General features: G+C 38.5%; 2 protein-coding genes across 2 annotated transcripts; both read left to right on the top strand.

Annotated features, from left to right (window-relative positions):
* Positions 1–41,598: 41,598 nt before the first annotated feature.
* On the top strand, positions 41,599–45,044 carry LOC149211951 (peroxidase 66-like). The gene is made up of 4 exons (XM_089390507.1): positions 41,599–41,865; positions 42,276–42,464; positions 42,548–42,710; positions 44,442–45,044. The coding sequence occupies exons 1-4, from the start codon at positions 41,626–41,628 to the stop codon at positions 44,846–44,848; spliced, it is 999 nt and encodes a 332-aa protein (XP_089246633.1). The 5' UTR covers positions 41,599–41,625; the 3' UTR covers positions 44,849–45,044.
* Positions 45,045–59,461: 14,417 nt separating this feature from the next.
* LOC149211950 (uncharacterized) lies at positions 59,462–60,383 on the top strand. The gene is made up of 4 exons (XM_089388523.1): positions 59,462–59,517; positions 59,658–59,777; positions 60,026–60,074; positions 60,240–60,383. Exons 1-4 carry the CDS (start codon positions 59,462–59,464, stop codon positions 60,381–60,383), a joined length of 369 nt encoding a protein of 122 aa, XP_089244649.1.
* Positions 60,384–72,089: the final 11,706 nt, after the last annotated feature.

Below are 72,089 nucleotides of genomic sequence, written 5' to 3'. Positions count from 1 at the left end.
ATGGTTTTATGGCAGACTTTAGTTATGGATCTCATCATGTTTTTATTATTAAATGAATGGTTAATGAATGTATGACCTAATAGATGATAATGAAACTATTGTGAGAGGGAATCATACCTTCTTGACGATTCACAGATAAATATGAGATCCCTATGTTCAAATACGTAAGTATGACCTGTGGATTACATGTTCATGATTTATTTGACAAAATGTTTGTCATGCTTGGGATGTGTCAGGTTAATTCCTTGTTCAAGTTTTGATTTAAAGGCCTTGTCTTTGTGTTATTTATCATTTCTGAGAGTTTCATGAAGTTCTAGGCAGAAGTCTAGATCCTATCCTTGAAAAAGTGGCTTAGATCTTGGGGGTCGCTAGCACAGAACTGACTGAATTAGTCTATAGTCACTGGGATGCAGACTTATGAGAGCTATCAAAGGGTCTCAGCTACTGGCTTTCCTTACCATGGGAGTGATTGAGAGCCTGGGTCAGTAAAAAGTAAGTTAACTCAGGGGTTGGGTACCTGCAGTGGTTGGTTAGCTCTTGGGGGTCCTGTAGCACCTAAGGGTGATTAGTAAAGTTTTGGTTTGTCGATTCCACTTCCTTAACTATACTTAGGGATTTGAGTCATATTTTAGTAGCTTCTCGTCACATATTTACCCTAGTTGATTGCTGAGCTTAGGTAAGTGTGGGAGGAGGGTTTTATATATTGGTACCAGAGCATGGTTCAACACTTGGACTGGATGGCAGAAGGTGTTTGTCATGCATACATGTAGGTTGTATATGTGCTTGATGTGTATGCATGGTGGTGGTCATTGTTGCAGTTGTGTTTTCATGTAGAATTTGATCATGTTGTTGCTAGGATGTGTTTTTCATGCATACATATCGATTGCATATGTATTTTTCATGTATTTCAATGTCTATATGTTGTTATGCAAGCATTGTTGTTGTTATGGTATGTAGTTGATATTGTCATGCATGACGTGATATGTTATTATAATTATGATTACACATGTATTGTGTTAATCCGGTTGATTTTGCGGACGAGATAACCTCCCCTAAACTATACTAAGGTATGTTGGTTATGTTTATGTTTGGTTATCTGACATAGTATGTTGCAGGAAGAAGATGGTCGGAGATGACTAGTAAAATGGTGGATTATAGTTCACGAGGCTCTCCCTACAGATCGTATGAGTATCCAAGAGATGAGTACTCCACTCACATAGTAGATACCTTGAGAAGTTTGAAGGTAGAAATAAGAAGTTGCAAAGTATATAATGAGAGAGTTCAATGCAGTTACTAGTCAAAGTTTGTCAGATTTGAAAATATAGGGACCACTTAGGATCAGTCATGAATAGGAGAACAGGACTAATGGAGCCTATGGTAGCATATCACACAATAAGCATAGGTTATACAAATATTATACTATTAGGGATGGAATATTCTTAGATACACCTAATAGGAGAGGCAGTGGACATGGGCTTTACTCTAATTCTAGTCTGGACAGGTACCATGGTCATCATCATTTTCATCCTTATAGAAGTAATGACAGAGGATATTTTCTGGATGAGTTCAAGGAGCCCAAGCCACTTACATTTGATGGATATTTGAATAAGCCAGAGGATGCAGAGGCATGGTTGCTTGGGATCAAAAAATTATTTTAGTTACATGATTAAATAGAGAACATGAAGGCTAGGATAGCTATTTTCAGCCTCAAGGGGAAAGTAGACATCTAGTGGAAAGATGTGAAGTAGGTCAGAGACATCAAGACAGAGGAGTTGAGTTAGCATGATTTTAAGAGGTTTTTGCGAAAGAAGTACTTGTCAGAGAGGTACTATGACAGTAAAGCTAAGGATTTCGACGAGATGAAGATGGGATCAATGACATATGAGGAGTACACGAATAAGCTCCTGGAGTTACTAAGGTGTGTGGCGTATCTAAAGGATGACAAAGCCAAAAATCAAATATTTTTTAGTGGATTGCCACTAGAATTCAAGGATCTAATTAAGCATAATGAGCCTCGGTCACCAGAAGAAGTCATTGGGAAATTGAAGAATTTCTATGGGCAATAAAAGCATAAGACAAAGTCTCAGTAGGGTTGGAAAGGGAAAGACAAGACCAAAGGTAAATGGCAACCGAAGCAAACAAGACCTCAGGATGCAGGTTATAAAGAGAATGTTGTTCCTTATAAAATGTTCAAAGTAGTTTGAAAGGGACATGGGTCACAGCCTGGAGGGCAGCAGAATAAAGGTGATAGTAAGGGACAATTGTAGTGTTGGATATGTGGCAAGGAACATCTCAAGAGGGATTTTCCGTTGTATCAAGGTGGTAGGCCTCATATCTACAATGCACAGGAAGTGCAGAGAGTTGGGTATGTTGGACAGATCATTCCTCATGTCCATGTACCATTAGATAATAGGCAGGTGGATCACCAAGCATCTATTATCGAGATGGACGGTAAGCTTTGTGATCAAGTTGTTTCTATTTTGATTGACCCTGGATCTAATTATAGTTATGTTAACCCTGACCTGGTGGATAAGTGTGGTTTGAGAAAAGAAGTGCATGCAGAGTCTTGGTTGGTACATTTAGCTACGAGTACTAAGAAAAGAGTTCATAATTGGGTAAGAGTTTGTGCATTTGAGCTAAAGGGTATGCCTACATCAGCACATCTGAATGTACTTCCATTAGAATCATACAGTGTGCTTTTGGGTATGGATTAGTTGTATCTTCACAGGACTAAGGTGGATTATGATGATAAGGCTATGAAGTGCTTGGATGACAATGGAGAACAAAAAATATTATAGGGTAAGAAGAAGGCTACATCAATCAGAATGGTTACATTTATGCAAGCAAAGTGTAGTCACAAGAAAGGGTTTGTGTTATTTTTAATGCATATTCCTAGTGAAAAAGGTAAGGATATTGACGATGCAAACGTATTGAGCAAATACCCGATTTTACAGCATTTTACGGATGTATTCCCCGCATAGATTTCAGATTTTCTGCATCACATGGAAGTGGACTTTTCTATTGAGTTAGTACTAGGGGTAGCACTAGCATCAAAGGCACCTTACAAGATGAGAACTCCAGAGTTAGTGGAACTAAAGATGTAGTTGAACGAAATGCTTGACTAGGGATACATTAGGCCAAGTGTGTTGCCTTTAGTTGCACGAGTGTTGTTTGTGAAGAAGAAGGATGGTACTCTCAGGTTATGTTTTGTCTACAGGCAGTTGAACAAGGTAACCATCAAGAATAGGTATCTATTGTCGAGGATTGATGATTTATTTGACTAGTTGAAGGGAGAAACAATGTTCTCGAATATTGATTTCAGATCGAGATACCATCAGGTACGCATTAAAGAAGAAGACATCTACAAGACTGCTTTTTAGATTAGGTATGGGAATTATGAATTTTTTGTGGTTCCTTTTGGTCTAACTTATGCTCCAGCTACTTTTATGTGTTTGATGAATAGTGTGTTGCATCCTTGTCTGGACAAGTTTGTTATTGTATTCATTGATGATATATTGATATATTCTAAGAATGAGGAAGAGCATGTGGAACACTTAGAAGTTGTATTGAGATTGCCAAGAGAGAATGAGTTATATTCCAAGATTAGTAAATGCAGTTTCTTTTAGACAGAGGTACGTTACTTGGAATGTGTCAATTCCAAGGAAGGCATAGCAGTGGATCTGGAAGGGATAAGGGCTATCATGTAATGGGAAGCTTCTAGGAATGTGGATAAGGTCAGATCATTCATGGGACTAGCATTTTATTATAAGAGGTTCATTAGGAACTTTTCACAGATTACCTATCCCATCACATCATTGTAGAGGAAAGGAAATAAATTTGAATGGATAGAGGAATGTGTAGCTAGTTTCGAGTATATGAAGTAGTTTCTTACCAATGTTATAGTTCTAAAGATTGTAGATCCATACAAATAGTTTTTGGTATGTACAGATACTTTCAAGAGAGGAATTGGTGGGGTTTTTATGCAAGAAAGACAGGTAGTATGTTATGAGTCATGGAAACTAAATGAGCACAAATAGAACTATGTTACGCATGATATTGAGTTGGCTACAATCGTCTGTGCTTTAAAGATGTGGAGGCACTATCTTCTTCGTAGGTGATTCATCTTGATGAGTGATCACAGTGGATTGAGATACTTGTTTGACCAACCTAATTTGAATGTCAAGCAAGCTAGGTGGTTGGCTATGATCAGTGAGTTTGACTTCGAGATCAAGTACATTAAAGGTAAAGAGATCATGGTTGCAGATTCTCTTAGCAGAAGAATATAGGTGATTCATATAGCAGCTACGAGTTCTTATGGGACATATTTACAGGATCGTATCTTATAGGCAGGACAGTAGGATGACAGGTACAGGGAGCTTAAGCATAGCTACAACAGTGGGGTACAAGTGAATAAATGTGGATTATCATATCACAGCAAATGGTTTAGTGAGATTTAAGGATAGGATCTATGTGTCGGACAATAGTGGGCTCAAGAAGCTTATCTTGTGGGAATTTCATGTCAAGTCATATTTAGGTCACCCGGGATATCAGAAGATGTTGAAAGAAGTTAAGAAGTTCTACTACTAGCCGAATCTAAAGAAGGAAGTGGCAGAGTTTATGGTTATATGTTTGGATTGTCAACAGTTAAAGGGAGAGTGTAAGCATCCATGTGGGTTACTACAACCGATTCCAATTCCGAAGTGGAAATTGGAGGTAATTTCTATGGATTTCATTGCAATTTTTTTGAGGACATCTAGACAGCATGATTCTATCATCATTGTGGTTGACAGGTTGGCTAAGGTATCTCACTTCATTCCAGTGAAGTCTACACATTCAACTAGTGAGGTAGCACGGGTTTTCATCATAGAGATAGTGATATTGTATTGTATTCCTAGGAATATTTTGTCAGACATAGATGTTAAGTTCACTTCCAAGGTTTGGAAGGATTTATTTGTAGGTTTGGGTACAAAATTATCCTTCAGTACAACTTATCGTCCGCAAAAATATGGACAAATAGAGAGGGACAATAGGATTTAGGAGGACATGTTGAGAACATATGTTATGCATCAGCAGTGAAAGTGGGAAGATTACCTCCCATTGGTAGAGTTTTCTTACAACAATTGGTATCATGAGTCTATGAGGATGAGTTTGTTTGAGGCACTTTATGGGCAGAGTTGTAATACTCCCATCAGTTGGAGTGATCCAGTGACCAAGGTGTTGATAGGATTGGACATGTTGGTAGAGATGGAATAAGAAATTCAAGTTATCAAGAAGAATTTAAATGCAACACGGGATAAATAGAAGATTTATGAAGATTAGCATAGGGCATTCAAGGAGTTTCAAGTTGGGGAGCATGTGTACTTGTGCATCAATCCAAAGAAGAGCTCCTTGAGGATTGGGTCATGTGTGAATTTGGCACCTCAGTGTTGTAGGCCTTTCAAGATCCTTGAGAGGATTGGACCAGTGGCCTACAGTCTTGCACTGTCTCTGACAATGAAATTCCATGATGTTTTCCATGTTTCATTGCTTAAGAGATCTATAAATTATGTTCATCATGTTATTGATTGGTATGTATTGTAGGTGGAACCAGAAGGAGAATTCTAGTCGAAACTTCAGTGCATTTTACAGTGGAAACAACTCATGCTTCAGACCAAGCAATCGAGCAAGCTAAAGTGTAGTGGAAGCACTTTAATCCTAATGAAGCTACATGGGAGATGTTTAATCAGATGCAGGCTATGTATCGTTCTCTATTTGCTGGCTAAGAAGATGTGATTTGATATATGTTTTGGTTATGTCTATATATGCATATGTTGTAAATATCACATTGAGTTATTTTATAAAGCTCCAATATGCAGTATGGTGTTCATCATATGTTGTTTATGTTTTCAGCAGATGAATATGATGTAAATGTTGCATCGAGTTGTGTTATAAATCTCCATAGGTAGTATGTTTTGGTTTTTCAGCGATTTTTTGGTTGTAGGTGTCATTGAACACTAAGGAGGGCGTTCCCCTAAAGGGTAGGGTTTTGTAACAACCCTGGTTAAAAATCCATGAAATAAAGTTAATAAAGGCAAAATAATGCCAATGTCATGGGACACATATTCCAATCTTAATGTTGAGAAAAACATCCTATTGGGTGTTCATTTGGTTTATTATGGCTAAGAGGAAATTGGTAAAGGCATTGGAAAAGGATTTAAAAAGAAAAAAGGCATTTATTAGCATTTATTTATGAAAATAATGGAAATTAGGAGTAAAGGAAGGTGAAAGGCCACAAGGTTACATGTGAGGAGGAAATTGAAGGAAAATGAAGAAAATAGAGGCCTCATTAATAAAAATTCCTCTAAGGATCAGTTCGTAACTTTTGTCAGTTTAACCTTTTGTTAGTTCAGTTTTGGAGCTCTCCCTATTCTCTAATACTCTTGCACACGAATTCTTGGAGCACTCTGGCATTGGAAAACAGAAGGAAAAGGAAGGACAAGAAAGAAAAGGGAATAAAATCTCAAGCAAGGAAGATTTTGATCAAGTAGCTATAGAAGGATTACTTGTAGGTATCGAGTTGCATGTATGATTTCCTTGGTAGTTTTGGCATGCATGGTATATGCATATGTGTATTTGGTTCTCTTGTTGTCATTTCCATGGGTTTTTCAAGGTGTGACAGTGGTTTTCATCCTTGCCTTGCCATTTTCAGATGGTCATGGTGTGATGGGGTTATTTCATTGGGTTGAGCTAGATTGTTGGATGGTTTTGGAACCATGTGAGGTGGTCTCAGTAAAATTCCCAAGGGCCTAGGAATCCCTTAACCAGTAATGATGGGATACATGGCAAAGCCTGAGGGTGGAGATGGGAAAATTCCTCAAGGTAATGGTGAATAAATCCAGAGGCATCCATACTTGTTTAGAGCCTAGTGATCCCTTGACCAGTTTTGGTGGGATTGCGGTAAATCATGGTAGTGTATGTGTCTTTGTTTGGGCCTAGAAATCCCTTGACTGGTAAAGGCAAGATACAAGGTAAAACCTAGTTGTATAGATGAGGGTTTCGGGCCTAGAAATCCCTTGACCAATAATGGCGGGATATGCGATAAAGCTTGAGGAAGCCCTAGTTGTTTTTGTTGTGAGTCCCACATTCATGCTTGGAATATGGCACAAAGGTGATTGGCTAAAAGAAATATTTGGCTCAACCCAATCTATGGTCAGGTGGTACATGGAAGTATAGTACTTGATTGGATTTTGCATATGTTAATAAGATCTCTTTTTCCCTTGTATTTCATGAGTATTTATACTTGTTATTATATGGCTTCGATGGTTGTTCTATCATCAAATTTATTTTGGTTATATGTTGTTTATAAGCATGGTTTTATGGAAGACTTTAGTTATGGCTCTCATCATGTTTTGATTGGTAAATGAATGGTCAATGAATGTAAGACCTAATAGATGAAAATGCAGTTATTGTGAGAGGGTGTCAGACCTTCTTGATGATTCACAGATAAGTATGATATCCCTATGTTCAGATACGTAATTATGACATGTAGATTACATGTTCATGATGTGTTTTACGAAATGTTTGTCATGGTTGGGATGCGTCAGGTTAAGTCCTTGTTCAAGTTTTGATTTAGATGCCTTGTCTTCGTGTTATTTATCATTTATGATAGTTTCATTAAGTTATGGGCAGAGGTATAGATCCTAGCCCTGAAAAATTGGCTCATATCTCAAGGTTTTTGTCGCAGAACTGAGTGAATTAATCTACAATCACTGGAATGCAGGCTTATGAGAGTGTTTGAAGGGTCTCAACCACTGGCTTGTATTGTCATGGGAGCGACTGAAAGGCCAATTCAGTAAAAAAGTAATTTAACTTAGGGGTTGGGCACCTACAGTGGTTGGTTAGATCCTTAGGGTCATGTAGCACCTGAGGGAGGTCAGTAAAGCTTTTTTTTATCGATTCCACTTTCTTAATTGTACTTAGGGAGTTGAGTCATATCATAGTAACTCTCTATAACATATTTACACCAGTGGAATAGTGAGATTGAGTAAGTGTGGGAGGATGGTGTTACACATATATAAAGTGTGGGCTTTTGATCATAGAAAATATGTCGTTGATGACACATGACATTATAATACATTTCTTGGAGATCGACCATCATATGAAGTCATTAGCATCTCTCTGACTTGCATATACATAGATTTCATGGAAACAAATGCTTCTATTAATATGCTTTTAACGAAGAAGTGCAGCAAAAGGAAAAAGACAGTTGAATAAAGATATTTTTTTCTAAAAGCTATTGAGTGGAAAAGTGAGAATATAAAAGATTGAAGAAAGGGTCTTTTTTGTCCAGAAAAAATGCAATGTCGACCTGGATAAAACCATTCCAAAAAAATTTAAACTTGCATTGATGTATTGTAGAGTGGTAAGTCTCTAAATTATAATAGGACAATTTTTCCTTCCAGTGTAGATTCGATGAAATTTTAATCTATCTACAGTATTGGAATTCATTCCGTAAAGAAATACCCTTCAAGATAAATTGGTTGACTTAAAAGGATGTTGGAACCTTTAAACTGGATGGGCATGTGATTAAGATGGTAGAGTGGTAGGTCACTCACATAGAGTTAATATCTTATATGTATGATCTAGTAGCATGACTTGCAAAAACTAATATTGCAAAACATTGTGAACAGGGGGCATGACCTGAAAAATTTAATATCTGATGTGGGAGCATCACCTTCAAAAATTAATATAACAAATCAATAAATTTGACAAACCTTAATAATAAAAGTTGAACTTTTTGCAGTTGACCCTGGGGCGATATCGATGAGCCCATCTATGTAGGTACACATGAGAAAGGAGAGAAACAATATATTTACAAACCTTAAACAACTCAGAGGGCCCATATTTGTCATAGCACAATTCAGAATGTTCAATCGGGAATTTATTTTTTCTTAAATATCAAACAACACCCAAAATTTATGATTGCTCTCATAGAACCCATGCCCATCTAATTCCCGGTCAAATAACATAACATATTTACCAACATTCTCTAAAAACCTAATGGAACCTGAAAATATCATCATAAACCCATTTTAACCTAGTTAGAAAACCCTAGGATAGATAACTCGCCTTGCAAAATTTAAGTATGAAAAATCAACTTCTAATCTAGATATTAGGATGATACCCCTTTCGTTGAAGGCATTGAAACCAAAGAAAGAAATGAAAAATTATTCGTTGCCAAGCATAAAAACCAAAAATTGATTTACCAGGTTACGATTATGAACCTTCCATGTTACGGTTCATTTAATAGGATCAACTTCCATTGGGATGTTGCCTAAGGATCTTGTATCAATTCTGAATTATCTCTTTGGATCGATCTCTTTCTTTAAATTTCAACAGGCGAGTGACGAAAATTTTAATGAATTCAATAAGATGACGTGAAATGAAAATGCATCCCAATTGTTTAATGAATGCTCGACACTAGGAATAAAAACTTGATGTTGTGAAGGAAAGAAACCAAGCAACGAGGCTCTTGAATTGAAACTTGTGATCAAAATGGGAATTGAACATTGTCCATTGAAACAAAACGATGGAAAAATATTTGAATACGGTAACCAGAAACAGAAGCCTCTGGATTCAAACGCGTAGAGGGAGGGCGATCAACCGATGGACAACTATTCCAATAGGGTAAGTGGAAACGAAACTTTTGGATTCAACCAGTGGAGGGAGGGTGAGCAATCGGTCGAGGAGAATTCGAACGAAATTAGCCTCCGTACCTTCTGACTCTCCCGTCGTTGATGACATTTCCAACACGCGGTAGCCACTGTTATGTAAGTGTGTTTTCTGTTCGACGGTTCGGGCTCCCTTACGCCTCATTCGTCGATCATCGACTAACACGATGGACATACCTAGCATATTCCCTCGATAATTTATCTCCGCCATCGATTAAAATTTAAACATGAAAAAGTCAAAAACCCTTTCTCCACCTAAAGTTGAAATAAGAAATCTTCTGCTAATGTCTATCTATGTAAATTTAAACATAGAACCATTAAATAACGAAATTTAAACATAGAACCAATAAGTTATTTAAGTAATATATTTATAGGATTATTTGAGTAAATTTATGATATGTAAGACTCTTTGAGTAAATTTAAGCATAAGGAAAATAGGTTTTATAATAAATAATTATTAATTATTATAAAAACAATATCCCATCTTATTTTTATATGTTGTTTCTTTTTCAAAATGTACCAAAATACTTATGCTTTTATAAGTATTTTTAAAAACAAAAAACTCAGCTAAAAGAATGAAAATTATTAACTTGTTCCTATCTAGTTAATCATGATTATGACTTAAAAAAAATTAACTTGTTCCTATCGAGTTAATGATGATTTGGGGTGCATAATGACTATAACCCACCTTGCTCATATTTTTTTGTCTTTTTCAATTGGTGCATAATGTCATTTTTTTAATTTATATTTGGGAAAATATTTATAATTTTTTTGCTGGATGTTGTTGAAAGGGAATATTTGCAAATGTTTAAAGTTATGCTTTCAAGCATGCGCTTTTAAAATATCCATTTTTCATTTTGTTGTAGTAACAAGTTTATTTTCTTCCACTTTTGAGTTGAAGTTGATTGAAAGTAGTAAACCCTGGGTGACTTTATTTGTTCCTCATGATAGCTTAGGACTCTCTTAAATCTTGAATTTCCTTAAAAACCACCAAAATGGGTAACCCTATAAGAGAATTTTTTCTCCTATCTTGGACATTCAACTAGCCAGCAACCCGACACAACGCTCAGTGATGATGATATGTCACATTCCTTTGCCATTTGCACCAGTCATGCACCTCTCACCATCTAAGATTTCTCTTGAATGAAAGTGGGCTACCACTCAAAAGATACTTTTAACCATTTTGCAATCAAGTGTTTTTACTTAATGTTTTGGGAATTATAACATGGATAAAATAGTTTATGAAATTGAGGAAAAACTCAATGAAAAAGGTGGTAAAGTAAATTCAAATGTATTCAGACATATGGATAACATTTTCTAGTTGGAATTTAGAACTAGGGAGTGATGCAGGAGCATCCAGCTAAGGGCACCATGACTAGGTGTTGGCCTCAGCTAAGGTGGAGAGATTTATCATTATTTGGTTTTCTTTATGTTTGATTGGTCAAAACAGAGTGTAGAGACTTGTTTTCTTTTAATTTCATTATTAGTTAGGGGAACCTAGGAACAATACAGTTAATTAGGGTCGTTACCGACATTGTCTGTCTTTTATTGATTAATTCATCTTACAATTGTTTTCTTCATTTAGAAAAATATATATATATATATCAATTGTATATCTTACAGCACAAGAAGACCCGAAATAAGTTATCGATTATGTAACTGAAAAAAGGCAACTGAAGAATAACTGTGAACAGTTCAGGTAACTGTGGGCAAACAATATAAAAACCAAATGTAATACATTCTGGAAAGGTTCGATTGAAGAGAACAGTAATAGAATACAGGAGAAAACGATTATCAAAACCCTGAGTATCTGAATCCATCTCTAGCAAGCAATCCTTCATTTCAATTTCTTTTCCTATTGATTACTGTGCATGACAAATTAAACAAAGAGATGTGTTCCTGTATTTTCCTAGCAATCTTTTTCTAATAGGCAGAGACAGAGTTATTAATTTTCGAACGACGAGAACAAGAAGCATATCACTAACAAAGAACAAAGTTACGTAACCCCAGCAAGCAATACAAGTTCTAGAACCACGGCGCAAGCAACCACTAAAGAAGAGAGCAAACAGAATGCAAACCCTGTAGAATTCCTCCACGACAGAGGTAACCACATGTAACCAAATTTTTTATTTCCATTATATATAATTTAATGTTGCCATATCGAAAATAAACAACAGTTATCGAAAGCGTAAGACCAGCAACAACAAATTGGAGTGACCTCCTCCTCAAATAGTGACAAATAGTGAAGTTAGATTTGAAACCTTGTATGACTACAGTATTGCCGAGAAGAAAAAAAATTAATTACAAGTTATAGCTGAAGGCCATTGGATGCGAAGCAATAGACAGAGGAGCCAACCCTCTCATTTTTCTAACCTATTGGCAACTAAACCAGCGACCAGAGAAGAAAGACTACAAACGCAAAATCTATAGTAGAGAACGACCCTACTAGTTTCACTGACAGAACCCGAGCTACAACTCGACCTGGAGCCAAACCCCAACCTGTAGTAGAAACAACAAGAGAAAAGTTAGTGAATGCACTCCATAAGCAAGCATGAGAGCTAACAAGAAACAGTGGAGGAAAAAGTGTTGATTTCATTTACCTGAAGGAAATATAGAGCCGGTAGAATAAGCTCGAGACCAGGTCGCGGACACAAGAGGGAGCCCTGCTCACAAGGAGCGACCACCCTTAGCATCACAGTAAAATTGAGCAGAGACTTATAGCAAGGAAGGATAAGACTTACCTTGCTAGAGTCTGTCGAATTTGAGCATAGGGTCCATTGTGAACGCGACCTGGAAACCACAGGAAGTCAACAACAAATTAACCTGGAATGCAACCACAGTAAATTACACAGGGATAGTTAAAAAAATAACAGAGATAGCAGCGTCCACAGAGAAGAGTGATAACCAGGCAAAGGATTCCACAAACAGGAGTGGACAAGCGCCATTACAGAGCACAATACAGTCGCATACAAACCCTCGTCGCAGGCACAAACCCTCACTGTATTTTTCTTTGCAGAGTGAAAACAAGAAATGACCGAATGACAAAGAACCAAGGGTTTTGGTAACATCAACAAGCAGGAAAACAGTAACTGAGGTGGGTACAGCTAGCAGACCACCATTAAGTTCCGACATAAATGCCCATAAACAAATATCCAGAATAATCTTCTACTTAGAGCTTAATCATATGTAATGATCCTAAATTATTTTCTAATCACACTTTGTTGATTAAAGCGTTGATGTGTTATTATTAATAGCATTAAAACATAAGTATGGGCTGATCCCATCATAGTGGCATCAGAGCAGGATTCAAGATTTAAATTTTTCCTGAGGAATGGAGGTTGGAAGATGAGTGGAAGAGGTGCTCGGAGAGCAACAGAGGAAGGATTGTGGAGGAAATCGGGATCCTTACTACCTGTTTGGAGGTAGTTGAAGCAAGAAGGAGAAGGGATCCAGAGGTAGGAGATGATAGTGAAGAAGAAGCCATAGTGACAATAGATGGATCGGATGAAGAAGGGCTAGAAATGAGATTGTTGAGATCGGTCCTATTGGCTAGTAGCAATCCTAAACTAGAAATTCCAAATTATGATGGCAGCTTGTCCACAGAAGTTTTGTTGGACTGGATCAGTGAATTGGACAAATATTTTGAGTGTGAAGAGGTCAGTGAAGATTAGAGAGTTAAAATCACTGCAACAAAGCTGAAGGGACATGCAGCCCTGTGGTGGGACAATGTCCAAGTAGAGAGAAGGAGGATGAACAAGTTGCCAATAAAGAAATGGTTAAGAATGGTGGCTAAGTTGAAAGGCATATTTCTACCCAAAGACTACCAGATTGCACTGCATCGACAAGTGCAGACTTTGAAACAAAAAGGGATGACAGTAAGAGAGTATACTGAAGAGTTCTACCGAGTAAATTTAAGAGCTGGTTATACATAGGACACCTCGGAGAAAACAACAAGGTATGTAAATGGTCTGAGATTGGAAATATTAGATGAAATCAGCATTTTGTCCCCAAAAAATATAGAGGAAGCTTACCAGAGTGCCATGAAGGCAAAGGAAAATATCACTGGAAAATAAAATGATAGGAGAGGACAAGGAACCGACAGAGGAAGAGGACAGTCTTATGGCAGAGGAAGAACTGCCAGCAATAGTGAAGAAGGCAGCAGTTCCAAAAATACAGGGACAGCAGATAAGGGAGACAACACTAGAGGTGGCAGGCCATATCAGCGAGGAAGAGGGAATGGCCAAGGCAGAGGAGCTAACTATCAGTGCTATAGGTGCCACAAGTGGGTGCACAGATCTTTTGAATGTCCTGAAGTGGAACAAGCTGGTCAGGGAGGAGCATTTATTGCACAGCCAAAGGGAGCAGAGGCACCTCCCTAGGAAGCAGAGAATGTACTAGAAACAAGGGAAGCCTTAGTTCTGAATAAAGTGTTGTTGAAACCAGCCAAAGAAACAGTTGAACAAACTCAAAGGAAAGCATTATTCCGGACATTTTGTAAGTTTCACGGGAAATGTTGCAAGCTGATTATCAACAGTGGGAGCACGGATAATCTGGTTGCCACAAAGATGGTAGAGAAGTTGGGTTTGAAGCAGTTGAAGCACCCCACTCCTTACAAGGTATCATGGCTGCAGAAAGGCCATCAGTTGTTGGTGGACGAAGAGTGTGAAGTTGAGTTCCATATTGGCAGATATAAGGATAAGGTTATTTGTGATATTATGCCAATGGACATATGTCACATACTGCTAGGAAGGCCATGCCAGTATGATCGAAAGGTAGTGCATGACGGGAAGACAAACTGTTATAAGTTTGCCAAAGATGGGATCAAGCACACACTTGTGCCCATCAAGGAGGAGGAGACAGCAGAAACAAGCAGGACAAGAGTGTTATTAATGGGCGGAAAACAATTTTTGAAGCAGATTTTTTTTTTTCTCGGTAAATCTATTCTATTCTATTATATACAGGAAAACATTACATTCACAGAGTCAGTTTGCCCAGGGCCAACTGTGGCTCTTTGGACCAGGATTTCTCAGTACAAAATCAGCCCTCGCAGTGGCTGCGCAACTAGACAGTGCATCCAGACCAAACAAGATCATCCCGCGCAGGGGCACCGAAGCAAAAAAGTACATCCCTCGCAGGGGCATCAAAAGACTTTCAGCGAATTCTCTTACAGGCCATACAAACATAGCAAGAGCAGACATAGACATAGACATAAACCATAAAGACATAGACATAGACATAAAACCAAAACAGGACCTGAGCAGTTATGGAGGAAGAGAGATTGAACCAGTGGAAGGCTATTCCTCCGGCTTCTCCTCGACCACCCTGCACCATCCATACCCTGAAGTGGGGATGGAGTCCCAGTCTTCGACAATGTTTTCCTTGGAAGTCGACGCCTTCTGAGCCTGAGGGCAATTAGGAGCTTGCTCTGGTGCCCCCGCTGGTCTCTCCTCGTCGTCTTCCGAGCTTCCACCTGGGAGCTTCCCCTTACTGCGCGGACCTCTTTCACCATCCTGAGTTTCCTCGATGAATAGAACCGAAACGTGTGCATTAATGCGGGGTTTATCCATCGAGCTGCCGAAGGTGAAGATAGCTGAGCCGAAGGCAGGTAAAGGATCCGGACCAGAATTTGGGCTGCTCGCGTCCATGAATTGGCTTGCCTGGAGGGGAGTGGCCTCAGCACTTCTATGGCAGGGACAGCGGCAACAGTGGAGATGGGGCTCTGTGACTGGAGGACGAGAGGACCCTCCCTGAGCAGAACCTCGACGACTGAGCAATCTTTGTCGGGGTCTGACCATCTTTGCAGGAGCACCGGGGGCTTGGAGCAATGCTGAGACAGAGGACCTTCCCAGCTTGAATCGACACCCAGCAGAATTGAAGCGGCGCCCAACAGACCTGGGACGACACCCAATAGACCAGAGACAGCAACCAACAGATTTTCCGGGCTTGAGACAGCCCTCAACGACTTGGAAGCAGACTTTAGCAGCAAGAGCTGTAGCCTGGATAACAATACTGCATGCAGGAACCTGAACTTCATCACCCAAGCACTGAGCGTGAACCTGCTCCAATCCATCACCCTTTTTAAAAACTTCAACATTCCCTCGAGACCTGTTCTCCATAACTACGATTTGCAGTCGCACCAATTAACCGGACACTGCATTGAATAACCTCCGCTTTCACCTGTACACTTATTCCTTGGCGGCGAAAAACGAATTGAATGCCAAGCTTATGCTCGAGGCAGCACATGGCTGGCATGTGGCTCCTCACTGCCACCCGTCCTTTCACCCGAATCCGGGGCATTTTTGAAGCAGATTGAAGATAGTGAAGTAAGCTATTTTGTTGTAAGAAGAGAAAAGACAATGTTATTACATATAGAAGTGACAGATTTTCCTGTGGAAATTAAAAAAATTCTGCAGGAATTCAGCGATATTGTAGTGGACGACTTACCAGATAAATTGCCCCCCAAGAGAAGTATAAGTCAATGTATTGATATTATAGCTGGAGCAAGTCTACCAAATAATGCAGCATATCGGATGAGCCCCAAAGACAATGAAGAAATCAGAAAACAGGTGTAGGAATTACTAGATAAAGGGCTGATAAGGCAGAGTTTGAGCCCCTGCGCAGTTCCAACAGTTCTCGCTCCTAAGAAAGGAGGAGAATGGCGAATGTGTAGAGATTCGAGGGCCATCAACAAGATTACCATCAAGTACAGATTTCCACTGCCACGGATGGACGACATGATGGACTACCTGAGCGGGGCAGCATACTTCTCGAAGATTGATTTGAAGAGTGGTTACCATCAGATTTGAATTATGGAAGGGGATGAGTGGAAGACAGCCTTCAAGACCAATGAAGGGCTGTATTAGTGGCTAGTAATGCCATTCAGACTGAGCAATGTACCCAGTAACTTTATGCGACTAATGAACGAAATGCTGAAAGAATTCATTGGAAAGTTTGTAATAGTGTACCTGGATGATATATTAATTTCCAAGACAAGGGAGGAACACTTTCGACATGTTCGAAGTGTGCTAGAAAAATTGTAGCAGAATAAGCTGCTGATAAATCTGAAAAAAAAAAATGCACTTTTTTGCATAAAGAACTGGTTTATCTGGGTTTCGTGATTGCAGAAAACGAGTTGAAGATGGACCCAGAGAAGATTGCAGCAATTGTCAACTGGCCATCCCCAAAAAGTTTGTTTGAGGTACGTAGTTTTTATGGGCTGACAAGTTTTTATTGTAAATTCATAAGGAATTTCAGTGAAATCTGCGCACCTATGTTGGACACCATAAAGAAGGCAAGTCAGACTTTTCGTTGGACTAAGGCAGCAGAGAGGAGTTTTCAGCTATTGAAGAAGAATATTACAGAAACACCGATCCTGAGATTGCCAGACTTTAAAAAGCTTTTTCATATTTGTTGTGATGCAAGCGGTACAGCCATTGAAGTTGTACTTAGCCAAGAAGACAAACCTTTTGCGTTTTTCAGTGAGAAGTTGAATGAGAGCAGGTAGAAGTATTCATCCTATGACAAGGAATTCTATGATGTCATCCAAGCACTAAAGCATTGGAGACACTATCTATTGGGGAATGAGTTTGTTTTATTTTCGAATAATTCTGCACTACAATACGTGATGCTACAGCATAAGCTGAATCACAAGCATGCTAAGTGGGTTGAATATTTGCAAAGTTTCACCTTTGTGTTGAAACACATTAGCGGGCAGGCCAACAAGGTGGCAAATGCATTGAGTAGAAGAGCTTTGCTCTTGCAGGAGAGTATGATACAAGTGTTGGGCTTTGAGCATTTAAAAGACTTGTATCAGACCGATGCATATTTCAAAGAGGCTTATGAAGCCTGTCATAATCCTTTGCTAAGAAACAATAGTCTGTGGTTGGACTATAACTTGCAGGAGAAGTTATTGTCTAGAGGGGGACAGTTATGCATTCCCGATTGTTCAATGAAAGAGAATATCATTCAGGAGAAGCACAGTGGAGATCTAGCCGGACATTTCGGCATAGACAAAACGTTAGAACAACTCAGCCATTTTTATTATTGGCCAAGAATGCGAAGGGATGTGTAGAGATTTGTGACTAGATGTAAAGTGTGTCAGTTGGCGAAAGGACACAGTCAGAATATGGGACTCTACACACCATTTCCCATTCCGAGTAGACCATGGGACTTAGTCAGCTTGGACTTCGTCTTGGGTCTACCAAGGACACAATGGGGTTATGATTCGGTGATGGTAGTAGCAAACCGATTTTCAAAGATGGCACATTTCATCCCTTGCAGAAAAACCAACGATGCCACTCACGTGGCCCACTTGTTCTTTAGAAAGATTGTAAGGCTACACGAACTACTTAAGTCCATTCTTTCTAACAGAGACGTGAAGTTTATAGGGCATTTTTGGCGCACCTTGTGGAAGAAGATGGACACGCAGTTAAGTTTCAGCTCTGCTTATCACCCGCAGACCGAGAGGCAAATAGAGGTGGTAAACAAGAGCTTGCGGAACCTACTACAAAGTTTGATCGAGGAAAATTCATGAATGTGCGATCGAGTACTTGCCCAGGCAGAGTTTGCTTACAACGACTCACCCAACCGTAGCACGGGTTACAGTCCTTTTCAGATCTTATATGGCATGCATCCTCGTGGAGTGCATGAGTTACGAGATCTAGGACAGCAAGAAAGACGGAGTGCTGATGGGGAATATTTCACCAAGGAAATGAATGATCTACATGAGCACGTGAAAATGAAGTTGTAGGACAGCAGTCAAAAGTATAAGCAGCGGGCAAATTTGAAATGGCAAGAGGTACAGTTTAATGTGGGGGATGAAGTCCTCGTGCATTTGCGCAAGGAGCGTTTTCCTCGAGGTGCATAGAACAAACTAAAGTACAAAAAGATAGGCCCCTGTAAAATTCTGCGAAAATTTTTAGCAAATGCTTATGAATTACAGTTGCCACCCGGAATAGGCATCTCACCCATCCTCAATGTGGCAGACCTGTTTCCATACACTGCCTGTCCAGAGGAAGACAGTACAGCACAACCTACATAAGGCACACAGGAAGGAAGTGAGACTTGGATGAGACAAATGCCTTACGCGTAGCCCCTTGAGATGGAGAGGATCCTCGACACTCAGGTGGCCAAGCGAACTCTGTGGAAAGAATATATGCAATATTTGGTTAAGTGGAAGAACCATCCCATTGAGGACACTTCATGGCTTAACGCCAGACAAATACAGCAGGCAAGCTATTTAGTCGAGAAGCTCATGAATAGGAGTCATGAATCTTTCTCACCCCGAGAGCCTGATGCAGGAGCATCCAGCTAAGGGCACCATAACCAAGTGTTGGTCTCAGCTAAGGTGGAGAGATTTATCATTATTTGGTTTTCTTTATGTTTGATTGGTCAAAACAGAGTGTAGAGACTTTTTTTCTTTTAATTTCATTATTAGTTAGGGGAACCTAGGAACAACACAAATAATTAAGGTCCTTACCGACACTGTCTATCTTTTATTGATTAATTCATCTTACAACTGTTTTCTTCATTTAGAAAAAATATATATATATCAATTGTATATCTTACAACACAAGAAGACCTGAAATAAGTTATCAATTATGTAACTGAAAAAAGGAAACTAAAGAATAACTGTGAACCGTTCAGGTAACTGTGGGCAAACAGTATAAAAACCAAATGTAATACATTCTAGAAAGATTCGATTGAAGAGAACAGTAATAGAATACAGTAGAAAACGATTATCAAAACCCTGAGTATCTGAATCCATCTATAGCAAGCAATCCTTCATTTCAATTTCTTTTCCTATTGATTACTGTGCATGACAAATTAAACAAAGAGATGTGTTCCTGTATTTTCCTAGAAATCTTTTTCTAACAGGCGGAGAGAAAGCTATTAATTTTCGAACAAAGAGAATAGGAAGCATATCACTAACAAAGAACAAAATTATGTAATCCCAACAAGCAATACAAGTTCTAGAACCATGGCGCAAGCAACCACTAAAGAAGAGAGCAAACAGAATGCAAACCCTGTAGAATTCCTCCACGACAGAGGTAACCACATGTAACCAAATCTTTCATTTCCATTATATATAATTTAATGTTGGCATATCGAAAATAAACAACAGTTATAGAAAGCGTAAGACCAACAACGACAAACTGGAGTGACCTCCTCCTCAGACAGTGACAAACAGTGAAGCTAGTGTTTGAAACCCTGTATGACTACAGTATTGCCGAGAAGAAAAAAAATTAATTACAAGTTGTAGCTGAAGGCCATCGAAAATGAAGCAACAGACAGAGGAGCCAACCCTCTCATTCTTCTAACCTACTGGCAACTAAACCAGCGACCAGAGAAGAAAGACTACAAACGGAAAATCTATAGTAGAGAACGACCCTACCAATTTCACTGATAGAACCCGAGCCACGACTCGACCTAGAGAAAAACCCCGACCTGTATCAGAAACAACAAGAGAAAAGTTAGTGAATACACTCCATAATCAAGTGTGAGAGCTAACAAGAAATAATGGAGGAAAGAGTATTGATTTCATTTACCTGAAGGAAAGATAGCACCAGTAGAACGAGCTCGAGACCAGGTCACGGACACAAGAGGGAGCCCTGCTCACAAGGAGCGGCCACCCTTAGCATCACAGTAAAACTGAGCAGAGAGTTATAGCACGGAAGGATAAGACTTACCTTATTGGATTCTGTCGAATCTGAGCGTAGGGTCCGTTGTGAACGCGACTTGAAAACCACGGGAAGTCAACAACAAATTAACCTGGAATGAAACCACAGTAAATTACACAGAGACAGTTAAAAAATAACAGAGATAGCAGCGTCCACAGAGAAGAGTGATAACCAGGCAGAGGATTCCACAACCAGGAGTGGACAAGCGCCATTACAGAGCACAATACAGTCGCATACAAAACCCTCGTCGCAGGCACAAACCCTCACTATATTTTTCTTTGCAGAGCGAAAACAAGAAATAAATGAATGACAAAGAACCAAGGGTTTTGGTAACATCAACAAGCGGGAAAATGGTAACCAAGGTGGGTACAGCCAGCAGACCACCATTAAGTTCTGATATAAATGCCCATAAACAAATATCCAGAATAATCTTCTGCTTAGAGCTTAATCATATGTAATAATCCCTAATTATTTGCTAATCACACATTGTTGATTAATGCATTGATGTGTTATTATTAATAGCATTAAAACATAAGTACGGGCTAGTCCCATCAAGGAGATATGGGAATTGATTGATAAGATTTTCAATATATGGGAGAATATTGGCATAAAATATCAAAAGGTTAAAAATTCTAAACCCTTAATATGGACCAGTAGTAAGATCGGTCCTAAAAGAAAGAATCTCCCAGATGATATGACTATCACACCTTGGAGAAAAATTCAAGGAGTGAAGGATGACAAACTTTTCAAATAAATATTATCTCGTGAATTTAGGTGAATTATCATTGGATGAAATGTCGAGGGAATTTCAAAAGTATGTTTGTTGAATTATTTTTACTTATATTTGGATTATAATTTTCTTTTAAATATAACATATTTTTGTTGGTAATATTTGTTTTATATATCACTATATTAACATTTTTTACTTTATTTATTCATTTATAATTTTTATATGAAAATACAAGAATGGATGGTTAAAATGTTGAATGAAGATAGTTGAGATAATGTTCTATGCAACTACCTAGATTCAAGTTCTGCAGCAACATTAAAAGATTTTTATCTTGCATTCAAAAAGGTATGTTGATTTATACAATCATTTTATTCATATGTAAACTGTTTTTATTTTATTACATATACATTTATTAATTTATTTCATTAAAGATGTCGAAGAAGGATGGAAATGGAGTACCAGATAGTTTAAAAACCTTTATTGAAAAAATTAAGTCGGAAAGGCTAAGAAAGAAACATATTAAGGATGTTGAACTTGATCCTCATCTTAATAATTACATTTAGAATAAGCTTCACACTATCCAATATCAAATAATACAAGCTGATTGTGAAGACATTTTAAATCTCATACCTAAAAGGGAATATTCCCTAGTTATTGCAAATATTCCTCATGGTTTCAATTTCCCAAACATTGGATATGATAGTGAGGCTTATAGTTATCAAGATTTTAATAAAGTGTTTACGGGATTTCAAGAAGTCACAACATCACCACTTTGGAGATTTGTGATACTTCATTTGGACACACAATTTGCAATGTTATTATCAAGCTTCAAGGGAAAAAAATACTCAAGGATGCAGCTTGCATGATAAACATTGAAATTGTATCTTTGATTAACATTTTAAAAAATGTATTTTTGTACAAGTTAATTGAACTTTTACTATTTCATGTTAAATAAAAAATTCAAATCTTATTTGTTGTGGAGATAAACTAATTATAAGTGATTGTGAGTTTATTCATGTTGAATCTTGAACAAAATATGATAGTTATAAGTCAATTCGTCTCAATCTAGTAGATGGAAGTCATAGCCAAGTATTGGTTCATGATGTTGTTGTAAGAAAACTAAAATATAAGGATAAAGATGCAAAAGAAGAGATAGTTAAAAATTATCAAAAACCACAAGCATTGATTAACTATCTTATAGATTTATGTTCAAATGAAGAAGATTGGGTTTTGGATTTATTCTCAATTTGAGGTAAGTTTTGTTATATAAAATTGAATTTCAATATTTTCTTTTTTAAATTTTATGTGTTTATACTAATTTACTTAATTATTCTTTTTTAGTTGATGATTAGATACAACACTAGCATGTTGCTTACAAAATGGAAAAAATTGCATAACCATTAAAGATGATTGATTTGTCTTGATTATAAACTTGTTCTCTCACTTTACGAAAGGGGTTAGTCTTAGGCCCTAGTCTAGTGGGACCTCATCTAAGGCCTTAAGGTTATAGGAGGGGCACTACTTGGAAGACTTGAATTGAAGCAGTGTGTCCATTATCCTTCGATACATAACATGCTCCATCCTTCCCTTGATACAACCTTCATCATTCACGTTAACTATTATTCGTTCAATGGGGTTTGGAACTCATACATCCACATCCTTGAGTAGGGCTAGAAAACTTTTCCATGGAGGTTGATACATCAACAAGATTGAAAAAGAATAAGATGGACATAATGAAAGAAAAAGAAATTTTAAATGAAAGTTATATGCAGGACATAAATAACACATAGGAAAAATCCTAGCATGAACTCCACCCCCTCATTAGAAATCAACTAGTTCCTAAGCATTTGATGCTTTGTCTCATTATAAGGAACCCTTGCATGTATCATCTTTGATGAGCAAGAAACTAACTCATATTAATGAGTAAAATAAATGTTATATCATAAAGATAAAGCTTTGATACTTTATTTATGCACCATATTAAAGCATTATCAAAAAGAAGTAAAAGGAGAAAAAAAGGGGTGGAAATAGCAAGTCAAGGAAAGGGGTAACTCATGCATGCATGATTACTCCCTCCACTATATATACACGCTTAGTATGTGGACCTCCATCAATTGGTCCTCTAACCATGGTGCTTATTCATGAATTCATTCCCCTCCATTGCCACTTATTTTCACTAACACCTATGAATTGAAGGGATGGACTTGGAAATGCCACCTTCCATTGAGGGCTAAAATAACCTAGTAGGATTGATTACCTAACCACCTCTACAAAGGTAGGAAACATTTTTATAAGACTTGGTCTAGTAAGATATTTGAAGGTGATCTGGCAGGGATGTGTTAGAATCACAATTTTAAGTTGTGAAGTCTCCACAATCTAAGTTCCCTAAGAGTTTTCAAGGTGTTGAATCCATATATGCAGTGAAAAATTGTGATATCCCCACTAAATAATTTTGCCAAGTAAACTCCTATTTTTGCATTTTTGGTGTTAGGAAATATTGTTGGGAATCATGATTGTCATTAAACAAAAACACATAGGTGTTAGTTAATGATCGCGTCGCCAGAGATAAGGATCATGAGAGGTTCTTAGCTCATGTCACAAAACACACGGGGAGTGTTGGTTTATCCAATGTCCAAAAATATCCCCCCAACAAGATCTGTGTGTGTATCGAGCTCATGACCTACGCTTTGATACAGCTTGTTGGGAATCACGATTGTCGTTAAACCAACACCTGAAAATGTTAGTTAGCAATCACAACATTAGAGATAATGATCCACGAGAGGTGGTTAGTCCATGTCATGAAACACATAGGGAGTGTTGGTTTATCCAATGTCCAACAAATATTTTGGTGTGTTAAGACTTAGAAAAAGTGGGTGAGTAGACCTAACGTAATTTTTGGAGAAATAAGAGGTTATATACATTAGAGAAAAATCATGTTGTTAGTGGAATGTGGGACCCCCCAAAGGAGGAATTTGAATCACTTGGAGGGAGAATGACCAACAGTTATAAATAACACAATTAGACCACCATTTAGCACTTTTCGTCCATCTATCTTATGAAATTGAATTCTCTCTTGGAGTTGTTGAGCACAAGAAGAGAATTGTTGGTTAACACTAGTGTTTCAAGTGAAACCTCCCTCATTTCAAAGAACTTTGAGTGTTTCCCTAGTGAGGCTTTAGGGAGTCCACTTCAGGGCTTCCATAGGTGTGTTTGCAGGTGTTTTCCTTTGGGAAAAAGGCAAATATTGGTACTATTTTGTAGAGTTGGAACTGGGTGATTTTATGAGGCCAAAGTCTTCCATTTATGGGCTTTCATAGGGATCATTGAGTAGGAGATATGTAAGGGTTTTGGGTTGCTAGGATTATCGAAGTGTTTGTTGGAATTTGAGCTTGGAGATAAGTTATATTTGAGGATATTTTTGTAGCGATTTTCAAGGAAATTTCATGGAAGATTTGTGCTACCTCCAGCAATATTCCTCATGTAGAATGCAGAGTTGGGAAGATTGGGAAACTCTTACTAAATTGGGCTATCTGGATCAGCTAGAATTCTCCCAAAGTTTTTTTGGTTTTTTATGGGTTTTGTGAGAGGAGTTCATGGTTAAAATTTTAGAATTTTTTGGATAGTATTTAGGTTGGAAATCAACATTCGTTCAGCAATGCATTTTATAGGTAAAGTAAGTAATTAACACCACTTGGTGGGCTTGACCTTGGCTTGGATTTAAGTAAAACCATTTTTCAGTTTTTATGGGTTTGGTGTGAGAAGCTTCGAGTTAAAGTTTTAGAATATTTGGAGCATTATTAAGGGTAGAAACAATAGTTCATCTTCAGCAGCAACAACATAATTTCTCGGTAGTGAAAAATTATTATTTGGGCCATTTTCTAGCACTTTGGGTCTACTTCATTTCACCTGGGTTTTGCATGCATGTAGTCGAAATCCCAGGATCTATTATTCTATTTTATTTTGTACCCAATTTCTAACATTATTAATAAAATGGCTCAACATTCTTACCTAGTTTATTTAATTTTTTGATGGTGCATGCATGTGTTAAATTTATATTGTTGTAGCTTTATGAATGTATTTTTTATTTATTAAATATTTCTATTAGGAATATTGTAGTGGTATCAGAGCATGTTCTTGGTTAGATGTGGGAAAAAAAAACAAATGATTTCGCCCATATGCCAAAGACGAGTTCTCCACAGAGGCAAAGTCAAAGGTAGAGGAAGAGGTTGTGGCAGAGAAGAACAACTTGATCACTTCTCAGACATAGAGCTTGATCACGTGAGAGAATGCATGGATAACCAATAAGGAAACAAGTAGCCTAAAGAGAATCAGTAAAATCAGTGGTTGGAGGAATTAGTGAGGATGAACCAACAAATGATGAGGCAAAATCAGTAGGTTCTAAATATGATGCGACAGATGATGGGTCTACAATTACAAAACATACAAGGAGGATTCAACAATGGAGAAGGTGGGTCCAGGACAAGAGAGGGGATTCATGTGCATGAACACAAAAACCAGTAGTCGAGCACTCGCACCTATGGCTGGACTAATATAGCCATGATGCCTCACTTCTTGGAGGAACTAGAGAGGGAGAGGGAGTTAGACGCATTTGTTGAGTTAACGATATCTTTCACTGATGGGAATAATGAGTATGAAGCATTGGATCCTAGGTTCAAAATAATATTATTCTTTGGGGAGTATTTCCACCTAAAAGATAAGTATAGCCATGGGGTAGGAATGCCTTTCATAGTAGGGCAGCATCATCAAAACCTAGACACACAAAAGTTGGTAGGGAAGGTGACACTGCCCAGTTTCTATGGGTCAACCAAGAGTTCATCCAAGGAATGGACTCATAAGCTAGACACATACTTTCATATGAATCCCATGCGGGAGATAGGCATGGTTAGATTTGCCACTTTTCACTTGGATGGAAATGTGAAGAAATGTTGGTACCACGAATTGGTCATGTTGGGGCATGCTTCTATTACATCTTATAAAAATTTCACAAGGATATTGGTGGAGATATTTGATTAGAAGGACCCTAAGCTACACTTCACAGAGCTGGCCAACCTGAAGAAAATAGGCAGTGTTGAAGCATTTATGGAAGAGTTCTAGAGATTAATCGTCATGGTCTCTAACATTTCAAAGTGAGGTTGATCATGTTTTTCATTAAGGGGTTGCAGAGCCACTCCATGATTGAGTGAGAGCATATAGGCCAGTGTCATTGTAAGATACCATTAACCAGACCAAGGACATGCTTGATGAAATTCTGAGAACTAGATCCCCAGTACCTTCCAGGCCTACCTTTCCTTAGAAAGGTAAGGACATCATACCTCCTCGGAAGGAGTGGATTGTTCGAGGACAGTTAAATGATGAGACCAAGAGAGACCTTCGTAGTAGGAAGTTTTGCTTTACATGCTAGGTTTCATGCCCCCAATTCTTTTTTCGTTAAATTGGCTGGGTGCGGCACCGCCTAAGTAATTAACATCTTCCATTGTTAGCTTACTTTACAAACTACACCTTAAAATTCATCTTGGTTCATGAATAACATAAAATTAATGTGTGGAATCCATTAATATTATAAACATCAACAACATAGAACAGTAGTAAGAACACATTCATATGCAATGAGAATTATTTTATTATATATGAGAGAATTTTTACAAGTGAACATAGAACAGTAGTAAGAACACATTCATATGCAATGAGAATTATTTTATTATATATGAGAGAATTTTTACAAGTGACCGAGAGTATAACTCGACTGGCGTTATAACCGAGTCGGGCGCCCACCCGTGCAAGACCGCACAGTGGTCTCACCCGACGACCCAACAATATACAACACAAGTTTCTTTGCCAAGATGGGTGGGCGTGCCCGTGCACGACCCTCGCCCAAAATACAACCCAAACTCGTTCACAAGACTTGGCAGGTGGGCGCCTTTGCACGCCCTCCACCTGCACCTTCAACCGCTTCCAACTTCGTGCAAGACTTGTGTAACCTGCCTGGCAACCGGGCGCATGACCTCGCAACTATACTCCTTTACTCGCACCTTTTTTAGTTGGTTGAAGACCAATGCCAAGTTCGATGCCAAATGTCAAGCCTCCATCACACATATATATGCTACCTCCGTGTAGCGTTACGCCTTCGGCCGACCCTTCATTTATTCCTTCCAACCACGCACCCTCAAACGTTACAACGCCTTTGTGTGGGTTGGCCCGCCCATGGCACGAGACCGCCCACCAACCTCGCTCCACGTTTGTCTTCGCTCCTCGATCGGCTTGTGTGGCGAGCTCCCCAACTTTCCATATAAATGCACAAGGCTCCAACTCTTCCGCATAAGTGCCACGCCCTTGGTTGCCTTATGCTTTTCGCACTTAGTAATCCTGAGAAACACCATATCTCCCACAGTGAAGTGTACATCCTGTCTTCCTCGATCAGCCCATTTCTTCATTCTCCTTGTAGCTTCGTGCAAGCGCAATCGTGCCAACTCCAAGGTCTCATCCCAAGCCTTCATGAATTTCTTTGCATGAGGATTTCTCAAAAAACCTCCTGTCACTACGGTATGCGGTGTGACTGGCATCTGTCCATTTACCAACTCAAATGGACTGTACCCTGTCGCAAAACTCTTTTGAATATTGTAGCTGAACTGAGCAATATCCAAGAGTTCAAGCCAATTCTTCTGATCATTTGTCACATAATGTCTCAAGTAATCCTCCATAAATGCATTGATCCTCTCAGTCTGTCCATATGGCTGCGGATGGTAACTCGAACTCATCAACAAACTCTGTCCCGACTAACTTAAACAATGTGGTCCAAAATCTGCCTGTAAAATACGGATCTCTATCCGACACGATGCTTAATGGCATCCCCCAATACTTCACGATGTTCTTAAAGAACAACTCCATAGTTAGCTCGACTCCATAAGGCATCTTTGTTGGAACAAAGACAGCATACTTGGAAAAATGATCAACCACGACCATAATCCCATTATACCCCTGAACCTGTGGCAACTAAGAAATGAAGTCCATCAAGACACTCATCCATGGCCTCTCAGGAATCGGTAAAGGATGCAACAGTCCTCCTTGCCTTTTATCCGATTTGTCCTGCTGACAAATGATGCACGTATGTACATACTCCTCTACATCCTCCCGCATCTTCTCCCAAAAGAATCCTCTCTCTAACAATGCCAAACAACGACGCTACCCTGGGTGGCCAACCCACGGTGAGTCATGGCACTCCTTCAAAAGGTGCCTCCTGAGTCCAAATGACTTTGGAACATAGAGTCGGTTTCCAAAGAACAAGAACTCGTCCCATAGAAAGAACTTTCGTGTCTTTCCCTCTTTTATCTGCTTCACTATATTATGTGCCAAAGTATCGGTTTCAACACTTTCCTTGAGCTTATTCTGCATCTCTTCTGACATCTGTATTCAACTCCTACTCCTTTCTGCCCGGTCTTCTCCTTCCAATGCTGCAAGTTGTCCCTTCCTTTTAAGGGTATCTGCTACCGCATTGTGTCTTCCCGGTCTATACTCGATAGTCATGTCAAATTCTGCCAAGAAGTCTTGCCAACGAGCTTGCTTCACAGAAAGCTTCGGTTGTGATGCAAAATAACTTGTTGCAATGTTGTCAGTCTTGACAACAAACGGCTTCCCAATCAGGTAATGCCTCCACACATGAAGACAGTGAATGATTGCAGTCATCTCCTTCTCATGAACCGGATACCTTCATTCTCTATCCTGCAACTTCCAACTCTCGTACGCCACCGGATGCCCATCCTGCATAAGAACTCCTCCTATGGCAAAATCCGAAGCATCAGTGTGTACCTCAAACGGTCTCTCGAAGTTAGGAAACTTCAGTATCGGTGCTGTAACCATCCTCTTCTTCAAGTCATCAAATTCCTTTTGACATTTATCCATCCAACTCCACCTCTTGTCTTTCTTCAATAGATCTGTCAATGATGATGTTACCTTTGAGTACCCCACTACAAACTTCTGTTGGTAGTTGGTCATGCCCAAAAACACCCTCATCTCATGGACATTCTTTGGTTCAACCCAGTCCTAGATTGCCTTCACTCTACTTAGCTCCATCCGTATGTACCCTTGACCAACTATATCCCCAAGGAACGGAATCTCGGTCTGAGGAAACACACACTTAGACTTCTTCAAGTACAACTAATTTTCCCTCAGTGCCTCGAACACCATCGCCAAGTGCTTCTTATGATCCTCCATGTTGTCACTGTACACCACTATATCGTCCAAGTACACTACTACGAACGAATCCAAGTATGGTCATAGGACATCATTCATCAAAGTGAAAAACATAGCACAAGCATTACACAACCCAAATGGCATAACAAGGAACTCAAAGCTTCCATATCTTGTTACTATCGCAGTCTTCTTCTCATCTCCTTGAGCTATCCGCACCTGATAATACCCATGCCTCAAGTCTAGCTTGGAAAACACTCGGGCTTTCGCAAGCTTGTCAAAGTAATCAGCAGCCAATGGCAAAGGATACCTGTTCCTTACCGTCTGCTTTTTCAATGCACGATAATCACAGCACATCCATAGATCATTCGAATCCTTCTTCCGCTAGAACAATATTGGAGCTCCATAGGGGGACCTTGAAGGTCTGATGAAACCTACATAAGCTAACTCCTTTTGTTGTCGTTTCAATTCCTCCAACTCAGGTCTTGACAACCGATAAGGTGCTTTAGCGGGGGTTGCTTTCCTGGCTCAAGCTCAATGCTATGGTCCACTGCACGCCTTGGTGGAAGTTTCTTTGGTAGCTCATCAGGCATCAAATCCACATATTTGGTCAGCACCTCAAAAATCTCGGCTGGAACAGGCATCCCCACTCCATCACCTTCGACTCCTTTGAACATCACCGCATATGTCTCCATATCTGACTCCTTCATAGCCTTCTCCAAACTTAGTGCAGAAACATGCTGCACCTTGACTTCCCTTCTTTGCCTATGAGTGGGCAAAGTCCAAGTTTGTGACTGTCCAACCAGCACCACCTCATCACAGAAGGGGACAACAATTGCCCTGTTTCCCTTCAAAAAATGTTGTCCGAGTATCATATCGAAGTCGTTCATCTCCATCACTGTGAAGTCCAACTGACCCTTCCAGTCTTTTATCTGCACAGGCACTTTGTGTGCCAAACCCGCCACTTTAGCTCTAGAGTTCACTGCCTTGACTTCCACATTCGAGGGGAAGATCATCAGTCCAACCTCTTTTGCCAACCGTGTCGTCATGAAGTTATGAGTGGCTCCTGTATCCACCAAAGCTTGAATGGTCTTGCCATGAACCATCAAGTCCATGAAACCCAGACTATTAATCCACGATTTCTCCATAACTTTTCCCTGTATACATGTATGTTGTCTGCATTCATCAAGCAACGGCTTCACCCATTGTGAACCTGTTCTGATACCACTTGTCACGCCCCCAATTCTTTTTTCGTTAAATTGGACGGGTGCGGCACCGCCTAAGTAATTAACATCTTCCATTGTTAGCTTACTTTACGAACTATGCCTTAACATTCATCTTCGTCCATGAATAACATAACATTAATGTGCTAAATCCATTAATATTATAAACATCAACAACATAGAACAGCACTAAGAACACATTCATATGCAATGAGAATTCTTTTATTATATATGAGATAATTTTTACAAGTGACCGGGAGTATAACTCGAATTGCGTTATAACCAAGTCAGGTGCCCACCCGTGCAAGACCGCATGGTGGTCTCACCCAACGACCCAACAATATACAACAAAAGTTTCTTTGCCAAGATGGGCGGGCACGCCCGTGCACGACCCTCGCCCAAAATACAACCCAAACTTGTTCACAAGACTTGGCGGGCGGGCACCTTTGCACGCCCTCCACTCGCACCTTCCACTGCTTCCAACTTCGTGCAAGACTTGTGTAACCTGCCCAGCAACCGGGCGCATGACCTGCGCCTTTGCTGCGGCTATACTCCTTTACTCGCACCTTTGTTTGTTGGTTGAAGACCGATGCCAAGTTCGATGCCAAATGTCAAGCCTCCACCGCGCATATATACGCTACCTCCATGTAGCATGATGCCTTCGGTCGACCCTTCGTTTATTCCTTCCAACTGCGTGCCCACCAACCTCGCTCCACGTTTGTCTTCGCTCCTCAGTCGGCTTGTGTGACGAGTTCCCCAACTCGCCATATAAACGCACAAGGCTCCAACTCGTCTGCATAAGTGCCATGCCCTTGGTTGCCTTATGTTTTTCACACTTAGTCACTTCACATGGTGGATGGAGGGCACACCCGGTTGTCTCGCCAACCACAGGGCGTTACACTAGGAGTCGAGGGCACAAAGGCACCAATTTCAATACATAAAGGTATTCTTAAACAATGAGCCAAAGGATGAGGTCAAGCTGGAGGCAGATGGAGGAGAAGATGAGCCACAGGGTGTAGGGGATGGCCCACATTTTCCCACATGAGGTGTCATTGTGTGCTTAAAAGAGTTTTGAAGTATTTGACATTACAAATCAAGGGCAGAGTGTAGGGACAACGTGTGTCAATGCTTGTAGACAATGGGAGTGCCCATAATTTTATTGATGCACATATGGTGCAGCAGAGAGGTATACATATGAAGGCCTCTAATGGATTTTGAGTGTTGGTTCCAGGAGACCAAACTATGCAATGTACCAAGAATGTTCCCGGGATGATGGTGACCATGGGGAACTATTCTGTGACAAACCACTTCTTTGTGGTTAATGTGTCGGACACCAATGTGGTGATGGGTGTCTAGTGGTTATACTCTTTAGGGCACGTTAGTACTGATTGGAGGAGATTGGAGATGGAGTTCATGGGGTTATATAGGAAGCTAATGGTACTGAGAGGCATACATTCATACCTGCCACAAACCATATCATCTCATAGGATGGAGGCTTATTCAGTACCCCTCACAGATTTGATGAAGAAAAACGCTTTTGAGTGGACATATGTAGCATAGGACACTTATGAGGGATATGAGCAAGTGTCTAGTGTATCTTTACCTAATTATATGCAACCTTTTATTTTGGAGTGTGATGTATCTGGATAGGGAATTAGGGTAGTTTTGATGCAGGGAGGACATCTTATAGCTTACGAGAGTCTGAAACTTTGGGATTATGAGAGGTTGCATTCTATATACGACAAAAATATGTCGTACATCATGCATGCCCTAGCCAAATTCTAATGGTATTTGGTGGGAAACAGGTTTTAGGTGAAGAGTGATCATAAAAGTATTAAAATTTTCCTTGAGCAAAAGGATCTCAATGAGAGACGTAGAAGTGGGTCAGTAAGAGCTAGGACTACAATTTTGAGATCAAGTATGTTAAGCGAAAGCATAATGTAGTGGTAGAAACAATATCTAGGAAGCCTACGACACTCTCACTCATGGACATGACTCAGGATTGGAGGGCGCAGTTATTGGCGGAGTACTCCAAGAAGCAATACGCATGCAAGATCTTGGATGGCACTTTTGGGGATGACAAGTACCGAGTGATGGATGAAGTGATCTATTACAAAGACTAGATTTAGTTAGTGTCTGGACCATAGCTACGGGAGAATTCTTACATGTATCCCATGACTCACCTATTGCAAGACATCAGGGGTTCCTTAAGATGTACAAGACTATGAAGGGGTGCTTCACTTGGAGAGGCCTCAAGGAGGATGTCTTGAGGCATGTTCAAGAGTGAGTACTTGTCAGAGGAACAATGGTGAGAAAACACATCTAGCTAGGTTGCTTTAGCCTCTCCTTATTCCCGAGAGGAAATGGGAGAGCATTTCTATGGACTTCATCATCGAGCTTCCAGAAATACATGGATGTGGTTGCATCTATGTAGTGGTAGGTAGATTGACCAAAATTTCCCACTTCTTCACTATTTTGGCCAGATATTCAAGTTCTCAGGTGGTCGAGCTATATTTTTGGGAGGTGTTTAAATTGCATGGTCTCCCTAAGACCATCATCAGTGATAGGGATAGCAAGTTTATGGGAGTTTTTTGGTAGGACACATTTTTTGTTGGTTTTGATATGTCTACAGGTTTTTCTTGAGGGCTCTAAGGATCTCCTAGCTCTCTTGTATATAATATTTGGCCCGAGGGGTCTGACTATCTCCAAAAACCATGTGAGAAAAAGATAAAGCATTATAACCATAAAGTGCATGGAAAAGCGACATACATATGGACATACAGTAGGTGGTCTCGTAACAATACTCCCCAAGATGAAACCACTTCACCCATGTGTGTTGCTGATCCCTATCAACCTAAAGGGATCTAACCTAGCCACTATATTCATTGGAAAATCCTGGCAGATCAACCTGAAGGGATCTAACCTATCTTCAATCCAAGAAGATCAATCTAAAGGGATCTAACATGTCCGCAAACAGGCAGATCAACCTAAATGGATCTAACATGTCCGCAACCCAAGTAGATCAACCTGAAGGGATCTACCCTAGCCACTACACTCATGGAAAATCCTAGCAGATCAACCTGAAAGGATCTAATATCTCTGCAATCCAAGCAAATCAACCTGAAGGGATCTAATCTATCCACAATCCACGCAGATCAACCTCAAGGGATCTAACCTCCACTACATTCACGTAAAATCCTAGATCTAATTTGTCTATAATCCAAGCAGATCAACCTGAAGGGATCTAACCAAATCAACCTAAAGGGATTCAGGTTGATCTAACCAGGGCACTACATTCACAGAAAATCCTGGGAGATCAACCTGAAGGGACCTGTCTACAAACACATAGGGCCTAACCCCAAAGGCATCCAGGAGATTTGACTCAGTGACCTCCCAACTAGGGAAGTACTTTGTTGGGGATTTTTCTGTCAAAATCCCAAAAACACAATATAAAATGCACACAGAGACAATGCTCTGTTTCTCTCCAGAATCTTAACTCAGCGGAAGGCTACAAATTATTTATCAGAACAGAGTATTACACTCATAAACAAAGATCTGTATTCATTAAAATTGAAAAGCCTGATACAATATTCTTCCTCTGCTGTTCAGAGGGATTTACCAAAAAGAAAACACACATTCATTACAGTCTACGCTGCTGCATATTGCAAACATACACTTGCGCTGCTGCGCTTCTGCTCACACACAAAAATACAATACACATCTAACTTACATACAAAATCTGGATAGTTTTAATGAACAAAAATGGAGTCCCATACTGGGAACTGCTCGAGGCTGTCCTTCTCGTCCTCGGCTGAAATGAGCAATAACTGTGGTCACTGGAAATTCAATGTGCAGGAGCTTGAACGCAACCTGCTTCCTTCTCGGCCATGCTGAAAATTGAAAGCTTCTACCTGCTACGTTGTACTGTTCCATGCTCACTTTAACTCCTCCGCGCCAAATCTCTGCTTCTCCATATATATTTGAAAACATATGCAAAACACTGCTAAATCATGAAAAATGGCCTTGGGCGGATTTCAAATATTATACAGTTTGGCTCCGGAAACCCATCGGGTCTGAGCTTCATCGCATGGCGCTTATATAAAAATGGTTGTGTCCCCATGGTTTCCCCAATTGCGATATGCCGATCGCACTATGTGCCGATACCTCCGATCATATATATATATATATATATATATATATATATATATATATATATATATATATATATATATATGCCTGAAATATATAAAAAAATGTCCTGAGCGCGGACTTGAAAATTTATCAAAAAAAATTTATAATATTGTCAGATCCGCTTCGTCGCATCGCTACACAACTCATGTTAAAGGCCCCGACCCTATGACATTGCCGATAGCGATGTGCCGATAGCGAAATCGGCGATCGCTCATCGCAAACACAAAAGCTCGTTTATAAGTCCTCCTGCTGCGACTTCGCCGATGCGATATCGGCGATCGCTCATCGGCGATGTTTCATATCGCTACCGCTGCCTGCCTCCAATGGTCCACCCCGCCGATATGCCGACTTGCTGATACGCCGATACGATCTAGACCATTGATCGGTTAGATTCTGACAGCTGAGGTTAAAGCGGATCTTTAAGCCTGCGATTTGGTTTTTCTCATAATGTTGGAGTGTTTATGCCTCCCAATCCTTGGTGAAGGGCTCGGTTATTGTCTTCATGCTGTCGCATGGCTCAACTGTTGCACAGTTGAAATTATATTTTCAACACTCCCCTTTAATTTCAACTATCGGGCATTCAATCATACCCAAACACTTCCTCAAAAATTCAAGGCTTTTCTGATCCAATGGCTTTGTCAAAATGTCTGCTACCTGTTCCTGAGTCCTGCAATGTTGTAGAACAATTTCTCCATTGTTCACCAATTCTCTGATGTAGTGAAACCTTGTATCAATGTGTTTCGTTCTTTTGTGAAACACAGAATTCTTGGACAGTGCAATAGCTGAGCTATTGTCACAATAAATTACTGTTGCTTTTGCCTGCTCTTGGCCTAAGCTCCTCAACATTCTTCTCATCCACACTCCTTGACATGCTGCTGCTGTAGCTGCCACGTACTCTGCTTCTGCTGTAGACAACACCACAATTGGCTGTTTCTTGGAAGCCCATGAAATGGCTCCTGAACCCATGTGAAAAAGATAACCGGATGTGCTTTTCCGATCATCCACACTTCCAGCCCAATCGCTATCAGTGTATCCAACTCAATATGAATGTTCTGAGGCATGATATAGAATTCCAAACATTTTGGTACCTTTCACATACCTCAAAATTCTCTTTGTTGCCTGCCAATGTGCCTCCTTCGGCCTCTCCATAAATCTGGAAATCAAACTAACAGCATACATTAAATCAGGCCTAGTTGCTGTTAAATACATAAGGCTGCCCACAATGCTTTTATACAAGCTAGGATCAAAATCCTTGTTGCTGTCCTCTCTGCTGAGCTTTAATCCCATTACTGTGGGAGTGATTGCTGCCTTGCATTCTTCCATCTTAAATCTGCCCAAAACTTGATTTACATATCTTGCTTGAGATATAAAAATTCCTTTTTCATTTTGATCTACTTCTATGCCTAAGAAGTATCTCAAGAAACCCATGTCAGTCATTTCAAATTCCTCTTTCATGACTGATTTAAAATTCTCAATAAGATAAATATCATTTCCAGTGAAAATAACATCATCTACATACAAGACAACAATTAAAATTTTACCATCCTTTTCCTTGATGTAGACTGTGGGTTCTCCTTCACACTTGTCGAATTCATTATCCAATAGATATGAATCTATCCTGCTGTACCATGCTCTTGGCGCTTGCTTCAGCCCATAAAGAGCTTTCTTCAATTTGCACACTTTGTGCTCTTCACCTTTCTTCTCATATCCGAGAGGTTGTTCCACATAAACCTCTTCCATTAACACTCCATTTAGGAATGCTGATTTCACATCCATTTGGTAGACTTTCCATTTGTTTTGAGCTGCTATGGACATCACTGCTCTCACGGTTTCTATTCTTGCAACCGGTGCGAAAGTCTCTTCGTAATCTCTCCCATATTGCTGCTTGTACCCTTTGACAACAAGCCTTGCCTTGTGTCTTTCTATCTTGCCTTCAGCATTGCATTTGGTCTTATAGACCCATTTGACTCCAATAACTTCTTTACCTTTTGGTAGCTCTACCAAATCCCATGTCTTGTTTCTTTCTATGGCATTCATCTCCTCATCCATAGCTTCTATCCATTTCTTATCTTTAATTGCATTTTCGAAATGAATAGGATCATCAACATGACAATACAAGGCAAATAAGGAATTCATTCCTTCATTATAAATGTCACTTAAGTTTCTGAACTTTTTACCTCTTTCACTTGGTCTGCAAGTGCTTGAGGATGCACTTGAATTTCCTCCTTGTGGTGTGCTTGGAGAAGCACTTTCATTTATCCTCAATGGTGTACCTTGCTGTTCTTGTGTTGGTGCTGCTGTTTGGGGATTCATTTCAGCCACCTCCTCTTCATCTTCATCATGAGACAAACAGTTTTTAACATTCACTGTTTTCTCTATGCTTCCATCCCAAGCTTCCTCTTCAATGAATTGAACATCTCTGCTGACAAAAAACTTCTTGGTAGATGGGATATACAACCTGTAGGCTTTGGATTCCTCACTGTATCCAATGAAGATGCATTTCTCCCCTTTGCTGTCCAACTTCCTCCTTAGCTGATCTGGTATGTGTGCATAGGCCACACATCCAAAAACTCTCATGTGGGTGACTCCTTGCTTTCTCCCACTCCATGCCTCTTCTGGCACTTCGTTCATGACTGCTTTTGTAGGACACCTGTTCAAGATATAAACTGCACAATGTACAGCTTCAGCCCAATACTCATTTGGCAAATGCTTTGCCTTCAACATGCTCCTCGCCATATCCATAATGGTTCTGTTCTTCCTTTCAGCAACTCCATTTTGCTGTGGGGTGTACCGAGTTGTAAACTGTTTATGAATTCCATTTTCTCTACAAAACTTTAGGAATTCATTTGAGATATACTCACCTCCTCTATCAGTTCTGAAAACTTTTATGTGCAGTCCGCTTTGGTTCTCCACAAGTGCTTTGAAGTTTTGGAATTTCTCAAAGACTTCACTTTTGTTCTTGAGGAAATATATCCAAGTCTTTCTTGTAAAATCATCAATGAATGTCAAGAAATATAGGCTGCCAGCTAATGATGGAGCTTGCATTGGTCCACACAAATCTGAGTGGATAATCTCTAAGGGTGCCTTTGCCCTTATACTTTTCCCTGATGGAAAACTCTCTCTATGTTGTTTGCCCAATATACAACCTTCACAAAGGCTGTCCGGCTTCTCTATCAATGGTAATCCTCTTACCATTCCTTTTCTGCTTAATAGGTTTAGACCTCCAAAATTTAGATGCCCGAATCTCAAGTGCCATAACCAATTTTCATCCTTTGGCACGCTTTGGAAGGCCTCTTGGGTGACTGCTGCCATTTCCTTCTTGTTCTTCAAGTCTGCCCTGATCCGGAGAGGGAACATCCTGTTCCTTGTCATCTTCACTTCAGCAATACATCTTTTGCTGGGTGGTATATCCATGATGGTGCACACATCATTTACAAAGTAAACATTGTAACCCTTTTGGACAAGTTGTCCAATACTCAAGAGGTTACATCTCATTCCGGGGACATAGTATACATCTGCTATGGTTTTCCTTTCTCCTTGCTTTGTAAATATTTTTACCTCCCCTTTTCCCATAACAGACACTTTACTATCAGTTCCTAGTGTGACCTCTGATTTCAAATTCTGATTTAAGGCTGAAAAGAGGGCTATATTCCCTGTCATATGGTTGCTGCAACCTGAGTCTAAAAACCAAATATCTTCACTATTTGGCGCACATTATCTTGGCTGACATTTTCTCTAGTGACATTTGCATTTTGTCTATTACTCATATCATGCTGCTTTTTCCTACACTCACTGGCATAATGCCCATATTTTTTACAGTAATAGCATTGGACATTGGATTTTTCATACCTTTGTCCTTGAGCATGATGTTGTCCTCCTTGTTGGCTGCTGCCTTGGCCTTGGTTCTGATTTGGATTGCTACCTCTTCCTTGAGTATTTGCTGGACTGTTCTTTCCACCTCTGTTCTGGCTTCTGCCTCTTCCTCTCTTGTTTCCTCTTCCTTGACCTCTTCCTCTTCCAAAGGACATCTAGGTCTTGAAGGCTTGCTCAAGAGATGAGTTTTCATTTCTACTCAACCTCTGCTCATGTGTTATCAGTGATGCATGAAGCTCATCAACGGAGAAGTTTGAGAGATCCTTTGTCTCTTCTATGGTGGTGACAATCGCATCAAACTTTGAGGGTAAGACCCTCAATATTTTCTCCACAATCCTCCTTTCTTCAAGCATCTCTCCATGAGATCTTATTTGTGTAACCAGGCCAATTACTTGAGTGAAGAATGAGTCAATATTATCTGACTCCTTCATGCACAGATTCTCAAAATCTTTTCTCAGCAATTGTAGTTTTGCTGTCTTCACTTTCTCCATTCCTTGATAGGCTGTTTTGAGAGTTTGCCATGCTTCTTTGGATGACTTAGCTGCTGCTAATCTTGGAAACACGCTTCCATGCACTGCTTGATACAAGAAGAAGAGGGCTTTTGAGTCCTTCTTCTTGTGGCTTTTCAACAGATCCTTCTCTCCCTGAGTTAATGCATTAAACTCATTTTCATCTGCTGGTTGTTCAAAACCATCCTCAACAATTTCCCATAAGTCTTGGGAAGCAAAGAGGGCTTTCATTGTTATTGCCCAATAGTCATAATTTTTGCCATCGAATAGTGGGAGCTGCATACCCATACTATTGCTGGTGCTGGTGCCTGCCATTCTTTCTCTTTTAACTTGGATTCTTTTGCTGAACTTCGCTCTGCTAGAGAAGGTGCTACAGCAAAAGTCTTTCCTTCAGCTTCTTTGACTATTTCAAAGAGCCTGGATTAGCTGGGAAGTACTTTGTTGGGGATTTTTCTGTCAAAATCCCAAAAACACAATATAAAATGCACACAGAGACAATGCTCTGTTTCTCTCTAGAATCTTAACTCAGCGGAAGGCTACAAATTATTTATCAGAACAGAGTATTACACTCATAAACAAGGATCTGTATTCATTAAAATTGAAAAGCCTGATACAATATTCTTCCTCTGCTGTTCAGAGGGATTTACCAAAAAGAAAACACACATTCATTACAGTCTACGCTGCTGCATATTGCAAACATACACTTGCGCTGCTGCGCTTCTGCTCACACACAAAAATACAATACACATCTAACTTACATACAAAATCTGAATAGTTTTAATGAACAAAAATGGAGTCCCATACTGGGAACTGCTCGAGGCTGTCCTTCTCGTCCTCGGCTGAAATGAGCAATAACTGTGGTCACTGGAAATTCAATGTGCAGGAGCTTGAACGCAACCTGCTTCCTTCTCGGCCATGCTGAAAATTGAAAGCTTCTACCTGCTACGTTGTACTGTTCCATGCTCACTTTAACTCCTCCGCGCCAAATCTCTGCTTCTTCATATATATTTGAAAACATATGCAAAACACTGCTAAATCATGAAAAATGGCCTTGGGCGGATTTCAAATATTATACAGTTTGGCTCCGGAAACCCATCGGGTCCGAGCTTCATCGCATGGCGCTTATATAAAAATGGTTGTGTCCCCATGGTTTCCCCAATTGCGATATGCCGATCGCACTATGTGCCGATACCTCCGATCATATATATATATATATGCCTGAAATATATAAAAAAATGTCCTGAGCACGGACTTGAAAATTTATCAAAAAAAATTTATAATATTGTCGGATCCGCTCCGTCGCATCGCTACACAACTCATGTTAAAGGCCCCGACCCTATGACATTGCCAATAGCGATGTGCCGATAGCGAAATCGGCGATCGCTCATCGCAAACACAAAAGCTCGTTTATAAGTCCTCCCGCTGCGACTTCGCCGATGCGATATCGGCGATCGCTCATCGGCGATGTTTCATATCGCTGCCGCTGCCTGCCTCCAATGCTCCACCCCGCCGATATGCCGACTTGCCGATACGCCGATACGATCTAGACCATTGATCGGTTAGATTCTGACGGCTGAGGTTAAAGCGGATCTTTAAGCCTGCGATTTGGTTTTTCTCATAATGTTGGAGTGTTTATGCCTCCCGATCCTTGGTGAAGGGCTCGGTTATTGTCTTCATGCTGCTGCATGGCTCAACTGTTGCACAGTTGAAATTATATTTTCAACATACTTAGCAACCAGAACTCGACCAACTAAACTAACCCTTCTAATGCATTTCTTATATAAATTACTAGTTCAAATTCTTTAAAAAAATGTATATATAATAATATTAATAGATATTATCTATTTTAAAATAGAGTACAAGATATTTTACTTTAATTTAGATTTATAAAAATCTTTTCGGGGTTTTATCAAAATTTGTCGAAACTTCCATAATATCCGAAACAAATATTTGCAGTCTAGTTAGACTACGGTTTTAGAATTCCACGAACACGAGTAATAGGCTCGGAAGGAAAGCGTAATGCACATTGCAAACTCTGAGAGAGGTCAAACTTCCAACGATCAGGAACAAGAGTACCATTGCGACCCTAATCAGTTATTATCTTCCTTCCTTGAAACAAGCTTCTCCGCTGCTAATCTCGCAGACTTTTAGCATCTGAATCTGAAGTTACCAAAAGGGAAGGTGACGAACGGGCCCGCCTAGCGCCTCCTCCAGAAGATATGGTGTTTTGGGAGCGGAGCACCATGTTAGTAGAGGGAGGCAGACCAACGGAGACTTGAAGAGCATTCATCCACTACTTCTTCCTTCACGTATATCCAACATCGGGCGGCGACAAACCCCACGAAAATATATGATGAGTGCCTTTGAAGAACTGTTTTCGAGCTTCCTTCATCAACATATAACTCTCGTTCTCTTCCTATTTATATATATCGGGATGATATCTTCCAACAAAGACACACCACCACTTCTTCACTCAGCTTAGCGGCAGAGCTTTACATCTTCAATATGGCTCTTACAATTACAGAGTTCTCCTCGAGGGTACTGTTGCTACTAATTGTTTCTATTTGCATCGGATCAGAATCAATTCGGGCCGATGCATTGACAGGCCTAAGCAGGGATTACTACAAGCAGACGTGCCCAAGCGCAGAGACTGTGATAAGGGATACCATACGCAACGCCACCCAATTCGACCCCAAGATCCCTGCTCGCATTCTACGAATGCATTTCCACGACTGCTTCATTAGGGTATTTCCATTATATTTTGATATCATAGTTAACCAGTGTAGAGTCATCTCTCCCACCTGAACCCAGAAGTTTTCACTGTTTTCAATCATATTTAGGGCTAGCTTGGCTCCCAAATGTACTTCATAAAATTCATGATTATTGTAGGGCTTAGAATTAGAGTAGAATATAATACGTAGCATTTGTATATTAATGTTAGAATATATAGAGGGATTCTATAATTCTGGGCACTAAAGTGATCACTAGAATTATAGAATTCTCAATGTTGTGTAATCTGTTTGCAACATCAACTAATGGGAGATTAATATCAATGCATGTTAGTTGATTTTATAGTTTTGTTTTGGTTTTTTTTTAACCTAAATGGCGGCGGTTGGGCATTGACATTGGCGTAACTTTGGCGTAAATGAGTGCAGGGGTGCGATGCATCGGTGCTCTTAGACTCCACTCGAAGCAATGAAGCAGAGAAAGACGCACCACCGAACGTCTCACTTCGTGCCTTCTACGTACTAGACGATGCCAAGGCGAAGCTCGAGTCCGTTTGCCCACAAACTGTTTCCTGCGCTGACATTCTCGCCATCGCTGCCAGAGATGTTGTAGTTCTGGTATACTGTAATTTCTTCTCTATAATCCTGATAATACAAGGCTAGACGTGTATGTATGATTAATTGAAATATTGATTTGACAGACTGGGGGTCCAAAGTGGGACGTTCTCAAGGGACGAAAGGACGGGCTCATATCGAGGGCAAATGATACAAGGAATTTGCCAGCCCCCACCTTCAACGTTTCTCAGCTCATTCAAAGCTTTGCCCTCCGTGGACTCTCTGTCCGTGATCTTGTCGCATTGTCAGGTATTTGAACCTCGTTTTACTAAGCTATTATTCTTCATCTCATTCTCATTCCATTCTAAAACCTGACTCGAGTCCTGATAAGCATTCACTTTGAAATAAGTATGAAATATGCTCATCGTCCGTCCGTCGAATAATCTCTTTTTCTAAGTTCGTTAGATTTAAGGGTTATGTCTTACCAAGTCTTGATGCTGTTTTAGTAAGTGGAATAATCTCCCTTTTTTTCGAAGTTTTAGGGTTAGTTTTAAGGGTAAGTCTTCTGAAGTCTCGAGGGTCTTCGCGAGTTTTACTTGATATATTTATTTAGCCCATAAAAATCGTAAATCTGTAATAAGTCAATAATTTTCCATAAATTCCCTTAAATGTGGATATGCATTTCATCCTAAATATTTCATTTTGAAAATTAATTATATAAAAATATATGGTTAGATAACCACTATTTAATAAAAAGAAATCAAAATTATATTTAATAAAAAAATCTAATTTATATATAAGATAGATTAATAATATTTTATTATTATATATTTATAATTTAATCTTATAATATTTTATTATTATATATTTATAATTTAATATTAATAAATCAAATATAAAATAATAATCCCTTATAAATATATTGGATGATTTATTGGAATAAAAATGTGTAATTATTTTATCATTTTAATATGTTTTCCTCTTTTCTATAATAAAATAGGTTTTTTCTCTCATTTATATAACAAAGGATATAAAAATACTTAAATATATGAATATATATTTTATTAAGAAATTTTTCTAATTTTTAATTTTATGTTATTTACATTCATTTTGTTTAAGTTTATAAAAAAAGAAATTTGATTTAGTGACTTGTTTTAAAAAAATCTTAACAATATACTTATTCACTACCAATCCAAAACCAATAAAATAAAACATAAAACATAAAAACTTTTTATACTCAATCTTATATTAAAACTATAATAAATAAACTCAATTTTTAAAATTTAAAACTTTCCAACTATCCATCTACATAAATATATTTATAAATCTAACTATATATTATAATAATAACTCATTATATAAAAATAATACTTAAATACTCTATTCCATATTCTATAATATAACGAATATTAAAAACAAAAATAATAAAAAAAATAATTTCCATATTTATAATCAAATATAATATCACAATTTAAACTTTTTAATTTCCATATCCATAATACAATATGATATCACACTTAAAACTACCTAAGTGACTTTTAACTTTAAATAAATAAAATAAAAATAAAAAACCATTTATTTAAAAAACCATGTGTCTACTTATGCTTCCTATCTTGTTATCCATTTTATTTTATATCATTTATGTAATTATGAATTTTGGCCAAAAATAACTTTTATGGATCTTCCATTTTATTATTTTCGGTCATTTTTAGAAATTATAAATATTAAAAAAAATCGCAACCAATGGATATATCTGCTCAGAATTCTCAATGAATTCTGATCATTTCAATGAGAGATTTGTATTAATTTCATGTATTGATTGATTTGGAAATGTTTCCATATATATATATATATATATACCAGATGAGATGTGTTTGCAAATATGTCTCTAAACTCAAGAATGAACAATATTTACAATTCAGAATTTTTTGTAACCTGTTTTGGAAAGTCATGAGATCGAACATAACCATGACAGTATCGGAACCCTGTTGTGTAACTTGTATCTCTAATGGAATTTTAATTATGTATTGTCATGAACAGGTGGGCATACGTTGGGCTTCTCTCACTGCTCTTCCTTTGAGAGCAGACTTCATAACTTCAACGCCACATTTAAGGTGGATCCAACCATGGAGCCGCAGTTTGCACAGAGCTTACGCACGGTATGCCCTCAGCCTAACAACAATCGCAGCGCGGGGGCTTTTCTGGATTCCACGGCCACCCAGTTTGACAACACATACTTCAAACATTTAGTAGAAGGAAAGGGAGTGTTTGGCTCCGACCAGGCGCTGTTTCTGGAGAACCCAACAAGGATGATGGTGCAGAGATTCGCAAGGGATGAGAATGCATTCTTCAAAGCATTTGAAACCTCAATGGTGAAGTTGGCAAGTGTTGGAGTTATGACCAGCGAGGGAGAAGTGCGATTGAATTGCAGAAAAGTGAATTCTTGAACATGATTGTTATGCGATTACACGCTCCTCCTATACATTTTCATTTTAAATGATGCAAGAGATTCTGTTCACGATTGTTCTCAGAGGATATTCTGTGCTGTTAGAAGACACAGACATTCAAACAATTATGTAATCAATAAATTGTTTATTGCTCGAGCTATTCAACAAGCATAATAAAAATAGTTTCGCAGACACTTCTGCACTGACCACGACAGCTTACCTATTCACGCACCTGACTGTTCATATATTAAATTATTCAAGGACTAAGCCGAAACATAAGTTAAATTGTAATAATATCTAATTAAAAATCAAAGTTTAATCACTTCCAAAATAATGTCTTAAAGTAGTAAAATAAAAATAATCAAGTCACATCAAATTAAAATCTCTAGGTGAACTTGAGAAATATCTTACACTGTGGTACTTTGAAGTTAACCTGTTTTGTGATTCTACAATTGATGCATACGGAGTAGTATTAAGTATAGTTAAGTAGATCTAATTCTTGAGTTTTGAACTTGTTTTGTGATTTTACAACATATGCTCAGAATGTGCTACTTAAGTCTAGTTAAGTAAATCTGAACCTTGAGTTAATAGGTTTTGTGATTTTGTAATGGATGCTTACTGTGTGCTAAAGTTTAGTTAAGTGGATCTGAACGTTGAGTTAATAGGTTTGGTGATTCTACAATGGAGGCTTACAATGTGCTAAAGTTTAGTTAAATGAATCTGAGCGTTGAGCTAATAGGTTTTGTGACTTTGCCATGGATGCTTACAATGTTGTAAAGTTTAATTAAGTAGATCCGACCATTGAGTTAATAGGTTATGTGATTTTATAGTGGATAATTATTAAAAAATATAAAAACAATATTTCATACTTGCATGTCATGTCATATGAAAAACAATATTATGAAAGAAGGAAACGTAGATGAATTCACCATTCATAATATTGATTGGTTACATATCCTACCACAAGTGTGGAAGCTTTAATTAGGTGTCAAGAAGTCTCGTGACACAACCAATAAGCTTCACCTTGTTTTTTTGGTTAGTTGGATACCTTTTAGGATTTAGCTAGGTTATTTGATGTTATGCCCATAACCCGAGTGAAGGTAGAGACTCGTATTTCTCATGGAGAGGAGAGAATCGGTCACCATTATCTTCTCACTAAATTATTATATATTATTTAGTTTTTAAAATATATTTATATTATTATTATTATTATTATTATTATTATAATTATAATTATAATTAGATAAATAAAAATATTATTTTATTATTCAAATATAATATAAATAAAAGCATTTCCCAGGGAAAGTGTCTTTGAGTAGGATTTTGCTTACCCTCTTTTTCCCTCCTCGCCTTGATATAATAATTATTCACATGTTTATATACCATGATATAATAATTATTCATATGTTTATATACCACAACGTACATGTTATTTGGCACACCGAATTCTTATGGGTCACATCACAAGTTAAAGTTGCATTTTTGCATAGGGTTAAATGTCAGCGGATGGAGTTGGATGATATTGTGCCACACAAGAAGTTTTTATGGATGAGGGTGGCGACTCTCCACAATCCTCACATCATGATCACACTCGCAAGTTTCTTGGGCACTCCTCTCCTCAAGTTTAATGGTACATTATGTTATTATTAGAGTTATCAAGGTAGTGCTCCTGCATCCTTTATATTGACTGCCACTTTCTCCATTTTGGCAAAGTGGATCCCCTCAAATTTGGTAATATTGCACACACCAAGGCATGCACAAGGCTTAAACCTGATCATGTCACACTTTTCTAGCGCTATCTTTATTTTACCAATGTTTTTTTTCATCTTCTCTTAGCACCTATGGCATCAAACTTGTTGTGGGCATCTTAACACACAAGGTAAGCATCTTCATAGTCAAACTTTGCTTCTTCCATATCTTTATGCATACAAACTAGTTAAACTATGGTTTTTATTAGTTTTGGATTTGTGTTTATTTTGTGAATTCTCTAATTTGGGTCAGCCTCTTGTGCCCCATGTTATCTATGTCACCCTTTTTTCAACTCAAACTTCTCTCCTCTATGACTCTGTTTTTCCTCCCCTCTCGTCTATGCGTTTACAATCCATGCTTTGTCTCACTTAATCCCAGCCTCACCAAAGCTATCACACTCAGGTTCATCCTATTTCTTGCAAGTTGGTTCAACCTTTTTTCCCCCACCCTCTCTCTCGCAATTCCTCTCTATCACCTCCTTATATCCCATTTCCCTCAGCCAATTATATTGCGTGGGAGGACTATTGCAACTTGTTGGGGGTGATTCATTAAACATTCGTCTACTTCTGAGATGGCTTCCATCCATATTGCCTCTACCTCGCAACTCCGTGCTCAAGCACTGATCCAGGTGGATATTGGTGGCCACCAGCAAATTCCACCTGGAGCCTGGCCATTGTTTCTTTCAGTTTTTCAGTTTCTTTATTTGTAGCACAATTTACTATTTTTGGGAGTTTTTCGGGTATTGAACTTCTGGAGCCCTTTTGAGGCCCTAAACGACATTTTTTTTGTGAAACTTGGGAGAAACATGGGTCCATGGACTGATGTTTCTCATCCCAAAGTTGTAGTCCTCGGATAGATCTTTCTAACGAGGTATTGTGCACGCCAAACGAAGATCGTATGCCAAAGTTATGACCTGGTAAGTTGATATACAAATTTACCCAAAATGCGGCCCATAGTTTGGCGCTTCATCTCCTAGGGTTAGGGTTTTCTATTGTTTCTCAACAATAAATAGGCCTTCAAGCCTCATTATAAGACAATTCATAGGCATGTAGCCACCACATCTCTCCTCAGAGATAAACTACCATTGCCCGAGCTAGTTTATTTCCATTTCTATTTGTAAGCATATTTCAGTATTTTACATTAATGAAATGAAGTATTATTTCTGTTGTATCTCTATATTTATGGTTATCTCTGTAATTTGTTGTGTTCCTGTTTAAATCTGGATCAGTGGTATCAGAGGGGTCTGCTCTTTCTTTGTTTTTCTTTGCATGTCCTCAACGAGGTCGGGATATAAGGAGTTAGGGCTTGAATTGGTCGAACCTTTGCAAGATTAGCCTCACAAATCCCGACGGCCTCCCATGGTGGATGAAAAGAAAGACAAGGGGGCAGGAGGTCTTATCAAAATCTTGCTCGAAGAGGCCCTCGAGCGATAAAGGAACGCGATGATGGACAACTTTGCTCAGATCCTTCAACAACTACCCAGGGGTGACACATCTACTTCCAGCAGCTACTCTAGAAGCGACACACCCTTTAAGGTACAATTTAACTTTGACATTCCCATATTTGAGGGTCAGATAGATGCAGACGTTGTAGATAAATGATTAAATCTGTTAGAAGGGTATTTTTTTGTTCAAGATTTTTCTAGTTGGAAAAATATTACTTTCACTCTTCTCAAAGTGCCCTCCACGTCAAGGATTGGTGGGAAACCTACTGCGAACAGAAGGATGAAAGTACGGCCTCACTGTTTTCAACCACGCCCACTTGGAATTCATTCCAAAGTGTTGAAAAGTGTGCAACAAGAAATGCTTATTGAGAATGCAACAAGATGATGGAGCTTAGTGAAAAGAGTCGCCTTCACTAAGTGGGCCCGCAGGCAAACTATGGCGCAATTTCTATTTTTGATCACAGTGTGGATGATCACAGTGTGGGTGATCACAGTGTGGGTGATCACAGTGTGCGTGACCACAGTGTGGGTGACCACAGTGTGGGTGACCACAGTGTGAGTGATCACAGTGTGAGTGATCAAAGTCTATTTTTAGACTGGCTATCAAAAATAGAAAAGTCAAATATTATTGTCTCATAATAATATTTGGACTATAAACTTGATCTTATTCTCTTGGAGCACTTCAGGATGAGCTACGGATGTGGTACATGCAGATCCCAGAAGGAAATACGTGGTTACCTATGGGATGACTAATATTTGCATGCAGGACTTCAGTTAGAACTTAAGTGAGTTGAGTTTAGTGGACTGGAGGTGCTGTTGATGGAGTTGTGTTCAGTTTAGCCTTGTTAAACTAGTTGTATTTAGTCTAACTGATCAATAGACTAGAGATGAGTTGGGTGAATTAGTTATTAATTAATTCACAAGTTATTAACTCATAATGCAACTATAGAATACATCAGTTAACTCAATTGCATGTCAGCGCATGTTCAATTCAGCAGGGACAGGTGTTAGAGGATCAGATTGCTATCAGTTGTGACTATAGTTGTGCATGATGATTTGCACAATCAGAGGGATTGAGTATGCCAATGAATTGGCCAATATCAAGAATTGTAGCCTGTGCTCACGTCCAACAGAGCGTGAGTGATTATTTGCAGGTCAAATACGAGTTTGGTAAGCCATTCTCATCAGTTCTTGAGCAGGTATTGAGCTGGAGAGGCAGGAAAGTAGTGGAATAGATTTGGAGATCAGATCTGAGTTGTATTGTGTGTAACAGGTGGAGTTGGTACTGGATTGCTTGTGATAAGCATTGTACTTTGTAATGTTACATGATTCAATCAATATAATATACAGATAGTGTGGGGTTTTTAGCGAGATGCTTTCCCCAGGATACATACTGTGTTAATGAGTTTGATTGATGCTTCTATGTGTCCCTGTGAATGTTTATACTTCTGTAAATTGATGATCAATGTAGAGGAGATTATGTATTATACATGTTCCGCTTATAATTTTATGATCAAGATAATCTCTGTGAATATGCGTTAAATTATTCAAAATTTCTACATGGTATCAGAGCTGCTTGATTTGTAGAAGAGATTTTTACAGGATATCAAGCGAGGATTGATCATCTGATCTACTATTCAGGAAGTGTTTACATTCTATTTCTTCAGGCAGAGTCTGTAATCGGGCCAAGTAGCCTCTGGATTCATCCTTCTTTTGGCAGGTGAGATATCCGGTGAATGCCCAGACAGTCAATCTCTGTACAAGAAATACTTTGTTCTCATGAATTCTAGATCGGAAGGGGTTGAGTTTTGAGCTGGTGGAATTCAAATTTAATTCCAAAGCAAGAGATAAAACTCAGAAACATTCAGTGTGAGAATGGAGACAGTATGCCCCAGTATCTCACGAAGTTCACCCAATGCCGGGATGAGCTGGGAAGTGTGGGGGTGACTGTCAGATGAGGATGGTGAGTCTAGCACTCCTTGACCTTCCTAAGAGTTGGCATAGCTACCAGAACTCGGTGAATGGAAGGGAGAAACTGCCAAATTGGGAACGACTATGGTCGGATTTGATGCAGGAGGAGATTAGACGGAGCACCAAAGACGATTCTTCATCCATGCAGGATGAGGAGAACTGTGCCTTAGCGAGTAAGGCAAAGAAGGGGAAGGGGAAGGTTTCTCTTTCTGAATCCAATTGTTCCAATGATGGGAAGAAGGTTGACAAAACGAAGGTGAGATGCTTTCATTGTCATGAGATTGGTTCACATGTCAAGAACCTGTATGCTCTTGAGGTTCAAGATGCATGCGAAGCCTTGAGCAACGAGGCAACTGATGGAGACTTGGTGGTTGAGAGGGAGCATATATTACCTCTCAACATGCAGAGCCAGAAGAAGTCTCAGACGATTGTGGAGGAGCCACAATTGGTGCAGCAGCTTCAGGAGGTTGTGGAGCAGCCACAACAAGGGAAGCTGAGAGGAGATCGAGTAGAGGCATCTACTCATCCAGAGACCTCTAGTAGGGGGAAACTTCGAGCCAGGTGGGCTGAGGGATCGCATGCAGCCATACCTCCAGGTAGGAGGTGGGGTGATGTGGATTGATAGTCCCAAGGAGGAGGGGTAGGATCCTTGAGGTACCCAACCTGTTGGATGAGACCTTGCTACGGGAGCCCCAGATGTGTAGTAGCAGGAACTGACTGATTGGGTAGAGACAGATGCGGATGGAGCGGCAGAGAGAGCGACAGTGCAGGGAATCCCAGGACAACGCATAGCTAGCAGGCTGCAGCAATGCGAGAGGCACAAGTGTTTTGCGTAGTGCTAGGTGGCACAGAGAGGTGTGCAATGGTGCGAGATGCATGGAGATGTTGCAGTAGCGCAGATGTCATAGAGGGAGCACTTGTCAGCAGCAGGTAGAGCTTCAGCATCAGAGGGTGTTTCTAGCCCAACAGGGAGGTCAGTTGGGAGGTGCAGTGCGGATGCAATGCTGGGAGACAGAACTAGCAGCAGCACGGATGCAGTCAGAGATCAAAGTGATAGAGGCTATAGCAGTCAGATACTGAAGAGCACAGAGATGCAGAGTTTCAGTCGACAGAGGCAATAGCATTCAAGGACTTTGATGACAGAGCAAGTGGACCCGCCAGATGTGTTGCATGGAGAACATTCCAGAGTTACAGGATCGGGTTTATGAGGAAGCCTTTCTTGTTGAGAGGGAGTGTTGAAAAGTGTGCAACAAGAAATGCTTGTTGAGAATGCAACAAGATGATGGAGCTTAGTGAAAAGAGTCGCCTTCACTAAGTGGGCCCGCAGGCAAATTATGGCGCAAGTTCTATTTTTTATCACAGTATGGATGATCACAGTGTGGATGATCACAGTGTGGGTGATCACAGTATGAGTGATCACAGTGTGGGTGACCACAGTGTGGGTGACCACAGTGTGAGTTATCACAGTGTGAGTGATCAAAGTCTATTTTTAGACTGGCTGTCAAAAATAGAAAAGTCAAATATTATTGTCTCATAATAATATTTGGACTATAAACTTGATCTTATTCTCTTGGAGCACTTCAGGATGAGCTACGGATGTGGTACATGCAGATCCCAGAAGGAAATACGTGGTTACCTATGGGATGACTAATATTTGCATGCAGGACTTCAGTTAGAACTCAAGTGAGTTGAGTTTAGTGGACTGGAGGTGCAGTTGATGGAGTTTTGTTCAGTTTAGCCTTGTTAAACTAGTTGTATTTAATCTAACTGATCAATAGACTAGAGATGAGTTGGGTGAATTATTTATTAATTAATTCACAAGTTATTAACTCATAATGCAACTATAGAATACATCAGTTAACTCAGTTGCATGTCAGTGCATGTTCAGTTCAGCAGGGACAGGTGTTAGAGGATCAGATTGCTATCAGTTGTGACTATAGTTGTGCATGATGATTTGCACAATCAGAGGGATTGAGTATGCCAATGAATTGGCCAATATCAAGAATTGTAGCCTGTGCTCACGTCCAACAGAGTGTGAGTGATTATTTGCAGGTCAAATACGAGTTTGGTAAGCCATTCTCATCAGTTCTTGAGCAGGTATTGAGCTGGAGAGGCAGGCAAGCAGTGGAATAGATTTGGAGATCAAATCTGAGCTGTATTGTGTGTAACAGGTGGAGCTGGTACTGGATTGCTTGTGATAAGCATTGTACTTTGTAATGTTACATGATTCAATCAATATAATATACAGATAGTGTGGGGTTTTTAGCGAGATGCTTTCCCCGGGATACATACTGTGTTAATGAGTTTGATTGATGCTTCTATGTGTGCCTGTGCCTGTGAATGTTTCTGCTTCTGTAAATTGATGATCAACGTAGAGGAGATTATGTATTATACATGTTCCGCTTATAATTGTATGATCAAGATAATCTCTGTGAATATGTGTTAAATTATTCAAAATTTCTACACAAAGTGCCATCAAGGAGCAGAACTATCCTGTCAGAAGCTATGAGGATAAATACATAAAGTTGACCACACTGCGGCACGGAAGGGACTAAGACGTGTCGGATTTTACCAATATTTTTCATGCCCTTCGAACAAATTGGGTATCAAGGATTCTGAGCTGCATTTGGTACTCAAATACCGCGGTTGCCTACACAGGTACATCTAGGACAAGATGGAGTTCTTGGACATCTCCTCGCTTGGCATGGCATACCGATACGCTGTCAAGATCGAGTAGAAGTTTAAATAGAAGAAGCGAGACTTTGGATCTGCAAATCCAAAGCAAGCGAAAGGTGCCCCCAAACCGCTAAACAAAGGACAAAGCCAAGGCGAGGTGTCCTAGTACAACCCACCAAAGCCGCATGTAAATAACAACACCGCAAAGCCAAAGAAGGACACAGGAAAGTGGTGTGAGTTCCATAAGAGTTCCACTCACAACACAAGTGAGTGTCGGGTCAATCAATCACTGGTGGCTGAGCTAAAGTCTTCAGAATCATATGCATGTTCAGACTCTGATTCAGAACCCGATAAGGGGAATGATAAAGGGAAGCAGATTATCGATGTGGAGCCCAAAGCCACCGTTGTCACCATGAAGATCCAGAAGGAGGAACCCGAAGATACAGAGGAGGAGGAGCACCTCTTCCACTCCCATATGTGGGTAAAGGGCTCCCTGCTACAGTTCATTGTCGACAGCGAGAGTCAAAAGAACCTCATTTCGGCAGAGGTCGTGAAGCCGCTAGGCTTACCGACCACAGCACATCCACAACCATACACCATCGGGTGGCTTCACCAAGGACAGGATCTTTGCGTGATCCAGCAGTGTCGCCTTCCATACAACATCAAGCCCTTCACAGATGAGGTATTGTGTGATGTTTCTCCCCTTGATGTTTGTGATGTATTATTAGGCAACCATACTTTTGGAAGCAACATGATGCATATGAGTCAAGGCCTCATGTTGTTATTGTTACTTTGGGAAATAAGTTGTACAGGATACCAAAGGTAGCAACGCCTATCGCCATCTCTTTGGTTACTGCAAAACAATGCAAGTAAGCTCATTTCCAAAAATGGGAAATTTGTTTTCCTGATGATACGCCCTTAAGGAAAGAAGAAGACGATGGCCACGAACTCCAAATAGGGCCCCTCCGCATGAAAACTATAGATGGACAAGGTCATGGAGGAGTACGAGGAAATCTTCACCTACCCCGTAGGGGTTCCTCTGCACTATCAGGTCAAGCACTCCATCGGTCTGACCCTAGGTGCACCGCTGCCCAATGGACCAATCTATCGGCACTCTGTTCTGGAGAACGAGGAAATCAAGAGGCAGATTCAGGAGCTGTTGCAAAAGGGTCACATCCCACTAATTTCATCACCCTGTGGGAGCCCGATCATGTTGGTACAAGAAAGGATGGGACTTAGAGACTCTGTACTGACTATTGGGGGTTGAAAAAGATCACTGTCCGTAATAGGTACCCGATCCCAAGGATTGATGACCTTCTAGAAAACTGAAGGTGGGGGGGAATATTTCAGCAGGATCGATTTGAAGTCAGGATATCACCAGGTACCAATCGAACCCTCCGATGTGTGGAAGACTACCTTCAAATCCAAGGAGGGCCTTTTCAAATGTTTGGTTATGCCTTTCGAGTTGGCGAATGCTCCTACAACCTTCATGAGGCTAATGGATGACATCTTCCGGCCATTCACTAACTCATTTGTAGTGGTATACTTGGATGACATCCTGATCTTCCGACAGGTTCTCCAAACATGCGGCAACACAAGTTATGTGCCAATTTGGAGAAATGCACTTTTGGCATGACCCAAGTTCAGTATCTGGGATACATTATTGATGAACGGGGGGTTCATGTGGATCCAACCAAGATCCAAGTCCTTCAGGATTGGCCATCTCCAACCACTCCGATAGAGCTCCACAGCTTTCTGGGTCTTGCCAACATCTACCCCAAGTTTGTGTTGGGAATTTCTCATATCACTTGGCCCATGAGTCAAGTCACCAAGGGAGGATCGAAAGAAAAAATCTTTTGGTCTGAATCTCAATAGAAGGCATTCACAGAGTTGAAACATCGCCTCTGCTCGGCACTAATGCTCACATTACCAGACTTGCAACAACCATTTGAGATCAAGGCAGATGCCTCTGACTATGCTATTGGGGTAGTCCTTACTCAACACAGGCATCCAGTGGCATATCACAATGAGACACTTTCAGACACAGTTTGGAAGTATCCCACTTATGACAAAGAGATGTATTACATTGCGCAGGCATGCCGACAATGGAAACATTACATTTTGGGGAAGGAAATGGTCATCCGCACAGACCATCAGCACCTGCAGTGCATACATATGCAAGGGAAGTTGCAGAATGATCGCCTTCAGAAGTGGTACATATACCTGTAACAGTTCCATTTGAATATCAAGTATAAGAAAGGTATCACCAATAATTTTGCAGATTGCCTCTGTAACAAACCTCTAGGGTAAATGTGCATATAAACAACATAATAGGAACAGAAATACAATAAATATATCAGCAAGCAAAATCCATATATATACATCAGTACATTTTCACATGAAAATCAAGGGAATGAATTTTTTCATTAATAAATGCAATGAACCAACCAGAGATGGGACTACCACATTCCACTCGACCATAGATTGCTTGAGCCAAGTCTCTCTTCAACCAGTCACCCCCATGCCATATTCCAAACATGAATGTGGGATCTCATAGAACACATCAATCAAAACTCATCCAGGGCTTCCAGAGGCCACCCACCTCAACCAATCAAATAGTGATTCCACCTCACGGTTGGACATCACCAAAAACCATCATCAGATTGTATTCCATCCAAGCCTTCTAGGGCTTCCAAAGTGTTTGTCCAACCAAGGCTTCCAAAACTAGTAACTCAATCCACAGCTTATACATGGATTCTAGGGCGTTTCTCCAACCAAGGCTTCCAGGACTAGTAACTCAACCCACCAAGGGCTTCCAGAGCGTTTGTCCAACCAGGGCTTCTAGGACTAGTAACTCAACCCAAGCTATGGAAAAATGAGAACCAACCAAAACAAAGCAATGAAAGTAAACCCACAATCACCATGGATATCCAGGAAATGGCAAGGCTAGGCAATCCACTGTCAATCTCGGCCATCCTCCATGCCAATGATAGATCATAACCAAGAAACCACATGCATGTGCCATGCATGCCAAAACTAGTGAAGAAATCATACATGCAACTCGGTACCTGCAAGAAAATCTGATGTAGTTGTTGATGTCGATGCCTTCTTGCACTTTCCTGCTCTTCCTTTGCCTTCTTGCTCCAAGAATCCAAGTATGCCACACCCTCCAAGAGTGCTCCAAGAAAACTCTAAGTAACCAAGAGTTTGAGAGAGAAAGAAAAATGAGAGAGCTCCAAAACTGAACTAACCAAGTCTTGCCCACTGATCCTCATAAGCCTTTTTATTAATGAGACCTCTATTTTCTTCATTTTCCATTATTTTCCTTCAATTTCCTCCTCACATGCAACATGTGACCTTTCACCTTCCTCTTCTCCTAATTTCCATTATTTTCATAAATAAATGTGTCAAAATACCTTTTTGCCTCTTTAATGCCTTAGTCATCGCCTTTGCCAATTTCCTTAGCCATAAACAACCAAATGAACACCCACTAGGATGTCTTGCCCACCATTCAGCTTGGAATACGTGTCCCATCATCCGTGGTATTTATATATTTTTACATGAAATTTTCACCAGGGCTATTACAGAACCCTCCCCCTTGGGAAACACCGTCCTCAGTGTTCAACGATACATATAACCAACAAGACTGTTGAAAACAAAACATACTGCCCGTGGAGCTTTATAACATAGCTCGTTGTAGTATTTACAATGAATGACCCGCTCAAAATCAAAACATCATGACAACATGACCAGATAAAAACCATATAGCATATCAGAGCTTTATAACACAACTCATTATGGTATTTACAATGATATACACATATACACATTTTCTTAACCAACAAATAAAATAATATGAATCTGCAACAAGGGAATCTAGAGGCTCACAACTCCACCCTCAAAGTAATACTAGGATCCACCTCCTTTCCAAGAATTCTAGAATCCACTGCAAATTCAAATCTGCAATCAATGTTCAACACTATAAACCTGTGCCACTTGTCCACTCAACGAACAGTTAACAGCTCATTGTTCCAGGGTGCACTCCCAATGTGCATTTGATTCCATCTAGCAATGCTAATGACCAAAAAAAAAATCCATCTGTGACCTTCCCTTCTCTATTACACAGTCCCTCAGGAATCTGGTCACCCCTTTCGTGCATTCACTCACCTTCCAAGTTCCACTAATACCCCCATCCCGGGTAGCCCATCCCTTGGCAAGGCTTCCTCGCATCAAAAGATACAAAAACCAAGGCATATACCTGCCTCAACACATCATACCAGTCATAGCATGCTCATGGAAACCAATGGACACTATTGGGTACCAATGTCCCACAATGGCCCTACTCCTGAAGAGCTTTACCAGCATACTGCGACATGTTTCAATTCATTTTATGCTGCTGCTAATTCTTGTAGTCGATTTCAACCACCCAACTGGGCATGTTCATTCTTCCTATACCAAGAACATAACTTCCATTAGATTCAAATAAATTGAAATAAATTCAAATCATACCTCATTGGTAGTTCGTTAACAAGGTACACTTGGAATCATGTTCTCTTCCTGTCACAACAAGTCAAACTAGCATATTTGACCAAATCAACATATATAAAGATATCACATCATATTAGCTCAAACATAACTAGCAAAATCATAAATCACATGTAACCATCATAACCAAAATCATAGATCATATTCCAAATCATAATTCACATGTAATCATCATATACCAGAATCATAATTCACATGTAATCATCATATACCAGAATCATAAATCACATGCATAATAAAACTGAAATACAATACTGATACCTATCCTTCATCGATCCTTACTTCTGCCTTTATTCTTTTGTATAGATGCCATATCGATTGCCACACCAGCAAACACCTAGTGCCTTCTCCTCTACCAGGTGCACATACGCATAGTGTGCATCACACACATACAACCACACCTCACGCACAACACCATGCAATACATGCACTTACACCTGACGTACAACGCATACACCTACAGCCAATGTACAACACAGTGCATCCATCTATACCGGTGTGCAATACCACCCAATACATGTACCTACACAGAGTACAACACAATGAGTACACACGTCGCAATACCACGACTACATGATGCACATACATAGTACCACATGCCCTCAACACAACATGTATGACAGGCACACAATACCACACATGCACCAGTACCATATGCACAACGTGTACACAATACCACTGGTACACCACACCACCTGCACAATGTGTGCACAACATCACATGTACATGGCACCACCTGCACAATGTGTACACAATGCCACATGTACATGACACCACTATACAATGTGTAATAGCTCTCTGGATTTTGATTTCTGTGAAAATTGTGTATATGGGAAGCAGAATCGGGTGAGTTTCCCCTCTAGCGGTAGGAGGGTGAAACATATATTAGAGCTTGTGCAGAGTGATGTGTTTGGACCTGTGAAGGTTCCATCACTGGGTAAGTCTGTGTACTATGTATAATTTATAGATGAATTCTCAAGGAATACATGGATATATTTCCTTAAGAAGAAATCTGAAGTCTTTGACAAGTTTAAAGAATTTAAGGTTCTAGTGGAAAACTAGACAGAGAAGAAGATAAAAGTGTTGAGGACAGATAACGATGGAGAGTTTTGCAATAAGGAATTTGAATAATTCTGTAAGAAGTGTGGTATAGCACAGCAGAAGACTACTCCATATGCACCTCAGAAAAATGGAGTTGCAGAAAGAATGAACAAGATGTTGATGGAAAGGGCAAGAAGCATGCTCAGTGGTGTCGAGTTAGGACAAGAATTCTGGGCAGAGGCGGTGGAGACTACATGTTACTTCGTCAACAGATCACCTTCATCAACATTGGAAGATAAGACTCCACAAGAGGTATGGACTAGTAAGAAACCTTCTCTTTCACATCTAAGGGTATTTGGATGTGATGCATATGTACATGTTCCAAAGGAGAAAAGAACCAAGTTGGATAGTAAATCTAAAAAGTGCATCTTTATTGGGTATAAGGATGGTTTAAAGGGTTATAAGATTTGGAACCCAGTAACAAGGGAGGTTGTGTACAGTCGAGATGTGGTGTTCAGAGAGGTGATTAAACATGAAATCCAACCAAAGGAACCTGAGAAGATAGAGTTTGAGCTAAAGGAGGAAGAATAAGACTCTATAGCAGAGGAGGAATCAGAAGATGAAGAGCCACAAACTCAAGGTGTGAGAAGATTAGTTCGGGAAAGAAGGCAGCCAGAAAGGTGATTGTTGTCTGTCAATGCAATCTTGTTTCAATAGCTTTCAGGGTGCCTGTAATTATAGTCTGGAAATTCATGAATATTTCAGCTGGTCCTCCGTGTTTTAATATTTTATGATAACACTTCGATTTGGGTGCTAGTCTCTGTCCCAAATCAAGCTCTGGTGTTTTAACGTAGGAATTTAGTCTGCATTGCAAATTTCTATAATTTGGTAACTAGGTTTTGGTAGCTCTCTATTTTTCATGAGAATTTCAGTCTGGTGCTAATGGTTTTTAGGTTCCTCTTTTGGAGGGTAGCATTTCATGCTTTCATAGCAATAGTTTTCTGAATGTTAGGGAGCTAATTTGGTTAGACTGGTGTATTATTCATGTCGTGTTGATTTTTAATGATTTTATTCATGCTGATAACTACTGGAAATTGTCAATTGGTGTTGAGGGGCCTTTAGTTTTTTCCTCTGGCTGGTAACAGTTTATGCTAATGTTCAATATGAGCACTGATGTTTTTTTATTAATGTTTGCAGAGTGTCACCATACAATTGATTCTGCTGTGAGGGGGCATCCACAATTGTATATTCTACTATCTTTGACTATCTCCCTTATTTATTTTAGCTCCCCTTCGACCTAAAATGGGTACCATCATGATCTGGGTCAATAAACATTTTGAGTTCAGTGCTGTTAACAACTTTGGTACTTCTGTTCTTTTGCAGCAGAAGTAGAAAGCATCAGAGAACAGAAGGGGTGGAGATTCAAAAGGCTCCAAAATGTGCCAAGAAGCCAAAGGATCCAAATCAACCCAAAAAGCCACAGACAGTTTTCTTTGTTTTTATGTAAGATATCTTGAAGGCTTTACCAACTGTCAAAATATATAATGAAGTTTACACGTAGTTGCAGTGTTGAGGTCCTTGATTCTGAACTTAGCATACCTCTTTTGGGCATTATGTTCCTGCAACGTGAAGGCATTATGTGTGTGCGCATACATAGAAGCATGAATACCTAGATCTCTTAATGAGTTGTATTATTTTTGACTCTTTAAATAAAAGCCATGTTTGCTTGCTTGCAAAATCTGTCATGACAGGGAGGAGTTCAGAAAAAAATACAAAGAGGATAATGCTGATGCCAAAGGGGTATGCTAGATTCAAAACCCATATTTATAAGTTATCTTATTTGTTGCGTGATATGTTATTTATATACAGAGAAGCTATGGTAAACCTGGTCTTTTCGGCCATTAGATATGTTTTGCATGTGTGAAGTGAATCTGTAGGAACTGAAGTATGAACTGTTTCATGCAGGTCAATCGACAAGGAGCTGATAAGTGGAAGTCAATGACAGAAGAGGTAAGGGTACACTTCCGAAGAAATGGTGCCTCATTTTTAGTTTTTAATGGTTGGATTTTGGTTTGGGTGTTGTTTAGTTTCTTTTTAAGTAGATTGTGAATAATTATTTATATTATAAAAAACCAATTTATGACATTCAACACCAATTAGAATGATGTCAAAAATTTAAGGCCTCTGATGAAAAGGATTGGTTGCTTTACACTCTCTTGGATAACTTTCACATATAAAGTCTTTACCATTGTGTGGATTTTGAATAATAACCTTTAACGGAATAAAATTCAAGGTTGTTTCTGACCAATATAGGGTCTCACCTAGGTTTAAGTTATTTGTTTAGGTAATAAAATTCAAGGTTGTTTCTGAACAATATAGGGTCTCAGTTATTTGTTTAGGTAGGTTTGTGGGCAATTGCTCTAGGCTCAGGACTATAAGGGCAGTCCTATTGACTTGAATCAAATCTTTTCCGTGACAAGTAGCAGGTTTACCAATTTTCCTGATTTAAAAAAAATTCCTTCACCCCAAAGAAGTTTTAGGTTTTCATTGGTAGATGTTGGTGTATTCTTTCAACATTAGGGTTTAGAGAGATAAGTGCCTTTTGGTAAACCATAGGTCTCATTTTATTTCCCATTTTTGAAGTTTTAGGTTTTTTTTGGGTAGATGTTGGTGTATTCTTTCAACATTAAGGTTTAGAGAGATAAGTGCCTTTTGGTAAACCATAGGTCTCATTTTATTTCCCATTTTTGTCATGGTTTGATGGGATTCTCTAATGCTTTCAATCTTTTCTGATGATAGGATAAAAAACCTTACTTTATGAAGGCTCATAAATTAAAGATGGAATATGAGACTGCCATGGCTAAATACCTTGAAGAAGTCCAACAGGTTTGCTTATATCCTGTTTGAATGTGAAGATTATGCATTCAAGTTTTGTTGTTGCATGCTCAGCATACAATTTCATGGACAATGGTTTTTTTTGTTGGCTGATCTTTTGGAACCATAGACAATTCATTTGTATTCTATCTATTTTGCAGGGCAATTGGTTTTCCAGGCAATAAGTACCCAATAATAAATTCTGCAACAACATTGTAACTTGGTTGTTGTTTTCACAACAATAGCAAATAAATTTCAGCACGAGTCTAGTTCACTTCAAATAACCAGCTCTATTACAACCCAATGGGGCATCAAAAAAAGCATAAGCTCACACTTGCTTTACTGGCATGGGTAGGCATGGGAGAGGTTTTGATGTACTGATTTCATTTTATGTACTCTTGGAAGGCAAGATAACTGCATCTTTTCCAGTATCAGTTTTGTTCAGAAACGAAAAAGGAAACAACATAAGCTCATTTTCTTTCAGTTTTAGAAAATTTTATTGATCTCTGGAAGTAGCATGGTTTTCTGGTGAGTACAAAATTCATTTTGTTGCCCCTATTCGTAGGGATTTTCTGGGGAAATGGATAGTTCAATTGGGAGGAAGAAATATATAACGTGTGGATGGTCTGATAGGCAGGTAGAAAAATATAGTATGTAATATCATTAATGGGCATATCTTTTAATGGAAAAGTTGAGTTATGCGACTTTTCAGGGACAACTGATCAATTCCATTTGGGTGAAGTTACAATTTCCAATCAGAGCTATTTATACAGATTTCAACTAGAATTGGCACTTGAGAAAAGATATCGATCTCTTGAAATCAGAGTCAAGGTGGACTTGCTAGCTCTCTCCTTGCTTAGTATGGAGGCTAAATCTGGGTAATTGCACCTTGACTCCATGCCGAATCATTGTTGATGTACCTTTTTATATTTTAGAGATGAAATGTAACATGCATATTCCAAAAGAAAGGTTAATCAGTGATGATATCCATACAAGCATGTTTAAATTAATCAAAATATAAAACAACACCATGGCAGCATCGTACATAGAGACATCTCTTGCTTATTACTCTGGCATTAAGCAGAATGAATATAAGAAATTTTACTGCTTAACAAGAAAGTATGGGAAAGTTTTGGACCTGATTAGTAGTTGCCTGAATCACTCCAATGGGAAGACTTAATATGCATGCAAGCCCACATGCCGTAGCATTCCCCACCATGGAAACTGAATATCATCCTTCCATATAATTGAAAGAATAAGTGATTTGGCAGACATTTATTATTGCTAATGACCCATCCCAGTATCTAACTTAGACTAGGCCCTTAATCCGAAGGGCGATTTACAGTTATGTTGTTTTGTTTCTCCTATACATTGTTGGAATAATTGGGGGCCCCGATCTGTAAAGATTATGAAGGTTCTAACTTAGTAACCGGAGAACCCACAGTAAAAACCATTTTTCGTCAACGTTTCAAATCCCAACAGGGATCCATCATCAGGACTTCTTGAATGTTGATAGAAGAAGAGCTTGAATTAGGGTTTAAATAGTTTTGAGGTGAGAAGATTTAAGAGGATGCCGCTGTTTTAATCTTTTCATTTATTTTAATCATAATAAATAATTTTGAAGTATTTTAAAGTATTTTTAATAACTATTATTTAATACAATTATTAATGTAAAAATGAATAAATACTTTGATTATTTAATCTTTATCATCAATATTTATTATTGAATGTTTAATTTTTATTTATTTATTTTTTTAATAGATTCATTAATTATTATTATTATTATTTTTTATTATTATCTTAAATAATAATTAATAATACTAACAATTCATAAAATAATAGTAATAGTTATTATCAAAATTATTATATTAAATATTTATTTTCATTTTTAAATATTTGTATTAATATTCAATATATATTAGTATGTGAATATATAAAAATGTATATTTAAATTATTATGACACTAAAAAGTAATATTGATATTAATATTAGATATTAAATATTAAGTATTAAATATTAAATATTAAAATAATATTATAATTAATAATATTATATATAAATACTAAAATATATTAATATTAATAATAATATTATAATTAATATTATAATTAATTATATATAATATATATTAATAATATTATAATAATAATATGATTAATAATAATAATAATAATGTTAATGTAAGTAAAGTAATAATAATCATTAATAACTAATAGTTCATAATAATACCAAATCCTAATAATTACTACTAAATAATTAATTTTTATTAATTTTATTAATAGTTTAATTAATTATTAGAATTATTCATAGGTCTTAATAAATAATAAATAATAACATTTCATAATAATAATTAATGATAATAGTAATAGCTAATATCATAATTATTATTGTAAATGTTATAATTCATACTTAATAGTATTGAAATTTTATTTTATTTTATTTTATTTTTATTGTTGAAAAATTATTATGGAGAGCAATGATGAAAGTAAGACTAATAACTACTAAATGCTAGAATAGGAGAGGAAGATATCAACTTACTGAGCACTATACCTGAGAAGTACTGGGGATCTTAATTTCTCTGATTAAGGGGAGCCAGCTTCCGCTAATCTCAATACCATTGTCCCTGTTGAGATTATGTGGATGTTTGATAATCTCAAGAGCTTCTCAAGAGATTATGTGGATGTTTGATAATCTCAAGAGCTTCTCACCTCAAAACTATTTAAACCCTAATTCAAGCTCTTCTTCTATCAACATTCAAGAAGTCATGATGATGGATCCCTGTTGGGATTTGAAACGTTGACGAAAAATGGTTTTTACTGTGGGTTCTCCGGTTACTAAGTTAGAAGATATAAACCACAGAAGTCTTAAATTATGAAGGTTGCGCTGGGACTTCAACATGGATTGATTATAGAGCTACCCAATATCTTTTTCAACTGTTATAGTACCATTTTTGTTGTGATTGCTATTTATTTGTTGGGTGTTTTACAATGCTACAAAGATTTCTCCAATTAGTGTGAATATTTTCTGAAGGACATATGAATGGTTTATCACAACATACATTACATTCTGGGTGCCTTTAAGTATATTCTCTTCAATTCTATAAGCTGTTCACAAACTGGCTGGCCACTGTAGCTACACAAATGTGTTAAGAGTTATGTAAGGAACATTTTTATAATTAAGAGTTCGGAAAAATAGTTTAAAAAATGAGTGAGTGAGTTTCTTGTAATCAAGAATTTGCAAAATACAGCGAACTGTACACTTATGTGAGTGAGTTTCTTGTAATCAGGCATTTGAAAAATATACCCATCTTGAATTTTTTATCATTCCAAAATCTTTATGCTTGTCTTGTCAAATATATGTGTACTCAGACATCTCAACACACAATAATAAATTATTTTAATTAACGCTGAGTGCCTTCATTGTATTTATTTTTTATTTACTATTTTCACTACTGTGTAATATTTCTCATATTTCTTAAAATAACTAAAATATATAAATAAATAAATTAAAATAATTATAAATTATTTCATTTTTAATTATACTCTATTAAATTTATATTTATATTTTTTAAAATAGCTATAAATAATTTTTCTCCTGTATGATTAATGATATTTTCATTAAATTAATTGCCATGATGCTACCTCGTCAATGGATTTTGTTATTACGTCGTAAGGCGTTTCCCTTTGAAATGAATTTCCCCAGCCGTCGCCGTGTCTTATTGTTCACCGTGGATTTGTGGTGTTAGACGATTGAACAAAATTTGATCGTTGATCCAAAACTGAAACGGTTCATGAATTTTCGTCCTCGTCGTTCACCCTAAGATCTCGCTCATGGCAATGGCGGTCAGCAAGGGCACTCTAATGCACGGAGATAAAATAAAGATTGTAAGAGTTGCACAGCCAAGAATCAGTTCACGAACAGGCTTAAAAACCTACACTATATATATTTCAGAATTTTCAAGGACCAGAAAGTCTGCTAAATAACAGTGGCAAGATGCCTTTGCCACGGAACACATCGAAGCCTCGATACTGTTTCCTCGCAAGCAAAACACCACATCGACCCTGGCAGCGCACAAAAATACATATGAAAAGAAACAGATGCCACTCAGACTGCCAACAACGATTAGAGGAAATTTTTATATATGGAAACAAAACTCCAGCCATTGAATGTTTAGAGATGGGGAAAGTTAGGCCTAAACTAAGAATTCAGAAATTTTATACGTTTAATGAAGAAAACCTATCGTGAATATATCTTTGTCCATTTTCAGCTCCCGGCCACGCGGTTCCATTCACATGTTGCTATTTTTCCACACACTACTATTATTTACAAAATATCCATATTCAAAATACACATAACTAATACTTTCAACTCTAACTCATTATCATCCACCCTTTCTTTCAACAATCTCCATTCACATGTCGCTATTCTTCCACAAACTATTATTATTTACAAAATATCCATTTTCAGAATACACATAACTAACTATTGCAATTGTAACTCATTATCATCCACCCTTGCTTTCAACAATGTCCATTCACATGTCCCTATTCTTCCCCACTCTATACATGTCCCTATTCTTCCCCACTCTATGCTATTCTTCCCCACTCTATGCCTTACGGCGTTTCCTTTGCAACATAAGGTGCAAATGCTAGTATAAGTATTTTTAAAAACAAAAAACTCAGCTAAAAGCATGAAAATTATTAACTTGTTCCTATCTAGTTAATGATGATTTGGGGTGCATAATGACTATAGCCCACCTTGCTCATATTTTTTTGTCTTTTTCAATTGGTGCATAATGTCATTTTTTTAATTTATATTTCGGAAAATATTTATAATTTTTTTGTTGGATGTTGTTGAAAGGGAATATTTGCAAATGTTTAAAGTTATGCTTTCAAGCATGCTCTTTTAAAATATCCATTTTTCATTTTGTTGTAGTAACAAGTTTATTTTCTTCCACTTTTGAGTTGAAGTTGATAGAAAGTAGTAAACCCTGGGTGACTTTATTTGTTCCTCATGATAGCTTAGGACTCTCTTAAATTTTGAATTTCCTTGAAAACCACCAAAATGGGTAACCTTATAAGAGAATTTTTTCTCCTATCTTGGACAGTCAACTAGCCAGCAACCCTACACAACGCTTAGTGATGATGATATGTCACATTCCTTTGCCATTTGCACCAGTCATGCACCTCTCACCACCTAAAATTTCTCTTGAATGAAAGTGTACTACCACTCAAAAGCTACTTTTAACCATTTTGCAATCAAGTGTTTTTACTTAATGTTTTGGGAATTATAACATGGATAAAATAGTTTATGAAATTGAGGAAAAACTCAATGCAAAAGGTGGCAAAGTAAATTCAAATGTATTCTGACATATGGATAACATTTTCTAGTTGGAATTTAGAACTAGGGAGATATGGGAATTGATTGATAAGATTTTCAATATATGGGAGAACATTGGCATAAAAAATCAAAAGGTTAAAAATTCTAAACCCTTTATTCATTTATAAGTTTTATATGAAAATACAAGAACAGATGGTTAAAATGTTGAATGAAGATAGTTGAGATGATGTTGTATGCAACTACCTAGATTCAAGTTCTGCGGCAACATTAAAGGATTTTTATCTTGCATTCAAAAAGGTATGTTGATTTATACAATCATTTTATTCATATGTAAAACATTTTTTTTTATTACATATAAATTTATTGGTTTATTTCATTAAATATGTTGAAGAAGGATGGAAATGGAGTACCAAATAGTTTCAAAACTTTTATTGAAAAAATTAAGTTGGAAAGGCTAAGAAAGCAACGTCTTAAGAATGTTGAACTTGATCCTCATCTTAATAATACATTTAGAATAAGCTTCACACTATCCAATATCAAATAATACAAGGTGATTGTGAAGACATTTTAAATCTCATACCTAAAAGGGAATATTCCCTAGTTATTGCAGATATTCCTCATGGTTTCAATTTCCCAAACATTGGATATGATAGTGAGCCTTATAGTTATCAAGATTTTAATAAAGTGGTTACAGGATTTCAAGAAGTCACAACATCACCACTTTGGAGATTTGTGATATTTCATTTGGACACACAATTTGCAATGTTAGATTTCAAGCTACTGTGGAAGTTTTTTGTAGAGTCATGATCCGGATTACCCACAGTTTCTAGTTCATTCTGGCGACGTTTCAAACCCCAAAGGGGGTCCATCATCAGGACAAATCAGATAGTGGGGTCCATCATTCATTTTCTATCTGATTTGTCCTGATGATGGACCCCCTTTGGGGTTTGAAACGTCGGCAGAATGAACTAGAAACTGTGGGTAATCCGGATCATGACTCTACAAAAAATTTGCAATGTTATTATCAAGCTTCAAGGGAAAAAAATACTCAAGGATGCAGCTTGCATGGTAATACATTGAAATTGTATGTTTGATTAATGTTTTAAAAAATGTGTTTTTGTACAAGTTAGTTGAACTTTTACTATTTCATGTTAAAGAAAAAATTCAAATCTTATTGGTTGTGGAGATCAACTAATTATAAGTGATTGTGAGTTCATTCATGTTGAATCTTGAACAAAATATGATATTTATAAGTCTATTCGTCTGAATCTAGTAGATGGAAGTCATAGCCAAGTACTGGTTCATGATGTTGTTATAAGAAAACTAAAGTATAAGGATAAATATGCAAAAGAAGAGATAGTTAAACATTATCAAAAACCACAAGCATTGATTAAATATCTTAAAGATTTATGTTCAAATGAAGAAGATTGGGTTTTGGATTCATTCTCAATTTCAAGTAAGTTTTGTTATATAAAATTGAATTTCAATATTTTCTTTTTTTAATTTTATGTGTTTATACTAATTTACTTAATTATTCTTTTTTACTTGATGATTAGGTACAACACTAGCATGTTGCTTACAAAATGGAAAAAAATTGCATAACCATTAAAGATGATTGATTTGTCTTGATTATAAACTTGTTCTCTCACTTTACCAAAGGGGTTAGTCTTAGGCCCTAGTCTAGTGGGACCTCCTCTAAGGCCTTAGGGTTATAGGAGGGGCACTACCTGGAAGACTTGGATTGAAGTAGTTTGTCCATTATCCTTCCATACATAACATGCTCCATCATTCCCTTGATACGACCTTCATCATTCACGTTAACTATTATTAGTTCAATGGGATTTGGAACTCATACATCCACATCCTTGAGTAGGGCCAGAAATATTTTCCCTGGAGGTTGATACATCAACAAGAATGAAAAAGCATAATATGGACATAATGAAAGAATAAGAAATTTTAAAATGAAAAATATATGTAGGACATAAATAACAAGTAGGCAAAAACCTAGCATGAACTCTACCCCCTCATTAGAAATCAACTAGTTCCTGAGCATTTGATGCTTTGTCTCATTATATGGAACCCTTGCATGTCTCATCCTTGATGAGCAAGAAACCAACTCATATTAATGAGTAAAATAAATGTTATATCATAAAGATAAAGCTTTGATACTTTATTTATGCACCATATTAAAGCATTATCAAAAAGAAGTAAAAGGAGAAAAAAGGGGTGAAAATAGCAAGTCAAGGAAAGGGGTAACTCATGCATGCATGATTACTCCATCCACTATATATATACACTTAGTATGTGGACCTCCATCAATTGGGCCTCTGACCATGGTGCTTATTCATGAATTCATTCCCCTCCATTGGCACTTATTTTCACTAACACCTACGAATTGAAGGGATGGACTTGGAAATGCCACCTTCCATTGAGGGCTAAAAGAACCTAGTAGGATTGATTACCTAACCACCTCTACAAAGGTAGGAAACATTTTTATAAGACTTGGTCTAGTTAGATATTTGAAGGTGATCTGGCAGGGATGTGTTGGAATCACAATTTTAAGTTGTGAAATCTCCACAATCTGAGTTCCCTAAGAGTTTTCAAGGTGTTGAATCCATATATGCAGTGAAAATTTGTGATATCCCCACTAAATAATTTTGCTAAGTAAACTCCTATTTTGGCATTTTTGGTGTTAGGAAAATATTGTTGGGAGTCATGATTATCGTTAAATAAAAACACATAGGTGTTAGTTAATGATCGCATCGCCAGAGATAAGGATCCACGAGAGGTTATTAGACCATGTCACAAAACACACGGGGAGCGTTGGTTTATCCAATGTCCAAAAATATCCCGCCCAACACGATCTGTGTGTGTATCGAACTCGTGACCAACGCTCTGATACCACTTGTTGGGAATCACGATTGTCGTTAAACTAACACCTGAAGATGTTAGTTAGCAATCGCAATGCTGTAGATAATGATCCATGAGAGGTGGTTAGTCCATGTCATGAAACACATAGGGAGCATTGGTTTATCCAATGTCCAACAAATATTTTGGTGTGTTAAGACTTAGAAAAAGTGGGTGAGTAGACCCAACTTAATTTTTGGAGAAATAAAAGGTTATATACATTAAAGAAAAATCATGTTGTTAGTGGAATGTGGGAACCCCCAAAGGAGGAATTTAAATCACTTGGAGGGAGAATGACCAACAGTTATAAATAACACAATTAGACCACCATTTAGCACTTTTCATCCATCTATCTTATGAAATTGAATTCTCTCTTGGAGTTGTTGAGCACAAGAAAAGCATTGTTGGTTAACACTAGGGTTTCAAGTGAAACCCTCCCTCATTTCAAAGAACTTTGAGTGCTTCCCTAGTGAGGCTTTAGGGAGTCCACTTCAGGGCTTCCATAGGTGTCTTTACAAGTGTTTTCCTTTGGGAAAAAGGCAAAGATTGGTACTGTTTTGTAGAGTTGGAACCAGGTGATTTTATGAGGCCAAAGTCTTCCATTTATGGGCTTGCACAGGGATCATTGAGTAGGAGATATGTAAGGGTTTTGAGTTGCTAGGATTATCGAAGTGATTGTTGGAATTTGAGCTTGGAGATAAGTTATCTTTGAGGGTATTTTTGTAGGGATTTTGAAGGAAATTTCATGGAAAATTTGTGCTACTTCCAGCAATATTCCTCATGTAGAATGCAGAGTTGGGAAGACTAGGCTATCTAGATCAACTAGAATTCACCCAAGGTTTTTTTGGGTTTTTATGGGTTTTGTGAGAGGAGTTCATGGTTAAAATTTTAGAATTTTCTAGGTAGTATTCAGGTTGGAAATCAACATTCCTTTAGCAATGCATTTTCTAGGTAAAGTAAGTAATTAACACCACTTTGTGGGCTTGACCTTGGCTTAGATTTAAGCCAAACCATTTTTCAGTTTTTATGGGTTTGGTGTCAGAAGCTTCGAGTTAAAGTTTTAGAATTTTTGGAGCATTATTAAGGTAAGAAACACCAGTTCATCTTCAGCAGCAACAACATAATTTCTCGGTAGTGAAAAATTATTATTTGGGCCATTTTCTAGCACTTTGGGTCTACTTCATTTCACTTGGGTTTTCATGCATGCAGTCAAAATCCCAGGATCTATTATTCTATTTTATTTTGTACCCAATTTCTAACATTATTAATAAAATGACTCAACATTCTTACCTAGTTTATTTAATTTTTTGATGGTGCATGCGTGTGTTAAATTTATATTGTTGTAGCTTTATGAATGGATTTGTTATTTATTAAATATTTCTGTAGGAATATTATAGTGGTATCAGAGCATGTTCTTGGTTAGATGTGGGAAAAAATAGCAGATGATTTTGCCCATATACCAAAGAGGAGTGCTCCAAAGAGGCAAAGTCAAACGTAGAGGAAGAGGTTGTGGTAGATAAGAAGAACTTGATCACTTCTCAGACATAGAGCTTGATCATGTGAGAGAATTCATGGATAACCAAGAAGGAAATGAGTAGCCTAGAGAGAATGAGTAAAATCAGTGGTTGGAGGAATTGGTGAGGATGAACCAACAAATGATGAGGCAAAATCAGCAGGTTCTAAATATGATGCGGTAGATGATGGTTTTACAATTACATAACATAAAAGGAGGATTCAACAATGGAGAATGTGGGTCCAGGACAAGAGAGGGGATTCATGTGCATGAACACAAAAACCAGTAGTCGAGCACCTGCACCTATGGCCAGACTAATATAGCCATGATGCCTCACTTCTTGGAGGAACTAGAGAGGGGGAGGGAGTTAGATTCATTTGTTGAGTTAACGATATCTTTCACTGATGGGAATGATGAGTATGAAGCATTAGATACTAGTTTCAAAAGAATATTATCGTTTGGGGAGTATTTCCACCTAAAGGATAAGTATAGACATGGGGTAGGAATGCCTTTCATAGTAGGACAGCATCATCAGAACCCAGACACACAAAATTTGGCAAGGAGGTGACACTGCCCAATTTCTATGGGTCAACCAAGAGTTTGTCCAAGGAATGGATTCATAAGCTACACACATACTTTCCTATGAATCCCATGCGGGAGATAGGCGCGGTTAGATTTTCCACTTTTCACTTGGATGGATATGTGGAGTGTTGGTATCACGAACTGGTCATGTTGGGGCATGCTTCTATTACATCTTATACAAAGTTCACAAAGATACTGGTGGAGAGATTTGATTAGAAGGACCCTGAGCTACACTTCAGGGAGTTGGCCAACCTAAAGAAAACAGGCAGTCTTGAAGAATTTATGGAAGATTTCTAGAGATTAATCATCATGGTCTCTAACATTTCAGAGGTGAGGTTGATCATGTTTTTCATTAAGGGATTGTCAGAGCCACTCCATGATTGGGTGAGAGCATATAGGCCAGTGTCATTATAAGACACCATTAACCAGATCAAGGACATGCTTAATGAAATTCTGAGAACTAGATCCCCAGTACCTTCCAGACCTACCTTTCCTCAGAAAGGTAAGGACATTATACCTCCTTGGAAGGAGTGGATTGTTCGAGGACAGTTATATGTTGAGACCAAGAGAGACCTCCGTAGTAGGAAGTTGTGCTTTAC

This window comes from Pinus tabuliformis, chromosome 1_1 (genome assembly GCF_031772625.1).
Source record: "Pinus tabuliformis cultivar Carrire ecotype Pingquan chromosome 1_1, CPIR1, whole genome shotgun sequence".
Lineage (NCBI taxonomy): Eukaryota > Viridiplantae > Streptophyta > Pinopsida > Pinales > Pinaceae > Pinus > Pinus tabuliformis.
Note: the sequence above shows the minus strand (reverse complement) of the source record. Positions and strands in the feature narration are given on the sequence as shown.

Excerpts from the sequence above, each read along its gene's own strand:
- LOC149211951 (XM_089390507.1), top strand. The coding sequence starts at position 41,626 with ATGGCTCTTACAATTACAGAGTTCTCCTCGAGGGTACTGTTGCTACTA. Across the intron at positions 41,866-42,275 it reads TCCACGACTGCTTCATTAGG|GGGTGCGATGCATCGGTGCT; the intron begins GTATTTCCATTA and ends AAATGAGTGCAG. Across the intron at positions 42,465-42,547 it reads CCAGAGATGTTGTAGTTCTG|ACTGGGGGTCCAAAGTGGGA; the intron begins GTATACTGTAAT and ends TTGATTTGACAG.
- LOC149211950 (XM_089388523.1), top strand. The coding sequence starts at position 59,462 with ATGTTTGCAGAGTGTCACCATACAATTGATTCTGCTGTGAGGGGGCAT. Across the intron at positions 59,518-59,657 it reads GTGAGGGGGCATCCACAATT|CAGAAGTAGAAAGCATCAGA; the intron begins GTATATTCTACT and ends GTTCTTTTGCAG. Across the intron at positions 60,075-60,239 it reads ATAATGCTGATGCCAAAGGG|GTCAATCGACAAGGAGCTGA; the intron begins GTATGCTAGATT and ends TGTTTCATGCAG.